The following is a 72,089-nucleotide window of genomic DNA, read 5'->3' as shown; positions in this document are numbered from 1 at the left end:
TGGGTAGTGAATACTGTAGTGGTAGGTGGTGAATAATGTAGTGGTGGGTAGTGATGGGTAGTGTTTACTGTAATGAATAATGTAGTGGTATGTAGTGGTTACTGTAGTGGTGGGTAATGGTGGGTAGTGAATACTGTAGTGGTGGGTAGTGAATACTGTAGTGGTGGGTAGTGAAAACTGTAGTGGTTACAGTAGTGAATACTGTAGTGGTGGGTAGTGGTTACTGCAGTGGTGGGTAATGAATACTGTAGTGGTTACTGTAGTGGTGGGTAGTGAATAATATAGTGGTTACTGTAGTGGTGGGTAGTGAATACTGTAGTGGTGGGTATTGAATACTGTAATGGTTACTGTAGTGGTGGGTAGTGAATACTGTAGTGGTGGGTAGTGAATACTGTAGTGGTGGGTAATGAATACTGTAGTGGTTACTGTAGTTGTGGGTAGTGAATACTGTAGTGGTTACTGTAGTGGTGGGTAGTGAATACTGTAGTATTTACTGTAATGGTGGGTAGGGAATACTGTAGTGGAGGGTAGTGGTTATTGTAGTGGTTACTGTAGTGGTGGGTAGTGCAGGGTAGTGGTTATTGTAGTGGTTACTGTGGTGGTGGGTAGTGAATACTGTAGTGGTTACTGTAGTGGTGGGTAGTGAATACTGTAGTGGTTACTGTAGTGGTGGGTAGTGAATAATATAGCGGTGGGTAGTGAATACTGTAGTGGTGGGTAGTGGAGGGTAGTGAATACTGTAGTGGTGGGTAGTGAATTCTGTAGTGGTGGGTAGTGGTTACTGTAGTGGTGGGTAGTGAATACTGTAGTGGTGGGTAGTGAATACTGTAGTATTTACTGTAGTGGTGCGTAGTGAATACTGTAGTGGTGGGTATTGAATACTGTAGTGGTGGGTAGTGAATACTGTAGTGATTACTGTAGTGGTGGGTATTGAATACTGTAGTGGTGGGTAGTGAATACTGCAGCGGTAGGTAGCGAATACTGGAGTGGTGGGGAGTGAATACTGTAGTGGTGGGTAGTGAATACTGTAGTGGTGGGTAGGGAATACTTTAGTGGTGGGTAGTGGTTACTGTAGTGGTTACTGTAGTGGTGGGTAGTGAATACTGTAGTGGTGGGTAGTGGTTACTGTAGTGATTACTGTAGTGGTGGGTATTGAATACTGTAGAGGTGGGTAGTGAATACTGTAGTTGTGGGTTGTGAATACTGTAGTGGTGGGTAGTGAATACTGTAGTGGTTACTGTACTGGTGGGTAGTGGTTACTGTAGTGGTGGGTAGTGAATACTGCAGTGGTTACTGTAGTGGTGGGTAGTGAATACTGTAGTGGTGGGTAGTGAATACTCTAGTGGTTACTGTAGTGGTGGGTAGTGAACACTGTAGTGGAGTGTAGTGAATACTGTATTGGTGGGTAGTGAATGCTGTAGTGGTTACTGTAGTGGTGGGTAGTGAATACAATAGTGGTGGGTAGTGGTTACTGTAGTGGTGGGTAGTGGTTACTGTAGTGGTGGGTAGTGAATACTGTAGTGGTTACTGTAGTGGTGGGTAGTGAATACTGTAGTGGTTACTGTAGTGGTGGGTAGTGAATACTGTAGTGGTGGGTAGTGTATACTGTAGTGGTGGGTAGTGAATACTGTAGTGGTGGGTATTGAATACTGTAGTGCTGGGTAGTGAATACTGTAGTGATTACTGTAGTGGTGGGTATTGAATACTGTAGAGGTGGGTAGTGAATACTGTAGTGGTGGGTTTTGAATACTGTAGTGGTGGGTAGTGAATACTGTAGTGGTTACTGTAGTGGTGGGTAGTGAATACTGTAGTGGTGGGTATTGAATACTGTAGTGGTTACTGTAGTGGTGGGTAGTGAATACTGTAGTGGTTACTGTAGTGGTGGGTAGTGAATACTGTAGTATTTACTGTAGTAGTGGGTAGTGAATACTGTAGTGGAGGGTAGTGGTTATTTTAGTGGTTACTGTAGTGGCGGGTAGTGAATACTGTAGTGGTGGGTAGTGGTTACTGTAGTGGTGGGTAGTGAATACTGTAGTGGTGGGTAGTGATGGGTAGTGTTTACTGTAATGAATAATGTAGTGGTGGGTAGTGGTTACTGTAAAGGTGGGTAATGGTGGGTAGTGAATACTGTAGTGGTGGGTAGTGAATACTGTAGTGGTGGGTAGTGGTTACTGTAGTGGTGGGTAGTGAAAACTGTAGTGGTTACAGTAGTGAATACTGTAGTGGTGTGTAGTGGTTACTGCAGTGGTGGGTAGTGAATACTGTAGTGGTGGGTAGTGAATACTGTAGTGGTAGGTGGTGAATACTGTAGTGGTGGGTAGTGATGGGTAGTGTTTACTGTAATGAATAATGTAGTGGTTACTGTAGTGGTGGGTAATGGTGGGTAGTGAATACTGTAGTGGTGGGTAGTGAATACTGTAGTGGTGGGTAGTGGTTACTGTAGTGGTGGGTAGTGAAAACTGTAGTGGTTATGGTAGTGAATACTGTAGTGGTGGGTAGTGGTTACTACAGTGGTGGGTAGTGAATACTGTAGTGGTGGGTAGTGAATACTGTAGTGGTAGGTGGGGAATACTGTAGTGGTAGGTAGTGGTTACTGTAGTATTGGGTAATGGTGGGTAGTGAATTCTGTAGTGGTGGGTATTGAATACTGTAGTGGTTACTGTGGTGGTGGGTAGTGAATACTGTAGTGGTTACTGTAGTGGTGGATAGTGAATACTGTAGTGGTTACTGTAGTGATGGGTAGTGAATTCTGAAGTGGTTTCTGTAATGGTGGGTTGTGAATAATGTAGTGGTGGGTAGTGAATACTGTAGTGGTTACTGTAGTGGTGTCAGTGAATACTGTAGTGGTTACTGTAGTGGTGGGTAGTGAATACTGTAGTGGTTACTGTAGTGGTGGGTAGTGAATACTGTAGTTGTGGGTAGTAGTTACTGTAGTGGTGGGTAGTGAATACTGTAGGGGTGGGTAGTGAATAATGTAGAGGTGGGTAGTGAATACCATAGTGGTGAATAGTGGTTACTGTAGTGGTGGGCAGTGAATACTGTAGTGAATACTGTAGTGGTTACTGTAGTGGTGGGTAGTGGTTACTGTAGTGGTGGGTAGTGATGGGTAGTGTTTACTGTAATGAATAATGTAGTGGTGGGTAGTGGTTACTGTAGTGGTGGGTAATGGTGGGTAGTGAATACTGTAGTGGTGGGTAGTGAATACTGTAGTGGTGGGTAGTGAAAACTGTAGTGGTTACAGTAGTGAATACTGTAGTGGTGGGTAGTGGTTACTGCAGTGGTGGGTAGTGAATACTGTAGTGGTGGGTAGTGAATACTGTAGTGGTAGGTGGTGAATACTGTAGTGGTGGGTAGTGATGGGTAGTGTTTACTGTAATGAATAATGTAGTGGTATGTAGTGGTTACTGTAGTTGTGGGTAATGGTGGGTAGTGAATACTGTAGTGGTGGGTAGTGAATACTGTAGTGGTGGGTAGTGAAAACTGTAGTGGTTACAGTAGTGAATACTGCAGTGGTGGGTAGTGAATACTGTAGTGGTGGGTAGTGAATACTGTAGTGGTGGGTAGTGAATACTGTAGTGGTGGGTAGTGAATACTGTAGTGGTAGGTGGTGAATACTGTATTGGTAGGTTGTGGTTACTGTAGTATTGGGTAATGGTGGGTAGTGAATTCATTAGTGGTGGGTATTGAATACTGTAGTGTTTACAGTAGAGGTGGGTACTTAATACTGTAGTGGTTACTGTAGTGGTGGGTAGTGAATACTGTAGTGGTTACAGTAGAGGTGGGTACTTAATACTGTAGTGAATACTGTAGTGGTGGGAATTGAATACTGTGGTGGTGGGTAGTGGTTACTGTAGTGGTTACTGTTGTGGTGGGTATTGAAAAATGTAGTGGTTACTGTAGTGGTGTGTACTGAATACTGTAGTGGTGGTTATTGAATACTGTAGTGGTGGGTAGTGAATACTGTAGTGGTTACTGTAGTGGTGTGTACTGAATACTGTAGTGGTGGGAACTGAATACTGTAGTGGTGGGTAGTGAATACTGTAGTGGTTACTGTAGTGGTGTGTACTGAATACTGTAGTGGTGGGTATTGAATACTGTAGTGGTGGGTAGTGAATACTGTAGTGGTGGGTAGTGAATACTGTAGTGGTGGGTAGTGGTTACTGTAGTGGTGGGTATTGGTTACTGTAGTGGTGGGTAGTGAATACTGTAGTATTTACTGTAGTAGTGGGTAGTGAATACTGTAGTGGAGGGTAGTGGTTATTGTAGTGGTTACTGTAGTGGTGGTTAGTGAATACTGTAGTGGTGGGTAGTGGTTACTGTAGTGGTGGGTAGTGAATACTGTAGTGGTGGGTAGTGATGGGTAGTGTTTACTGTAATGAATAATGTAGTGGTGGGTAGTGGTTACTGTAGTGGTGGGTAATGGTGGGTAGTGAATACTGTAGTGGTGGTTAGTGAATACTGTAGTGGTGGGTAGTGGTTACTGTAGTGGTGGGTATTGAATACTGTAGTGGTGGGTAGTGAATACTGTATTGGTGGGTATTGAATACTGTAGTGGTGGGTAATGAATACTGTATTGGTGGGTATTGAATACTGTAGTGGTTACTGTAGTGGTGGGTAGTGAATACTGTAGTGGTTACTGTAGTGGTGGGTAGTGAATACTGTAGTGGTTATTGTAGTAGTGGGTAGTGAATACTGTAGTGGAGGGTGGTGGTTATTGTAGTGGTTACAGTGGTGGTGGGTAGTGAATACTGTAGTGGTTACTGTAGTGGCGGGTAGTGAATACTGTAGTGGTTACTCTAGTGGTGGGTAGTGAATAATATAGTGGTGGGTAGTGAATACTGTAGTGGTGAGTAGTGAATACTGTAGTGGTGGGTAGTGAATACTGTAGTGGTGGGTATTGAATACTGTAGTGTTGGGTAGTGAATACTGTAGTGATTACTGTAGTGGTGGGTATTGAATACTGTAGTGGTGGGTAGAGAATACTGTAGTGGTGGGTAGTGAATACTGTAGAGGTGGGTAGGAAATACTGTAGTGGTGGGTAGTGAATACTGTAGTGGTTACTGTAGTTGTGGGTATTGAATACTGTAGTGGTGAGTAGTGGTTACTGTAGTGGTTACTGTAGTGGTGGGTAGTGAATACTGTAGTGGTGGGTATTGAATACTGTAGTGGTTACTGTAGTGGTGGGTAGTGAATACTGTAGTTGTGGGTTGTGAATACTGTAGTGGTGGGTAGTGAATACTGTAGTGGTTACTGTACTGGTGGGTAGTGAATACTGTAGTGGTGGGTAGTGAATACTGTAGTGGTTACTGCAGTGGTGGGTAGTGAACACTGTAGTGGAGGGTAGTGAATACTGTAGTGGTGGGTAGTGAATACTGTAGTGGTTACTGTAGTGGTGGGTAGTGAATACTGTAGTGGTGGGTAGTGGTTACTGTAGTGGTGGGTAGTGGTTACTGTAGTGGTGGGTAGTGAATACTGTAGTGGTTACTGTAGTGGTGGGTAGTGAATACTGTAGTGGTTACTGTAGTGGTGGGTAGTGAATAATGTAGTCGTGTGTAGTGAATACTGTATTGGTGGGTAGTGGTGGGTAGTGTATACTGTAGTGGTGGGTAGTGAATACTGTAGTGGTGGGTAGTGAATACTGTAGTGGTGGGTAGTGAACACTGTAGTGGTGGGTAGTGAATACTGTAGTGGTGGGTAGTGAATACTGTAGTGGTGGGTAGTGAATACTGTAGTATTTACTGTAGTGGTGGGTAGTGAATACTGTAGTGGTGGGTAGTGGTTACTGTAGTGGTTACTGTAGTGGTGGGTAGTGAATACTGTAGTGGAGGGTAGTGAATACTGTAGTGGTGGGTAGTGAATACTGTAGTGGTTACTGTAGTGGTGGGTAGTGAATACTGTAGTGGTGGGTAGTGGTTACTGTAGTGGTGGGTAGTGGTTACTGTAGTGGTGGGTAGTGAATACTGTAGTGGTTACTGTAGTGGTGGGTAGTGAATACTGTAGTGGTTACTGTAGTGGTGGGTAGTGAATACTGTAGTGGTGGGTAGTGAATACTGTAGTGGTGGGTAGTGGTTACTGTAGTGGTTACTGTAGTGGTGGGTAGTGAATACTGTAGTGGTGGGTATTGAATACTGTAGTGGTTACTGTAGTGGTGGGTAGTGAATACTGTAGTTGTGGGTAGTAAATACTGTAGTGGTGGGTAGTGAATACTGTAGTGGTTACTGTACTGGTGGGTAGTGGTTACTGTAGTGGTGGGTAGTGAATACTGCAGTGGTTACTGTAGTGGTGGGTAGTGAATACTGTAGTGGTGGGTATTGAATACTGTAGTGTTGGGTAGTGAATACTGTAGTGGTTACTGTAGTGGTGGGTATTGAATACTGTAGTGGTGGGTAGTGAATACTGTAGTGGTGGGTATTGAATACTGTAGGTACTGTAGTGGTGGGTAGTGAATACTGTAGTGGTGGGTAGTGAATACTGTAGTGGTGGGTAGTGCATACTGTAGTGGTTACTGTAGTGGTGGGTAGTGAATACTGTAGTGGTTACTGTAGTGGTGGGTAGTGAATACTGTAGTGGTTACTGTAGTGGTGGGTAGTGAATACTGTAGTGGTGGGTATTGGTTACTGTAGTGGTTACTGTAGTGGTGGGTAGTGACACGGTAGTGGTTATGTAGTGGTTACTGTAGTGGTGGGTAGTGAATACTGTAGTGGTTACTGTAGTGGTGGGTAGTGAATACTGTAGTGGTTACTGTAGTGGTGGGTAGTGAATACTGTAGCGGTGGGTAGTGAATACTGTAGTGGTGGGTAGTGGAGGGCAGTGAATACTGTAGTGGTGGGTAGTGAATACTGTAGTGGTGGGTAGTGGTTACTGTAGTGGTGGGTAGTGAATACTGTAGTGGTGGGTAGTGAATACTGTAGTATTTACTGTAGTGGTGGGTAGTGAATACTGTAGTGGTTACTGTAGTGGTGGGTAGTGAATACTGTAGTGATTACTGTAGTGGTGGGTATTGAATACTGTATTGGTGGGTAGTGATCGCAGCGGTGGGTAGCGAATACTGTAGTGGTGGGTAGTGAATACTGTAGTGGTGGGTAGTGAACACTGTAGTGGTGGGTAGTGAATACTGTAGTGGTGGGTAGTGAATACTGTAGTATTTACTGTAGTGGTGGGTAGTGAATACTGTAGTGGTGGGTAGTGGTTACTGTAGTGGTTACTGTAGTGGTGGGTAGTGAATACTGTAGTTGTGGGTTGTGAATACTGTAGTGGTGGGTAGTGAATACTGTAGTGGTTACTGTACTGGTGGGTAGTGATTACTGTAGTGGTGGGTAGTGTACGCAGTGGTTACTGTAGTGGTGGGTAGTGAATACTGTAGTGGTGGGTAGTGAATACTGTAGTGGTTACTGTAGTGGTGGGTAGTGAACACTGTAGTGGGTGTAGTGAATACTGTAGTGGTGGGTAGTGAATACTGTAGTGGTTACTGTAGTGGTGGGTAGTGAATACTGTAGTGGTGGGTAGTGGTTACTGTAGTGGTGGGTAGTGGTTACTGTAGTGGTGGGTAGTGAATACTGTAGTGGTTACTGTAGTGGTGGGTAGTGAATACTGTAGTGGTTACTGTAGTGGTGGGTAGTGAATACTGTAGTGGTGGGTAGTGAATACTGTATTGGTGGGTAGTGAATACTGTAGTGGTGGGTAGTGAATCCTGCAGTGGTGGGTAGTGAATACTGTAGTGGTTACTGTAGTGGTGGGTAGTGAATACTGTAGTGGAGGGTTCTGAATACTGTAGTGGTTACTGTAGTGGTGGGTAGTGAATACTGTAGTGGTTACTGTAGTGGTGGGTAGTGAATACTGTAGTGGTGGGTATTGAATACTGTAGTGGTTACTGTAGTGGTGGGTAGTGAATACTGTAGTGGTTACTGTAGTGGTGGGTAGTGAATACTGTAGTATTTACTGTAGTGGTGGGTAGTGAATACTGTAGTGGTGGGTAGTGATTACTGTAGTGGTTACTGTAGTGGTGGGTAGTGAATACTGTAGTGGTGGGTAGTGGTTACTGTAGTGGTGGGTAGTGAATACTGTAGTGGTGGGTAGTGAGGGTAGTGTACTGTAGTGAATACTGTAGTGGTGGGTAGTGAATACTGTAGTGGGGTGGGTAGTGAATACTGTAGTGGTGGGTAGTGAATACTGTAGTGGTGGGTAGTGGTTACTGTAGTGGTGGGTAGTGAATACTGTAGTGGTTCGGGTAGTGAATACTGTAGTGGTGGGTAGTGGTTACTGTAGTGGTGGGTAGTGAATACTGTAGTGGTGGGTGTGAATACTGTAGTGGTGGGTAGTGAATACTGTAGTGGTGGGTACTGTGCAGTGGTGGGTATTGAATACTGTAGTGGTTACTGTAGTGGTGGGTATGTGTGAATACTGTAGTGGTGGGTAGTGAATACTGTAGTGGTGGGTAGTGGTTACTGCAGTGGTGGGTAGTGAATACTGTAGTGGTGGGTAGTGAATACTGTAGTGGTGGGTGGTGAATACTGTAGTGGTGGGTAGTGATACTGTACTGTAGTGGTGGGTAGTGAATACTGTAGTGGTGGGTAGTGAATACTGTAGTGGTTACTGTAGTGGTGGGTAGTGAATACTGTAGTGGTTACTGTAGTGGTGGGTAGTGAATACTGTAGTGGTTACTGTAGTGGTGGGTAGTGAATACTGTAGTGGTTACTGTAATGGTGGGTAGTGAATACTGTAGTGGTGGGTAGTGAATACTGTAGTGGTTACTGTAGTGGTGGGTGAAACTGTAGTGGTTACTGTAGTGGTGGGTAGTGAATACTGTAGTGGTTACTGTAGTGGTGGGTAGTGAATACTGTAGTGGTGGGTAGTGTACTGTAGTGGTGGGTAGTGAATACTGTAGTGGTGGGTAGTGAATACTGTAGTGGTGGGTAGTGAATACCTGTGGTGTAGTGGTTACTGTAGTGGTGGGTAGTGAATACTGTAGTGACTGTAGTGGTTACTGTAGTGGTGGGTAGTGATTACTGTAGTGGTGGGTAGTGATGTAATACTGTAGTGGTGGGTAGTGATTACTGTAGTGGTGGGTAGTGGTGGGTAGTGAATACTGTAGTGGTGGGTAGTGAATACTGTAGTGGTGGGTAGTGAATACTGTAGTGGTGGGTAGTGAATACTGTAGTGGTGGGTAGTGAATACTGTAGTGGTGGGTAGTGAATACTGTAGTGGTGGGTAGTGAATACTGTAGTGGTGGGTGGTGAATACTGTAGTGGTGGGTAGTGATTACTGTAGTATTGGCGTAGTGGTGGGTATTGAATACTGTAGTGGTGGGTATTGAATACTGTAGTGTTTACTGTAGTGGTGGGTAGTGAATACTGTAGTGGTTACTGTAGTGGTGGGTAGTGAATACTGTAGTGGTTACTGTAGTGGTGGGTATTGAATACTGTAGTGATTACTGTAGTGGTGGGTATTGAATACTGTAGTGGTGGGTAGTGAATACTGTAGTGGTTACTGTAGTGGTGGGTATTGAATACTGTAGTGGTTACTGTAGTGGTGGGTAGTGAATACTGTAGTGGTGGGTATTGAATACTGTAGTGGTGGGTAGTGAATACTGTAGTGGTTACTGTAGTGGTGTGTAGTGATTACTGTAGTGGTGGGGACTGAATACTGTAGTGGTGGGTAGTGATTACTGTAGTGGTTACTGTAGTGGTGGGTAGTGAATACTGTAGTGGTGGGTGTGAATACTGTAGTGGTGGGTAGTGAATACTGTAGTGGTGGGTAGTGAATACTGTAGTGGTGGGTAGTGATTACTGTAGTGGTGGGTAGTGAATACTGTAGTGGTGGGTAGTGAATACTGTAGTGGTTACTGTAGTGGTGGGTAGTGAATACTGTAGTGGTGGGTAGTGAATACTGTAGTGGTTACTGTAGTGGTGGGTAGTGAATACTGTAGTGGTGGGTATTGAATACTGTAGTGGTGGGTAGTGAATACTGTAGTGATTACTGTAGTGGTGGGTATTGAATACTGTAGTGGTGGGTAGTGAATACCGTAGTGGTGGGTATTGAATACTGTAGTGGTGGGTAGTGAATACTGTAGCGGTAGGTAGCGAATACTGTAGCGGTGGGTAGCGAATACTGGAGTGGTGGGTAGTGAATACTGTAGTGGTGGGTAGTGAATACTGTAGTGGTGGGTAGTGAATACTGTAGTGGTGGGTAGTGAATACTGTAGTGGTGGGTAGTGAATACTGTAGTGGTTACTGTAGTGGTGGGTAGTGAATACTGTAGTGGTTACTGTAGTGGTGGGTTATACTGTAGTGGTTACTGTAGTGGTGGGTAGTGGATACTGTAGTGGTGGGTATTGAATACTGCAGTGGTTACTGTAGTGGTGGGTAGTGAATACTGTAGTGGTCGTAGTGGTGGGTAGTGAATACTCTAGTGGTTACTGTAGTGGTGGGTAGTGAACACTGTAGTGGAGTGTAGTGAATACTGTATTGGTGGGTAGTGAACACTGTAGTGGAGGGTAGTGAATACTGTAGTGGTGGGTAGTGAATACTGTAGTGGTGGGTAGTGGTTACTGTAGTGGTGGGTAGTGAATACTGTAGTGGTTACTGTAGTGGTGGGTAGTGAACACTGTAGTGGAGGGTAGTGAATACTGTAGTGGTGGGTAGTGAATACTGTAGTGGTGGGTAGTGGTTACTGTAGTGGTGGGTAGTGGTTACTGTAGTGGTGGGTAGTGAATACTGTAGTGGTTACTGTAGTGGTGGGTAGTGAATACTGTAGTGGTTACTGTAGTGGTGGGTAGTGAATAATGTAGTCGTGGGTAGTGAATACTGTATTGGTGGGTAGTGGTGGGTAGTGTATACTGTAGTGGTGGGTAGTGAATACTGTAGTGGTGGGTAGTGAATACTGTAGTGGTGGGTAGTGAACACTGTAGTGGTGGGTAGTGAATACTGTAGTGGTGGGTAGTGAATACTGTAGTATTTACTGTAGTGGTGGGTAGTGAATACTGTAGTGGTGGGTATTGAATACTGTAGTGGTGGGTAGTGAATACTGTAGTGATTACTGTAGTGGTGGGTATTGAATACTGTAGTGGTGGGTAGTGAATACTGTAGTGGTGGGTATTGAATACTGTAGTGGTGGGTAGTGAATACTGTAGTGGTAGGTAGCGAATACTGTAGTGGTGGGTAGTGAATACTGTACTGGTGGGTAGTGAATACTGTAGTGGTGGGTAGTGAATACTGTAGTGGTGGGTAGTGTTTACTGTAGTGGTTACTGTAGTGGTGGGTAGTGAATACTGTAGTGGTGGGTATTGAATACTGTAGTGATTACTGTAGTGGTGGGTATTGAATACTGTAGTGGTGGGTAGTGAATACTGTAGTGGTGGGTATTGAATACTGTAGTGGTGGGTAGTGAATACTGTAGTGGTAGGTAGCGAATACTGTAGTGGTGGGTAGTGAATACTGTATTGGTGGGTAGTGAATACTGTAGTGGTGGGTAGTGAATACTGTAGTGGTGGGTAGTGGTTACTGTAGTGGTTACTGTAGTGGTGGGTAGTGAATACTGTAGTGGTGGGTATTGAATACTGTAGTGGTTACTGTAGTGGTGGGTAGTGAATACTGTAGTTGTGGGTAGTAAATACTGTAGTGGTGGGTAGTAAATACTGTAGTGGTTACTGTACTGGTGGGTAGTGGTTACTGTAGTGGTGGGTAGTGAATACTGCAGTGGTTACTGTAGTGGTGGGTAGTGAATACTGTAGTGGTGGGTAGTGAATACTATGGTGGTTACTGTAGTGGTGGGTAGTGAACACTGTAGTGGTGGGTAGTGAATACTGTAGTGGTGGGTAGTGAATACTGTTGTGGTTACTGTAGTTGTGGGTAGTGAATACTGTAGTGGTGGGTAGTGGTTACTGTAGTGGTGGGTAGTGGTTACTGTAGTGGTGGGTAGTGAATACTGTAGTGGTGGGTAGGGAATACTGTAGTGGTGGGTAGTGAATACTGTAGCGGTTACTGTAGTGGTGGGTAGTGAATACTGTAGTGGTTACTGTAGTGGTGGGTAGTGAATACTGTAGTGGTTACTGTAGTGGTGGGTAGTGAATACTGTAGTGGTTACTGTAGTGGTGGGTAGTGAATACTGTAGTGGTTACTGTAGTGGTGGGTAGTGAATACTGCAGTGGTTACTGTAGTGGTGGGTAGTGAATACTGCAGTGGTGGGTAGTGAATACTGTAGTGGTGTGTAGTGAATACTGTAGCGGTTACGGTAGTGGTGGGTAGTGAATACTGTAGTGGTGGGTAGTGAATACTGTAGTGGTGGGTAGTGAATACTGTAGTGGTTACTGTAGTAGTGGGTAGTGGTTACTGTTTGACAGGTATGTTGTTTAGATCTGTAACTTCCTGAATTCCTCACAATTCAGATGGAAGTTGGTATCGGCACGCTGAACTTTGCATTATTGATGAATCGGATGAAGTGAAGGCCTACTTATTGTAAAGTTTTTTAACTTGATGTAAACAATAACCAACACTTACCTAAGATCTGTTTTGTGTTTTAACCCTAATGGTTGAGTTCAGGATTTGGGGTGGATGAGCTAATCCTAGATCTCTGCCTAAAAACAACTTCTTCCTGGAGTGTAGTCTCTACCCAACAAAATTATAATGTGACACCCTTTAGAGGATACTGAACAACACTGCACTGTCAAAGGAGCATTATAATTATCAGGTTGTCATAAGTAGTTCCAAATGAATGAGGACATATTTTGTACATATCTTGTATACATGTCCCTGTCTGTATATAAATAATATCTATTGATAGCATTAATATATCATTATGAGTATGTGTCAACGTTCTTGCCGAATGAAGGTGATTCTTATTCTGAAGAGGATTGGAGGCTGCAGTAATGTTGAGATGCCAGTAGAGAGATCTCTAGTCTGGAACACTGGAACCTTCAGTAGCACTTTGATGAGTGATGAATATGAGTCACATTTTGCCTCCTTTACAAATGTAGGGCCCACTCCTTAAAGAGAAGAAATGCAACGATTTTTGCATGCTAATGTCATAAACCCCTCACTAGGCTACATTATCCCCTGAACTCATTCTTACAGTAGGCTACTTCTTGTTTCTATGCCCTGACAGGAAGTATTGTTGGTTTACTCAGGGGTGGGCAATTCCAGTCCTAGAGGCCCTGATTGGTGTCACAGTTTTGCCCCCAGCCACAGCTAACACACCTGACTCCAATAATCACCTAATCATGATCTTCAGTTTAGAATGCAATTTGATTAATCAGCTGTGTTTGTTAGGGCTACATTAGACTATAATATGGATAACAGGCTACATTAGACTATAACATGGATAACAGGCTACATTAGACTATAATATGAATAACAGGCTACATTAGACTATAATATGGATAGCAGGCTACATTAGACTATAATATGAATAACAGGCTACATTAGACTATAATATGGATAACAGGCTACATTAGACTATAATATGGATAACAGGCTACATTAGAATATAATATGGATAACAGCCTACATTAGACTATAATATTGATAACAGGCTACATTAGACTATATATGGATAACAGGCTACATTAGACTATATATGGATAACAGGCTACATTAGACTATAATATGGATAACAGCCTACATTAGACTATAATATGGAAAGCAGGATACATTAGACTATAATATGGAAAGCAGGCTACATCAGACTATAATATGGAAAGCAGGATACATTAGACTATAATATGGAAAGCAGGCTACATTAGACTATATACGGATAGCAGGCTACATTAGACTATAATATGGATAACAGGCTACATTAGACTATAATATGAATAACAGGCTACATTAGAATATAATATGGATGACAGGCTACATTAGACTATATATGGATAACAGGCTACATTAGACTATAATATGAATAACAGGCTACATTAGACTATAATATGGATGACAGGCTACATTAGACTATAATATGGATGACAGGCTACATTAGACTATATATGGATAACAGGCTACATTAGACTATAATATGAATAACAGGTTACATTAGACTATATATGGATAACAGGCTACATTAGACTATAATATGAATAACAGGCTACATTAGACTATAATATGAATAGCAGGCTTCATTAGACTATAATATGGATAGCAGGCTACATTAGACTATAATATGGATAACAGGCTACATTAGACTATAATATGGATAACAGGCTACATTAGACTATATATGGATAACAGGCTACATTAGACTATGATATGGATAACAGGCTACATTAGACTATAATATGGATAACAGGCTACATTAGACTATAATATGGATAACAGGCTACATTAGACTATAATATGGTGAACAGGCTACATTAGACTATAATATGAATAACAGGCTACATGAGACTATAATACGGATAGCAGGCTACATTAGACTATAATATGAATAACAGGCTACATTAGACTATAATATGAATAGCAGGCTACATTAGACTATATACGGATAGTAGGCTACATCAGACTATAATATGGATAACAGGCTACATTAGACTATAATATGGATAACAGGCTACATTAGACTATAATATGGATAACAGGCTACATTAGACTATAATATGAATAACAGGCTACATTAGACTATAATATGAATAACAGGCTACATTAGACTATAATATGAATAACAGGCTACATTAGACTATAATATGAATAGCAGGCTACATTAGACTATATACGGATAGTAGGCTACATTAGACTATAATATGGATAACAAGCTACATTAGACTATAATATGGATAACAGGCTACATTAGACTATATATGGATAACAGGCTACATTAGACTATATATGGATAACAGGCTACATTAGACTATATACGGATAGTAGGCTACATTAGACTATAATATGGATAGCAGGCTATATTAGACTTTAATATGGATAACAGGCTACATTAGACTATATATGGATAACAGGCTACATTAGACTATAATATGGATAACAGGCTACATTAGACTATATATGGATAGCAGGCTACATTAGACTATAATATGAATAACAGGCTACATTAGACTATAATATGAATAACAGGCTACATTAGACTAAATACGGATAACAGGCTACATTAGAATATAATATGGATAACAGGCTACATTAGACTATAATATGGATAACAGGCTACATTGGACTATAATATGAATAACAGGCTACATTGGACTATAATATGAATAACAGGCTACATTGGACTATAATATGAATAACAGGCTACATTAGACTATAATATGGATAACAGGCTACATTGGACTATAATATGAATAACAGGCTACATTGGACTATAATATGAATAACAGGCTACATTGGACTATAATATGAATAACAGGCTACATTAGACTATGATATGAATAACTGGCTACATTAGAATATAATATGGAAGCAGGCTACATTAGACTATAATATTGATAACAGGCTACATTAGACTATAATATGGATAACAGGCTACATTAGACTATAATATGGATAACAGGCTACATTAGACTATTATATGGATAACAGGCTACATTAGACTATAATATGAATAACAGGCTACAGTAGACTATAATATGAATAACAGGCTACATTAGACTATCATATGGATAACAGGCTACATTAGACTATAATATGGATAACAGGCTACATTAGACTATAATATGGATAACAGGCTACATTAGACTATAATATGAATAACAGGCTACATTAGACTATAATATGGATAACAGGCTACATTAGACTATAATATGGAAAGCAGGCTACATTAGACTATAATATGGATAACAGGCTACATTAGACTATAATATGGATAACAGGCTACATTAGACTATAATATGGATAACAGGCTACATTAGACTATAATATGGATAACAGGCTGCATTAGACTATAATACGGATAGCAGGCTACATTAGACTATAATACAAATAACAGGTTACATTAGACTATATATGGATAACAGGCTACATTAGACTATAATATGAATAGCAGGCTTCATTAGACTATAATATGGATAGCAGGCTACATTAGACTATAATATGGATAACAGGCTACATTAGACTATAATATGGATAACAGGCTACATTAGACTATATATGGATAGCAGGCTACATTAGACTATAATATGAATAACAGGCTACATTAGACTATAATATGAATAACAGGCTACATTAGACTAAATACGGATAACAGGCTACATTAGAATATAATATGGATAACAGGCTACATTAGACTATAATATGGATAACAGGCTACATTGGACTATAATATGAATAACAGGCTACATTGGACTATAATATGAATAACAGGCTACATTGGACTATAATATGAATAACAGGCTACATTAGACTATAATATGGATAACAGGCTACATTGGACTATAATATGAATAACAGGCTACATTGGACTATAATATGAATAACAGGCTACATTGGACTATAATATGAATAACAGGCTACATTAGACTATGATATGAATAACTGGCTACATTAGAATATAATATGGAAGCAGGCTACATTAGACTATAATATTGATAACAGGCTACATTAGACTATAATATGGATAACAGGCTACATTAGACTATAATATGGATAACAGGCTACATTAGACTATTATATGGATAACAGGCTACATTAGACTATAATATGAATAACAGGCTACAGTAGACTATAATATGAATAACAGGCTACATTAGACTATCATATGGATAACAGGCTACATTAGACTATAATATGGATAACAGGCTACATTAGACTATAATATGGATAACAGGCTACATTAGACTATAATATGAATAACAGGCTACATTAGACTATAATATAGATAACAGGCTACATTAGACTATAATATGGAAAGCAGGCTACATTAGACTATAATATGGATAACAGGCTACATTAGACTATAATATGGATAACAGGCTACATTAGACTATAATATGGATAACAGGCTACATCACATTAGACTATAATATGGATAACAGGCTACATTAGACTATAATATGGATAACAGGCTACATTAGACTATAATATGGATAACAGGCTACATTAGACTATAATATGGATAACAGGCTACATTAGACTATAATATGAATAACAGGCTACATTAGACTATAATATGGATAACAGGCTACATTAGACTATAATATGGATAACAGGCTACATTAGACTATAATATGGATAACAGGCTGCATTAGACTATAATACGGATAGCAGGCTACATTAGACTATAATACAAATAACAGGTTACATTAGACTATATATGGATAACAGGCTACATTAGACTATAATATGAATAGCAGGCTTCATTAGACTATAATATGGATAGCAGGCTACATTAGACTATAATATGGATAACAGGCTACATTAGACTATAATATGGATAACAGGCTACATTAGACTATATATGGATAACAGGCTACATTAGACTATGATATGGATAACAGGCTACATTAGACTATAATATGGATAACAGGCTACATTAGACTATAATATGGATAACAGGCTACATTAGACTATAATATGGATAACAGGCTACATTAGACTATAATATGGATAACAGGCTACATTAGACTATAATATGGTGAACAGGCTACATTAGACTATAATATGAATAACAGGCTACATGAGACTATAATACGGATAGCAGGCTACATTAGACTATAATATGAATAACAGGCTACATTAGACTATAATATGAATAGCAGGCTACATTAGACTATATACGGATAGTAGGCTACATTAGACTATAATATGAATAACAGGCTACATTAGACTATAATATGAATAACAGGCTACATTAGACTAAATACGGATAACAGGCTACATTAGAATATAATATGGATAACAGGCTACATTAGACTATAATATGGATAACAGGCTACATTGGACTATAATATGAATAACAGGCTACATTGGACTATAATATGAATAACAGGCTACATTGGACTATAATATGAATAACAGGCTACATTAGACTATAATATGGATAACAGGCTACATTGGACTATAATATGAATAACAGGCTACATTGGACTATAATATGAATAACAGGCTACATTGGACTATAATATGAATAACAGGCTACATTTGACTATGATATGAATAACTGGCTACATTAGACTATAATATGGAAGCAGGCTACATTAGACTATAATATTGATAACAGGCTACATTAGACTATAATATGGATAACAGGCTACATTAGACTATAATATGGATAACAGGCTACATTAGACTATAATATGGATAACAGGCTACATTAGACTATAATATGAATAACAGGCTACAATAGACTATAATATAGATAACAGGCTACATTAGACTATAATATGGAAAGCAGGCTACATTAGACTATAATATGGATAACAGGCTACATTAGACTATAATATGGATAACAGGCTACATTAGACTATAATATGGATAACAGGCTACATTAGACTATAATATGAATAACAGGCTACATTAGACTATAATATAGATAACAGGCTACATTAGACTATAATATGGAAAGCAGGCTACATTAGACTATAATATGGATAACAGGCTACATTAGACTATAATATGGATAGCAGGCTACATTAGACTATAATATGAATAACAGGCTACATTAGACTATAATATGGATAGCATGCTACATTAGATTATATACGGATAACAGGCTACATTAGACTATAATATGGATAACAGGCTACATTAGACTATAATATGGTGAACAGGCTACATTAGACTATAATATGGAAAGCAGGCTACATTAGACTATAATATGAATAACAGACAACATTAGACTATATACGGATAGTAGGCTACATTAGACGAAAATATGGATAACAGGCTACATTAGACTATAATATGGATAACAGGCTACATTAGACTATATATGGATAGCAGGCTACATTAGACTATATATGGATAACAGGCTACATTAGACTATATATGGATAGTAGGCTACACTAGACTATATATGGATAGCAGGCTACATTAGACTATAATATGAATAACAGGCTACATTAGACTAAATACGGATAACAGGCTACATTAGAATATAATATGGATAACAGGCTACATTGGACTATAATATGAATAACAGGCTACATTAGACTATGATATGAATAACTGGCTACATTAGACTATAATATGAATAACAGGCTACATTAGACTATAATACGGATAGCAGGCTACATTAGACTATAATATGGATAACAGGCTACATTAGACTATAATATGGATAACAGGCTACATTAGACTATAATATGGATAATACGCTACATTAGACTATAATATGAATAACAGGCTGCATTAGACTATAATATGAATAACAGGCTACATTAGACTATAATATGAATAACAGGCTACATTAGACTATAATATTGTCACGTCCTGACCAGCAGATGGAGCTAGTGTTTTAGTTTTGGTCAGGACGTGGCAGGTTTGTGTTTGTTAAATGTTGGGTTGATGATTGGGACTTCCAATTGAAGGCAGGTGTGTATAGTTGCCTTTGATTGGAAGTCCTATATAGGTGTGTGTGTTTGTCTTTGGGGTTGTGGGGAATTGTTCTGTGTTGAGCCTATGCTTTGCCAGACTGTTTGTTGGTTGTTCGGTCATTCTCATGGTTTGTTATTTTGGCATTCATTTTGATAGTGAATAAAAGTCAAGATGAGCCTGTACATACCTGCTGCGTTTTGGTCCTCTTCTCTCCAGTACGACATTTTTAAGGATGAGTACAACTTATTTTATGACAGAATTCCCCACCAAAAAAGGACCAAGCAGCGGAAGAAGGCTGGCGAGGTAAGGGAGACCGAGAGGCACCCCCAATAATTTTTTAGGGGGGGGCACAAGGGCTGATTGACGGGGCAAGAGCTGCCCGCCAGTCAACAGTCGTCACCAGAGCTGCCCGCCAGTCAACAGTCGTCACCAGAGCTGCCCGCCAGTCAACAGTCGTCACCAGAGCTGCCCGCCAGTCAACAGTCGTCACCAGAGCTGCCCGCCAGTCAACAGTCGTCACCAGAGCTGCCCGCCAGTCAACAGTCGTCACCAGAGCTGCCCGCCAGTCAACAGTTGTCACCAGAGCTGCCCGCCAGTCAACAGTCGTCACCAGAGCTGCCCGCCAGTCAACAGTCGTCACCAGAGCTGCCCGCCAGTCAACAGTCGTCACCAGAGCTGCCCGCCAGTCAACAGTCGTCACCAGAGCTGCCCGCCAGTCAACAGTCGTCACCAGAGCTGCCCGCCAGTCAACAGTCGTCACCAGAGCTGCCCGCCAGTCAACAGTCGTCACCAGAGCTGCCCGCCAGTCAACAGTTGTCACCAGAGCTGCCCGCCAGTCAACAGTCGTCACCAGAGCTGCCCGCCAGTCAACAGTCGTCACCAGAGCTGCCCGCCAGTCAACAGTCGTCAGAGCTGCCCGCCAGTCAACAGTCGCCAGAGAGGCCAGACTGCGCTGAACTGCCGGAGTGGCCAGACTGCGCTGAACTGCCGGAGTGGCCAGACTGCGCTGAACTGCCGGAGTGGCCAGACTGCGCTGAACTGCCGGAGTGGCCAGACTGCGCTGAACTGCCGGCGTGGCCAGACTGCGCTGAACTGCCGGCGTGGCCAGACTGCGCTGAACTGCCGGCGTGGCCAGACTGCCCTGAACTGCCGGCGTGGCCAGACTGCCCTGAACTCCCGGCGTGGCCAGACTGCCCTGAACTGCCGGCGTGGCCAGACTGCCCTGAACTGCCGGCGTGGCCAGACTGCCCTGACCTGCCGGCGTGGCCAGACTGCCCTGACCTGCCGGAGTGGCCAGACTGCCCTGACGGAGTGGCCAGACTGCCCTGACGGAGTGGCCAGACTGCCCAGACTGTCCCCAGCTGCCGGACTGCCCAGACTGTCCCCAGCTGCCAGACTGCCCAGACTGTCCCCAGCTGCCAGACTGCCCAGACTGTCCCCAGCTGCCAGACTGTCCCGAGTTGCCAGACTGCCCCGACTGTCCCGAGTTGCCAGACTGCCCCGACTGTCCCGAGTTGCCAGACTGCCCCGACAGCCTGGAACGGCCTGCACCTGAGCCACCTCCAGGATAGGTGGGTTGGGGAGGGAGGGTGTAGCACAGTGCCGTCGTTGACGGCAGCCACCCTCCCTTCCCTCCCTTATGGTTTAGGGGTTATTGTTTGTTGGGTTTTTGTTGGGGTATTGGGGATTTTCTTGTTTTTCTTTTTTAGGTGCATTCCGGGGTCTGCACCTTGAGGGGGGGGTACTGTCACGTCCTGACCAGCAGATGGAGCTAGTGTTTTAGTTTTGGTCAGGACGTGGCAGGTTTGTGTTTGTTAAATGTTGGGTTGATGATTGGGACTTCCAATTGAAGGCAGGTGTGTATAGTTGCCTTTGATTGGAAGTCCTATATAGGTGTGTGTGTTTGTCTTTGGGGTTGTGGGGAATTGTTCTGTGTTGAGCCTATGCTTTGCCAGACTGTTTGTTGGTTGTTCGTTCATTCTCATGGTTTGTTATTTTGGCATTCATTTTGATAGTTAATAAAAGTCAAGATGAGCCTGCACATACCTGCTGTGTTTTGGTCCTCTTCTCTCCAGTACGACATTTTTAAGGATGAGTACAACTTATTTTATGACAAATATGAATAACAGGCTACATTAGACTATATACGGATAGCAGGCTACATTAGACTATAATATGGATAACAGGCTACATTAGACTATAATATGAATAACAGGCTACATTTTACTATAATATGGATAACAGGCTACATTAGACTATAATATGGATAACAGGCTACATTAGACTTCAATACGGATAGCAGGCTACATTAGACTATAATATGAATAACAGGCTACATTAGACTATAATATGGATAACAGGCTACATTAGACTATAATATGAATAACAGGCTACATTAGACTATAATATGGATAACAGGCTACATTAGACTATAATATGGATAACAGGCTACATTAGACTTATGAATAACATGCTACATTAGACTATAATATAGATAACAGGCTACATTAGACTATTATATGGATAACAGGCTACATTAGACTATAATATGAATAACAGGCTACAGTAGACTATAATATGAATAACAGGCTACATTAGACTATAATATGGATAACAGGCTACATTAGACTATAATATGGATAACAGGCTACATTAGACTATAATATGAATAACAGGCTACATTAGACTATAATATGGAAAGCAGGCTACATTAGACTATAATATGGATAACAGGCTACATTAGACTATAATATGGATAACAGGCTACATTAGACTATATATGGATAGCAGGCTACATTAGACTATAATATGAATAACAGGCTACATTAGACTATATACGGATAACAGGCTACATTAGACTATAAAATGGATAACAGGCTACATTAGACTATAATATGGATAACAGGCTACATTAGACTATAATATGGATAACAGGCTACATGTCACAGTTGTCTTCGTCTTCTGACGATAATGCGAAATCGTCATCAGAAAATGTGGACCAATACGCAGCAGGTACGTGAATGCTCATCTTGATTTTTAATTATCTTCAAAAATGAACATACAAAATAACAAAACCGAAAATCGAACAACTAACAAACAGTCTGGTAAAGCAAAGCTCAACACAGATCAATCACCCACAAACAACACATACAAACACACCCTAATATATGGGACTCTCAATCAAAGGCAGATAGACAACACCTGCCTTCAACTGAGAGTCCCAACCCCAATCAACCAAACATAGAAACACACATACTAGACTAACCATAGAATTAACTAAACATAAACCAAAACCCGGAAATACTAAATCAAACACCCTTTTCACAAACACACCACCCCGAACCACATAAAACAAATACCCCCTGCCACGCCCTGACCAAACTACAAAACAATTAACCTTATATACTGGCCAGGACGTGACAGTACCCCCCCCATAAAGGTGCTACCCCAGAAGCACCTTAACAAAAAATAACCCCAAGCAACACCAACAAAAAGTCCCCTTTTCTAAAGGGAGGGAAGGGAGGGTGGCTGCCGTCAACGACGGCACTGTGCTACACCCCCCCTCCCCAACCCACCTATTTCTGGAGGTGGCTCTGGTTCCGGGCGTTCCAGGCTGTCGGGCCACTCTGGCATCGCCGAGGGGCAGTCGGGCCACTCTGGCATCGCCGGGGGGCAGTCGGGGCAGTCTGGCCTCGCCGGGGGGCAGTCGGGGCAGTCTGGCCTCGCCGGGGGGCAGTCGGGGCAGTCTGGCAACTCGGGACAGTCTGGGCAGTCTGGCAACTCGGGACAGTCTGGGCAGTCTGGCAACTCGGGACAGTCTGGGCAGTCTGGCAACTCGGGACAGTCTGGGCAGTCTGGCCACTCCGGCAGTTCAGCGCAGTCTGGCCACTCCGGCAGTTCAGCGCAGTCTGGCCACTCCGGCAGTTCAGCGCAGTCTGGCCACTCCGGCAGTTCAGCGCAGTCTGACCTCTCTGGCGACTGTTGACTGGCGGGCAGCTCTGGCGACTGTTGACTGGCGGGCAGCTCTGGCGACTGTTGACTGGCGGGCAGCTCTGACGATGACTGTTGACTGGCGGGCAGCTCTGACGATGACTGTTGACTGGCGGGCAGCTCTGACGATGACTGTTGACTGGCGGGCAGCTCTGACGATGACTGTTGACTGGCGGGCAGCTCTGACGATGACTGTTGACTGGCGGGCAGCTCTGACGATGACTGTTGACTGGCGGGCAGCTCTGACGATGACTGTTGACTGGCGGGCAGCTCTGATGAAGACTGTTGACTGGCGGGCAGCTCTGATGATGACTGTTGACTGGCGGGCTGACGCACTATAATCCTGGTGCGTGGTGCTGGTACCGGATATACCAGCTTATGAACACGCACCTCCAGGCTAGTGCGGGAGCGGGAACAGGACGAGTCGGACTGGGTTGACGCACTTCCGGGTCCGCACGAGAGACAGGAGCTGGAAACCCAGGGCTATGGAGGCGCACAGTCGGTCTAGATCTTACCTCCTGCACAACCCGCCTTGGCTGGATGGAACTAGTAGCCCTGTACGAGCGGGGTGCTCGTACAGGGCAGACTGGGCTGTGCAGGGGCCTGATGGTAGCCGTGCGTAGAGCGGGAGTTGGGTAGCCTGGTCCTCGGAGGCGTACCGGCGACCAGATGCGCTGCGCAGGCATCCTCCTACCAGGCTGGATGCCTGCTCTAGCACGGCACCTGCGAGGGGCTGGAATAACGCGCACCGGACTGTGCGTGCGTATGGGTGAGATAGTGCGCTCCTCAGCGAAACATAGCGCTCTCCACCCCATACGCTCCTCCATATAACCACGGGTAGCTGGCTTCCGGCTCTTCTTACGCCTAGCCAAACTACCCGTGTGCCCCCCCAAAAATTTTTCTTGGGGGTGCCTCTCGTGCATCTCCTTCAGCGCGTCCACTCTGGCCTCGTACCACCGCCTCTCTGCCTTGGCTGCCTCAATTTCCCACTGCGGGCGGCGATAATCCCCAGCCTGATGCCAGGGTCCGGCCCCGTCCAGAACTTCCTCCCAAGTCCACTTCTCCCGCCAGTCCAACTCGAACTCCGTCTGCTCCTTCCTCTGCTGCTTGGTCCTTTGGTGGTGGGTGATTCTGTCACAGTTGTCTTCGTCTTCTGACGATAATGCGAAATCGTCATCAGAAAATGTGGACCAATACGCAGCAGGTACGTGAATGCTCATCTTGATTTTTAATTATCTTCAAAAATGAACATACAAAATAACAAAACCGAAAAACGAACAACTAACAAACAGTCTGGTAAAGCAAAGCTCAACACAGAACAATCACCCACAAATAACACATACAAACACACCCTAATATATGGGACTCTCAATCAAAGGCAGATAGACAACACCTGCCTTCAACTGAGAGTCCCAACCCCAATCAACCAAACATAGAAACACACATACTAGACTAACCATAGAATTAACTAAACATAAACCAAAACCCGGAAATACTAAATCAAACACCCTTTTCACAAACACACCACCCCGAACCACATAAAACAAATACCCCCTGCCACGCCCTGACCAAACTACAAAACAATTAACCTTATATACTGGCCAGGACGTGACACTACATTAGACTATAATATGAATAACAGGCTACATTAGACTATAATATGAATAACAGGCTACATTAGACTATAATATGGATAACAGGCTACATTAGACTATAATATGAATAACAGGCTACATTAGACTATAATATGGATAACAGGCTACATTAGACTATAATATGAATAACAGGCTACATTAGACTATAATATGAATAACAGGCTACATTAGACTATAATACGGATAGCAGGCTACATTAGACTATAATATGGATAACAGGCTACATTAGACTATAATATGGATAACAGGCTACATTAGACTATAATATGGATAACAGGCTACATTAGACTATATACGGATAACAGGCTACATTAGACTATAATATGGATAACAGGCTACATTAGACTATAATATGGATAACAGGCTACATTAGACTATAATATGAATAACAGGCTACATTAGACTATAATATGGATAACAGGCTACATTAGACTATTATATGGATAACAGGCTACATTAGACTATAATACGGATAGCAGGCTACATTAGACTATAATATGGATAACAGGCTACATTAGACTATAATATGGATAACAGGCTACATTAGACTATAATATGGATAACAGGCTACATTAGACTATAATATGAATAACAGGCTACATTAGACTATAATATGGATAACAGGCTACATTAGACTATAATATGAATAACAGGCTACATTAGACTATAATACGGATAGCAGGCTACATTAGACTATAATATGAATAACAGGCTACATTAGACTATAATATGAATAACAGGCTACATTAGACTATAATACGGATAGCAGGCTACATTAGACTATAATATGAATAACAGGCTACATTAGACTATAATATGAATAGCAGGCTACATTAGACTATATACGGATAGTAGGCTACATTAGACTATAATATGGATAACAGGCTACATTAGACTATAATATGGATAACAGGCTACATTAGACTATAATATGAAAAGCAGGCTACATTAGACTATAATATGGATAACAGGCTACATTAGACTAAAATATGGATAACAGGCTACATTAGACTATAATATGGAAAGCAGGCTACATTAGACTATAATATTGATAACAGGCTACATTAGACTATAATATGGATAACAGGCTACATTAGACTATAATATGGATAACAGGCTACATTAGACTATAATATGAATAACAGGCTACATTAGACTATAATATGGATAACAGGCTACATTAGACTATAATATGAATAACAGGCTACATTAGACTATAATACGGATAGCAGGCTACATTAGACTATAATATGAATAACAGGCTACATTAGACTATAATATGAATAACAGGCTACATTAGACTATAATACGGATAGCAGGCTACATTAGACTATAATATGAATAACAGGCTACATTAGACTATAATATGAATAGCAGGCTACATTAGACTATATACGGATAGTAGGCTACATTAGACTATAATATGGATAACAGGCTACATTAGACTATAATATGGATAACAGGCTACATTAGACTATAATATGAAAAGCAGGCTACATTAGACTATAATATGGATAACAGGCTACATTAGACTAAAATATGGATAACAGGCTACATTAGACTATAATATGGAAAGCAGGCTACATTAGACTATAATATTGATAACAGGCTACATTAGACTATAATATGGATAACAGGCTACATTAGACTATAATATATATATATACACACACACACACACACACACACACACACACACACACACACACACACACACACACACACACACACACACACACACTGTTTTATTTTAACAATGGGCAGATCTAGGTGTTGAGGGACAGGGACCTGATTGGACCCAAAGAGAGAGGTCCTCGGGGAATTCAGGGAACAGATTGGTGAGAGAGAGAACCAATGAGTAAGACAGGGACTCTGTGTGTGTGCGTGCGCGTGTGTGCATGAGTGTGTGTGTTAGAGAGAGGATTCAGCAACACTGGAGTGTCAGGAGGGTCTCCTGTAGGAGCTGGAACACTGGAGTGTCAGGAGGTACTCCTGTAGGAGCTGGAACACTGGTGTGTCAGGAGGGTCTCCTGTAGGAGTTGGAACACTGGTGTGTCAGGAGGGTCTCCTGTAGGAGCTGGAACACTGGAGTGTCAGGAGGGACTCCTGTAGGAGCTGGAACACTGGTGTGTCAGGAGGGTCTCCTGTAGGAGCTGGACCACTGGAGTGTCAGGAGGGTCTCCTGTAGGAGCTGGAACACTGGTGTGTCAGGAGGGTCTCCTGTAGGAACTGGACCACTGGAGTGTCAGGAGGGTCTCCTGTAGGAGCTGGAACACTGGAGTGTCAGGAGGTAGTCCTGTAGGAGCTGGAACACTGGTGTGTCAGGAGGGTCTCCTGTAGGAGCTGGAACACTGGAGTGTCAGGAGGGTCTCCTGTAGGAGCTGGAACACTGGTGTGTCAGGAGGGACTCCTGTAGGAGCTGGAACACTGGTGTGTCAGGAGGGACTCCTATAGGAGCTGGAACACTGGTGTGTCAGGAAGGACTCCTGTAGAAGTGATTGGAATACTTTCATCAGAAGGTAGCCAGCTAATTAGCTAAGACACTAGCTATTTAGTCATTGTTAGCCACTGCTAGCGGCCTTTACCCTCTGCTCAGGCACCAGCCGTTTTTTTAGCCTGGATAATACCTGCCAGCCTCGGACTGTTTTTATCCACTACAACGGCAGATTCCTGCCGTAAACCCTGGACCATTGATCATCACAGCTAGCTAGCTGCCACTGAGTGACCCAGCCCCGAAGCTTGCCCTGAGCCAGGCGCATCTCCCGGCTAGCAAACTAAATTACCACAACTACAATACCTCCTTCGCCATCTGGTCCCTTCGTCGACAACGCGCCCCGCCGTACCACCACGACTGGTCCGCAGACGTAATTCCATCAGTTGTGCCTTCAAACGGCCTTTGCCGGACAACGGAGCTTACCACGGACTGCTAACTTTTAACGCCATGTCTCCCACGTACTAGCGTAGCAACGACTACCACACGGCTTCCCTGTTCCATCTATTGCTGTACACTGGACCCTATGATCACTTGGCTACATAGCTGATGCCTGCTGGACTGTTCATTTATCATGGTACTCCACTTTGTTTACCTTTGTTTATCTGTCGGCCCTAGCCCCGAACTCAGGCCCTGTGTGTAGTTAACTGACCCTCTCTGCCCATTCATCGCCACTTTACCTGTTGTTGTCTTAGCTGATTAGCTGTTGATGTCTTACCCGTTGTTGACTTAGCTAGCTCTCCCAATCAACACCTGTGATTGCTTTATGCCTCGCTTTATGTCTCTCTCAAATGTCAATATGCCTTGTATACTGTTGTTTAGGATAATTATCATTGTTTTAGTTTACTGCGGAGCCCCTAGTCCCACTGTACATGCCTTAGATACCTCCTTTGTCCCACCACCCACACATGCGGTGACCTCACCCAGTATAACCAGCGTGTCCAGAGATGCAACCTCTGTTATCATCACTCAGTGCCTGGGCTTACCTCCACTGTACCCGCACCCCACCATACCCCTGTCTGCACATTATGCCCTGAATCTATTCTACCACGCCCAGAAATCTGCTCCTTTTATTCTCTGTCCCCAACGCACTAGGCGACCAGTTCTGCTAGCCTTTAGCCGTACCCTCATCCTACTCCTCTTCTGTTCCTCGGGTGATGTGGAGGCTAACCCAGGCCCTGCATGTTCCCAGGCACTCTCATTTGTTGGCTTCTGTAATCAAAAAAGCTTTGGTTTCATGCATGTTAACATCAGAAGCCTCCTCCCTAAGTTTGTTTCATTCACTGCTTTAGCACACTCCGCCAACCCTGATGTCCTTGCCGTGTCTGAATCCTGGCTTAGGAAGGCCACCAAAAATTCAGAGATTTCCATACCCAACTACAACATTTTCCGTCAAGATAGAACTGCCAAAGGGGGAGGAGTTGCAATCTACTGCAGAGATAGCTTGCAAAGTTCTGCCATACTTTCCAGGTCTATGCCCAAACAGTTCGAGCTTCTAATTAAAAAAATGTATCTCTCCAGAAATAAGTCTCTCGCTGTTGCCGCCTGTTATAGACCCCCCTCAGCTCCCAGCTGTGCCCTGAACACCATATGTGAATTGATTGCCCCCCATCTATCTTCAGAGTTTGTTCTGTTAGGTGACCTAAACTGGGATATGCTTAACACCCCGGCCGTCCTACAATCTAAGCTAGATGCCCTCAATCTCACACAAATTATCAAGGAAACCACCAGGTACAACCCTAAATCCGTAAACATGGGCACCCTCATAGATATTATCCTGACCGACTTGCCCTCCAAATACGCCTCTGCTGTTTTCAATCAGGATCTCAGCGACCACTGCCTCATTGCCTGCATCCACTATGGGTCACTCCCTAAAACACTTCTGTGAGCAGGCCTTTCTAATCGACCTGGCCCAGGTATCCTGGAAAGATATTGACCTCATCCCGTCAGTCGAGGATGCCTGGTCGTTCTTTAAAAGTAATTTCCTCACCATCTTAAATAAGCATGCCCCTTTCAAAAAATGCAGAACTAAGAACAGATACAGCCCTTGGTTCACTCCAGACCTGACTGCCCTTGACCAGCAAAAAACATCCTGTGGCGGACTGCAATAGCATCGAATAGTCCTCGTGATATGCAACTGTTCAGGGAAGTCAGGAACCAATACACACAGTCAGTCAGGAAAGCAAAGGCTAGCTTTTCAAACAGAAATTTGCATCCTGTAGCTCTAACTCAAAAAGTTTTGGGACACTGTAAAGTCCATGGAGAACAAGAGCACCTCCTCCCAGCTGCCCACTGCACTGAGGCTCGGCGACACGGTCACCACCGATAAATCCATGATAATCAAAAATTTCAATAAGCATTTCTCTACGGCTGGCCATGCTTTCCTCCTGGCTACCCCAACCCCGGCCAACAGCTCCGCACCCCTCGCAGCTGCTTTCCCGAGCCTCCCCAGCTTCTCCTTCACCCAAATCCAGATCGCAGATGTTCTGAAAGAGCTGCAAAACCTGGACTCATACAAATCAGCTGGGCTAGACAATCTGGACCCTCTCTTTCTAAAATGATCTGCCGCCATTGTTGCAATCCATATTACCAGTCTGTTCAACCTCTCTTTTGTTTCGTCCGAGATCCCTAAAGATTGGAAAGCTGCCGCCTTCAAAGGGGGTGACACTCTAGACCCAAACTGTCACAGACCTATATCCATCCTGCCCTGCCTTTCTAAAGTCTTTGAAAGTCAAGTTAATAAACAGATCACTGACCATTTAAAATACCACCGTACCTTCTCCACTGTGTAATCCGGTTTCCGAGCTGGTCACGGGTGCACCCCAGCCACGCTCAAGGTACTAAATGATATCATAACCGCCATCGATAAAAGACAGTACTGTGCAGCCGTCTTCATCGCCCTGGCCAAGGCTTTCGACTCTGTCAATCATCGTATTCTTATCGGCAGACTCAATAGCCTTGGTTTCTCAAATGACTGCCTCGCCTGGTTCACCAACTACTTCGCAGACAGAGTTCAGTGTGTCAAATCGGAGGGCCTGTTGTCCGGACCTCTGGCAGTCTCTATGGGGGTACCACAGGGTTCAATTCTTGGACCGACTCTTTTCTCTGTATATATCAACGATGTCGCTCTTGCTGCGGGTGATTCCCGATCCCCTTTTATGCAGTTGACACCATTCTGTATACATCTGGCCCTTCTTTGGACACTGTGTTAACTAACCTCCAAACGAGCTTCAATGCCATACAACACTCCTTCTGTGGCCTCCAACTGCTCTTAAATGCTAGCAAAACCAAATGCATGCTTTTCAACCGTTCACTGCCCGCACCCGCCGCCCGACTAGCATCACTACTCTGGACGGTTCTGACCTAGAATACGTGGACAACTACAAATACCTAGATGTCTGGCTAGACTGTAAACTCTCCTTCCAGACTCATATCAAACATCTCCAATCCAAAATCAAATCTAGTATCGGCTTTCTATTTCGCAACAAAGCCGCCTTCACTCACGCCGCCAAACTTACCCTAGTAAAACTGACTATCCTACCGATCCTCGACTTCGGCGATGTCATCTACAAAATAGCTTCCAATACTCTACTCAGCAAATTGGATGTAGTCTATCACAGTGCCATCCATTTTGTTACCAAAGCGCCTTATACCACCCACCACTGCGACCTGTATGCTCTAGTCGGCTGGCCCTCGCTACATATTCGTCGCCAGACCCACTGGCTCCAGGTCATCTATAAGTCTATGCTAGGTAAAGCTCCGCCTTATCTCAGCTCACTGGTCACAATAACAACACCCACCCGTAGCACGTGCTCCAGCAGGTATATCTCACTGGTCATCCCCAAAGCCTTTGGCTGCCTTTCCTTCCAGTTCTCTGCTGCCAGTGACTGGAATGAATTGCAAACATCGCTGAAGCTGGAGACTTACATTTCCCTCACTAAGTTTAAACATCAGCTATCTGAGCAGCTAACCAATTGCTGCAGCTGTACATAGTCCATCTGTAAATAGTCCACCCAATCTACCTACCTCATCCCCATATTGTTTTTATTCACTTTGCTGCTCTTTTGCACACCAGTATCACTACTTACACACCATCATCTGATCATCATCATCTGCTCATCTGTCACTCCATTGTTAATCTCCTAAATTGTAATTACTTTGCTACTATGGCCTATTTATTGCCTTACCACCTCATGCCATTTGCACACACTGTATATAGACTTTATTTGTTTCTATTGTGTTATTGACTGTATGCTTGTTTATTCCATGTGTAACACTGTGTTGTTGTCTCTGTCGCACTGCTTTGCTTTATCTTGGCCAGGTCGCAGTTGTAAATGACAACTTGTTCTCAACTAGCCTGCCTGGTAAAATAAAGGTGAAATATATATATTTTTAAATAATAAAAAATTCCTGTTGTAACAGAGTGCCTTAATAATCAACCAGAAAACATCTTCTTGACCTTCAGTTTATTCTAAGATGCATTGCAAATCAAATATCTTATACAGAAGGCACGTGGATGTGGCTCAAATGTTGTGTTGTTCTAACCGCTAGGCTACCTGCCACGGCTATCTCTCCAGGACGGCTGGAGGGCTGCCTGCTCTAATCCTGGGTCTGACGGGAAAAGTCTGTCTGGAAGTGACCTGGCAACCAAATGGTTGCTGGTATCAAATCCTTGATGCCATTGCCTGCCGTTGTGCCCTTGAGCAAGGCACTTAACCCCCCACAACAACTGCTCCCTGGGAATCCGGTGTGGCAGCCCCCTGCGCCTCTCCCCCCAAAAACTTTGTGCATTTGTGTTTTTCAGAGGGGTTGGGTTAAAAGCAGAAGTCAAATTTCGGTTGGATCTTGTGTGCAATTGACCGATAAAGTGATCTTGATTACAATGCGATTTTGAAATTATATATTTTTTTATTTGGAATTCAAATTATATGTAACGTTTTTAGTGTTAAATGTTTTGTATTTACTCTTGGGTATTTGCCATTATTATAGTTATAGTTATTCCGCTAGGTGTCGCTGTTGTCCTCTGCTTTATTATAAGGACCTGAGTTTTATTATAAGGACCGTTCAAATGTTAATTCTAACTGTAGTTGGTAATTTACACTCCTGTTTACTATATTCACAATTGATGTTCACAACAAAGACAAATGAATTGGAATTGACATTGCAAATCAAATTGATATCTCAATTGCTTTGCAATATGGCTCATGACAGCAAATTATGAATCATCTCTATAATTCCCTTTGATGAATCATCTAAACAATCAAAGTCCTGCCTCTGTTTTTATAGCTGTAAGGGAAACTGTTAGTTTTGCATAATATAAACGCTGACTCTGGCAGGTAGGTGGGGTTTAACGGGGCTGATTATTTACGGTACTTTTTGTAGCAGCAGAGCTCTCCGGGATGGTATAAGAGTGGCTATTACTACGGGAGGAGAAAACCTACCGACCGAACAAAAGACAGACAGCCTCGTGGAATCGTTCCATCGGCGATGGCACAGCTAGAGGTGTTTTTGTTCACGGCTCTAGCTCGCATTTCGTCTGGGAAATCTGCTTCCTTTATTGGCTAATCCTGATCGGTACATCAACCGACACCTCCAACTATGGATTGCACTGAAGTTCCACCTTGTGTGTTTCTGCGTCAAGACAATAAGAAGTAAGAGGAAACCATCACGAACGGCTGTGGGCTATTATCCATTCCGGACTGATCTCCATCTATAGAGCGGGTGATTGAGAAATGTATAAGTGAACGGATTTTTACCCGAAATAGATTTTGATAGGCAATTTTGTTTCAATCCTCGGCTGCAATATTCAGGATATTCAATTGGTTGACGTGTAAAGGGCATGGACACCAATGTTTATTATCCACTGTCTACGCAAGTTATGTTTTAGCTGACATAAATTATCCCTGTAGTTAGAATATATGTCTTCGTGCTCTCTATTTTGCAATTAACGGCTTGGGATGATATAACTGCAGTTTAGAGGATTGCTTTGCGCTGGTAGGAATAGTGCGCTGCTGTAGTTAAGCTCTTTTTAACAGATAAAGGCCTGTCGGGATAGACGCTACGCAGATCACCTATAGGCTTTCAGAAATACCCTTTTGTTAATTTTGACAACAAACCGATATATATATAAAAAAAATATCAATTGTAAATCATATAAACGCAAGTAACCTATTCTGAGCTGCAGTGTACAGTTGTAGGCTATAAAGTGGAATCATCTACCCACTGCACTAGCAAGGTGACAGTACAGTAGGGTTGCAGTGTGAGCGGAGTTCTCTGTGACAGAAGGACAACAGCCATGGCTCTGCCAGATAACACCCCCGGCATTCCCGTAGTGGAGGAAGTCATCTTCCCTGAGATAGTAGAGCTGAACGTGGGCGGCCAGGTGTACATCACCCGCTACTCAACCCTCATCAGTGTACCAGACTCTCTCCTGGGGGAGATGTTCAGCAGGAAAACCACCAAAGGGCTGGCGAGGGACACCAAGGGCCGTTTCTTCCTGGACCGGGATGGTTTCCTGTTCCGGTATATTCTGGACTACATGAGAGATCAGCAGCTGGTGCTCCCAGACCACTTCCCAGAGCGGGGTCGCCTGCAACGGGAGGCTGAGTTCTTCAACCTACCTGAGCTCATAAAGATCCTGGCGCCCAAACTCAGCAAGCAGAACTCGCTGGGCGATGAGGGGTGTCAGAGCGACCCGGAGGACTCCTCGCCGGGCATCGACACCGGGCGCAACCTAGCCTCGCTGGGTACTGCCGCTGCCTGTGTCAGTCTGGTCCCCAGCGGAGACGGTAAACGCTCAGGATTCATCACCATCGGTTATCGTGGCTCCTATACTTTGGGGCGTGACAGTCAATCCGACGCCAAGTTCAGACGTGTTGCTCGCATTATGGTCTGTGGCAAGACGTCGCTGGCTAAAGAGGTGTTTGGGGAGACGCTGAACGAGAGCCGGGACCCGGACCGACCCCCAGAGCGCTACACGTCACGCTACTACCTCAAATTCACCTTCCTGGAGCAGGCCTTTGACAAGCTGGCGGACGCCGGGTTTCACATGGTGGCTTGTAACTCCACGGGGACCTGCGCCTTCGCTCATGAGCAGACGGACGACAAGATCTGGACCAGCTACACTGAATACGTGTTCTACCGTGAGTGAGGCCATCATCAGCCCTGGTCCCCGGGCCCCCTCGTGCTTCCCAGCCTCCAGCCTCCTCTACCCTTGCCTCCCTGGATCCAACCCTGGGTCCCCTTGCCTCCCTGGATCCAGCACTGGGTCCTCTTGCCTCCTGGACCCCAGCCTCCAGCCCCTGCCCCCTGGCTCTTTGACCCCCCTAGTGCTCCCTAGCCTCCAGCCCTTGGCCCCAACCACCATGTGCCCCCTCCCCACTCTCCCAGCCTCCAGCACTTGGATTCCTGCCTCACGCTCCCCTGGCAGCCCCATGGGCCTGGCCCCCTGCCTCAAGCCGCCCTGGCCCCCAGCCCCATGGGCCCCCGGCCTCAAGCCCCCTGGATCCCAACCCCATGGGCCCCGGGCCCCCTGCTTCAAACCCCCTCCTCCATATCTCTTTCTGACCCATCAGCTGCTCTCCTTACCGCCTCTGTTGTCCCCTCTCCTGATCCATCTATAACCTGACCATCACCCCCTCAAGCCTCCGCACCAAGCCCCAGAGACCCAACTGCCTCCACCCTCCACGTACTGTCTCCTCCTCCTGTATATAGTATCTGCCTCAGTGAAGCACAATGCTGTGTGTAAAATAGCTTATTTAGCCGTTCAAGCCCTTCCTGGTCTGTGTTTAACTAATTGTAGAACTCAGAGAGTAGGCTGGAGGCGCCTATTGGAAAAGAGCTTAGATTGAAGTGGCCCCTGGTCGGTACTATTTTGTTCTGAATCTAGCCTCTGCTGCTGCTTACTCCAGCAGATCAGACTCTTCTTTTCTCCCTCCTACTCCTCTGAACAAAAAACGGCCGATTAATGTGACATCTAAGCAGCCTGGAGGAACGAGCGAGAGAGTGGCCAGCCCGGCACAAGCAAGAGCAAAGTGTTACACAAACGAAAGTCTTTAACTTCCATTCCTCTTTCTCCTGCTTCTTATATCCATTATGATATGTCTGTGACCAAACTGTTGGGAAGGACCGTTCAGTTCTACTATTCAAATGAATTAACATATTTTCCTCCCAATTTCGTGGAAAGGGAATAATACCTTAGCTTTTAAGTCTCTGCTTGTGAAGACAACTAGCTAACATGATGCCATCTTGTCTCACAAAAAGCACATTGTACTCCTTATAAGGGAAAAGAGCGCCTATATGGACCAATAGCATCCTCTCATGTTGTTTGTGTGTCTTCTTCAGGACAACCCAGTTCTTTGCATTCTAGAAAAACAGACATTGTCCGAGAGTCAAAACCAACAAACAAGGAAAGAAAACGTTGAGAAAAGAATGATAATTTAAAAAGATCAAGTTGTGTATTTGACTGCAGAAAGAGAAAAAAACTAGGGGTTTTAGTACAGGGTGAGGGTTTGTCTGAAATGGCACCCTATCCTCTATGTAGTGCACTACATTGACCAAAGCCCTCTGTGGGCCCTGCTCAAAAAAAGTGCATTACATAAGGAATAGGGGTGCTTGATGAAGTGTGTTTATTGATTGTGCGATGGAGTGTTGAGTATTCTAATCGCCCATGCCTGGAAGACCAGAGGAGATGTGAAGTGTTACATCACAATGTCCACAAAACCTCTCCTTCTACTCCTCCTCCTTCTACTCCTCCTCCTCTTCCCGCTCTTCCTCCTCCTCCTCTTCTCCCTCTTCTTCCGCCTCCTCTTATCTTGGTTTTTACACCCCCTTTCTGTTTTTCTTTCTTTCTTCAAACAAGAACATTTTACAGGGATACGATTGTTATCGAATGCCCACAGCGTTTGGCTCTTAGCCCTCTTCTGAAACTGTGATTTACATTTATGAAGGACAATCCCTTTTTCTCATTGGAGTGTGTTTTTATTCAGCTATCTATCCCAAGCTCTTCTATTCAGTTCAGTATTCCAGTTTTAAGCTCTTTCATATTTGATGCTAGCTCTTATTGACTGTAATGTGTATACCCATGAGAAGGAGAAAGGATTACGCCATAGCCAACCAAAGAATGACATTCTCTGAAAACTCTAGCAGCTAAACAACAGTACAGGACAGGACTTTGGATAGGACATGGATATTTTTGGGGGAATGTTGTAATACAGTCGATTCCTGATAAGTACACCTCTTATAAGTGCAAAATCACTGGTTAGTGCACATTCTCATTACAGTTATAACAGTTGTATATCAGGGGTTGACTGTAGTTGGGCTGAACAGTAATTGTAACCACAGCAACTATAACCACAGTAACAGGAGACAGTGTGTGAATGGTTAAAGGTTAAGAGGGGTTAAATGTTCAGAGGGGTTAAGAATGGTTAAAGGTTAAGACAGGGTTAAAGGTTAAGAGGGGTTAAGAGGGGTTAAGTGGTAGGGGTCATTTTAAGGTATACCCTCAGGGCAAGTGTGCATATCAACAACAACATTACAATTTGAATTTTCAGTGCCTCAGTAGGTAAAATAAAGCTTAGAATCATCTCCAAATTCCAAGGAAAATAAATGATCTGAAAAGGCTCAACTTGTACCAGTAGGAATCGATGGATCAACTAGTAATATGACTAGTAAATTACAGAATATTCTCCCTGATAAAGTGAAACTCTTGTTCAAGAAACGTTCTTTGCGGTTTGGTAGACAGAGTGATTTTAATTTGAGTGAAGGTGTGAAGAAGACATTCTGAATGCCTGACGGATGATAAATGTTTTCTGGGATATCGCTAGAGTATGATAGTACAGTGTTGACAGGAGCAATGAGTCGTCAGTAAAAAAATAAACCATGTAACCCAGTAAAGAACAAATTCTTATTTTACAATTTCGGCCTACCCCTGCCAAACCCGGACGACGCTGGGCCAATTGTGCACATCCCTATGGGATTCCAAATCACTGCTGGTTGGGATACAGCCCGGGATCAAACCAGGGTCTGTAGTGATACTTCTAGCACTGAGATGCAATGTCTTAGACCACTGTGCCACTCCGGAGCCAATGTCATTGTCAGCTTCAGTATCGATGTCACAAGTCAAACATAGACCAAACGCCAATGGAGAAAACATGTTTGTCGTTCAGTAGGTACACCGTACACCTTGAAGGAAACATGTTTGTCGTTCAGTAGGTACACCGTACACCCTGAAGGAAACATGTTTGTCGTTCAGTAGGTACACCGTACACCCTGAAGGAAACACGTTTGTCGTTCAGTAGGTACACCGTACACCCTGAAGGAAACATGTTTGTCGTTCAGTAGGTACACCGTACACCCTGAAGGAAACATGTTTGTCGTTCAGTAGGTACACCGTACACCCTGAAGGAAACATGTCTGTCGTTCAGTAGGTACACCGTACACCCTGAAGGAAACATGTTTGTCGTTCAGTAGGTACACCGTACACCCTGAAGGAAACACTGGCACTATACTTATTACATGTTGTGGGAACATAATTAGTGTGAGACTTTCTTTATTTTTGCTTTTATTTCTACTCTCCGTTAGTCAGCACCTCTACAAAACATTTTTGGGTGTGCGTCAGCTTATGCCTTTTGTTATACAGCAGGCGAAAGGAAAATGTAATCTGTCAATTCAAATGTGTTATTTATCGTCTGCTACAGTTGCATTGTACGTCCGTTATGAATTATTTATTAACTAACCTGGTAAAGTAGTGTGACATGCTTCAGAAGAGTTGTGTACGCGCTCATTTATGTTATTGTAACCTAAAATTGTTAAAAGAACATACAAATATTTCACTAGTAAACTCTTTTAATTTGTTTACTGAAGACACCACAAGCCTATAAAAGTAACTGTATACTTCCAAGACTTTACACCTCTCTCTGCTCATTCTCTGTCTGTCTGTCTGTCTGTCTGTCTGTCTGTCTGTCTGTCTGTCTGTCTGTCTGTCTGTCTGTCTGTCTGTCTGTCTGTCTGTCTGTCTGTCTGTCTGTCTGTCTGTCTGTCTGTCTGTCTCGCTCTCTCTCTCTCTCTCCACCTCAGTCTCTCTCTCTCTCTCTCTCTCTCTCTCTCGCTCTCTCTCTCTCTCTCCACCTCAGTCTCTCTCTCTTTTTCTTCAGTGGGTTCTCAATGGGATCTTGTTGTGAAAGGCTGGCCTCCCTCTCTACCCTCTCTCTCTCTCGTAGTAAGGCTGGCCTCTCTATCTATCGTTCTCACTCTCTCATTGTGAAAGGCTGGCCTCCCTCTCTACCCTCTCTCTCTCTCGTAGTAAGGCTGGCCTCTCTATCTATCGTTCTCTCTCTCTCGCAGTGAAAGGCAGGCCTCTCTCTCTACCTTCTCCCTCTCTATCTTTCTCCCTCTCTCTCGCAGTGAAAGGCAGGCCTCTCTCTCTACCTTCTCCCTCTCTATCTTTCTCCCTCTCTCTCATTGTGAAAGGCAGGCCTCTCTCTCTACCCTCTCCCTCTCTATCTTTCTCCCTCTCTCTCGCAGTGAAAAGGCAGGCCTCTCTCTACCCTCTCCCTCTCTATCTTTCTCCCTCTCTCTCGCAGTGAAAAGGCAGGCCTCTCTCTCTACCCTCTCCCTCTCTATCTTTCTCCCTCTCTCTCGCAGTGAAAAGGCAGGCCAGAGTCAGTGACAGAACGGATCTGGAATAGCAACGGTAGGTAAGTGGCTCTGTCAAAGCAGATTACAGAACCTCTGTGTGTCTCTGCCTCTAATCCATTAATTAGACCTGAGTATACTGTAGCAACCTAGTATCAGTCAGACACAAGACATTAATAAACATAGTTGTTGTTGAGTGACAGCCAGGTCAGGTAGACCGCAAACAGGGAACACTGGTTTTCATCAAAACAGAGAAAACTAAGTCTCTGATCTTTGCCATTGAAACAGAGAAAACTAGGTCTCTGATCTTTGCCATTGAAACAGAGAAAACTAAGTCTTTGATCTTTGCCATTGAAACAGAGTAAGCTAAGTCTATGATCTTTGCGATCAAAACACAGAAAAGTACGTCTTTGATCTTTACCATTGAAACAGAGAACCAAGTATCTGATCTGATATTTGCCATTAAAATAGAATAAACTGAGTCTCTGATCTTTGCCATAGAATCAGAGAAAGTAGTCAATGTAGTCTTTGTTTTTAGCCAAAGGAGTTTTGCACCATTTGTGTCCCCTCCGTGGTGAGATAGGGCGATGGTGCAGCCAGGTTGTTAAAGATTGACGTCGAATTTGGACGTCTATCCATGTCCTGAGGACGTTTTGAAATGCCTTCAAAACCGGCCACTAGGGGCAACAGTGAGCACTATTACAATCAAGTAGACTTGGGTTTTTCTATGGTGTTGTGGACTGGGGTGGCTATTATAATCAAGTGGGCTTGGGTTTTGCTATGGTGTTGTGGACTGGGGTGGCTATTACAATCAAGTAGGCTTGGGTTTTGCTATGGTGTTGTGGACTGGGGTGGCTATTACAATCAAGTAGGCTTGGGTTTTGCTATAGTGTTGTGGACTGGGGTGGCTATTACAATCAAGTGGGCTTGGGAAATCCCTTAACTCAGGATCAGAAGGGTGGGAGTTTGATCCCAGTCGTGAACACTGTTTTATTATTTCTGGTTTTAACCCTATCCCAAACCTTAACCCTTAACCTTAACCATTCAGAATGAGTGACTGAACTTAACCCTTAACTTCAAAAGTTGACGTTTTGAGAACGTGGCTGAATGTCTAATTTTTCAATGAGACTGTGAGAGCTTGTTGAATGGTGTTGACTTGTCTGATGTGAAAAAATATGTAAAACATTTTCTCTCAATTAAGTATGAATCAAGTCAATGCATCATGACCTTGTTATTTAAAGTGACGTGAGTCTATTAAGTATGAATCAAGTCAATGCATCATGACCTTGTTATTTAAAGTGTGGTGAGTCTATTAAGTATGAATCAAGTCAATGCATCATGACCTTGCTATTTAAAGTGACGTGAGTCTATTATCAATTCAATTCAATGCGTCATGACCTTATGTAAAGTGAGTGAGTCAAGTCATAAATGTTTTAAATGGCTTAGATGTCGGAGGCTCTCAAAATATCCTCTATCTGGCGCACACACACACACACACACACACACACACACACACACACACACACACACACACACACACTTTCAAATCTTTGTGTGCCGCCTCTTCCAATCTAGAGCCGTCTATTTTTGGGTCGCTGTTTCGGAATGCATGGCGGTGGAATCTTCCAGAGTGTGTTGTCACAGTGCCTGGAATGTTTTTCCGACCAATCCAAACAGAGTCTGGAGTGATTGAGGCGGTGGTATGAGTGTGAGTTTTGTTGCATCAGTGAGTGACTGTGCACATCGACATCGTAGTGTAAAGTCACATCCACATCGTAGTGTAAAGTCTCATCAGTGAGTGACTGTGCACATCGACATCGTAGTGTAAAGTCTCATCAGTGAGTGACTGTGCACATCGACATCGTAGTGTAAAGTCACAGAGACATCGAAGTGTAAAGTCTCATCAGTGAGTGACTGTGCACATCGACATCGTAGTGTAAAGTCTCATCAGTGAGTGACTGTGCACATCCACATCGTAGTGTAAAGTCTCATCAGTGAGTGACTGTGCACATCGACATCGTAGTGTAAAGTCTCATCAGTGAGTGACTGTGCACATCGACATCGTAGTGTAAAGTCACAGAGACATCGAAGTGTAAAGTCTCATCAGTGAGTGACTGTACACCTCGACATCGTAGTGTAAAGTCTCATCAGTGAGTGACTGTGCACATCGACATCGTAGTGTAAAGTCACATCCACATCGTAGTGTAAAGTCTCATCAGTGAGTGACTGCACATCGACATCGTAGTGTAAAGTCTCATCAGTGAGTGACTGTGCACATCGACATCGGAGTGTAAAGTCACATCCACATCGTAGTGTAAAGTCTCATCAGTGAGTGACTGTTCACATCGACATCGTAGTGTAAAGTCTCATCAGTGAGTGACTGTGCACATCGACATCGTAGTGTAAAGTCTCATCAGTGAGTGACTGTGCACATCGACATCGTAGTGTAAAACTCCAAAGCAAGCCACTAGCTGGGAGGTGTCGAAGCAAATTGAGGGAATATCAGAAGGTAGTGTCCATGCTACACGTCTATACCTCTCTGGTTAACTATCAGGCTCAGCATTCAACACTGTTGATGTAAGAGGGTGGCTTAGATACGCTGAAGCTATCCCGGATGGTCATCTTAAACTGGTGTGAAAAGTCCAGCATGTTTGGTTGTGAGCCATATAGTGAGCAGGTGTAAACTATGTCTGATCGTACCAGGGACGTGTTACAATAAAGACATTTTATCATGAATGGTTCTTACCTGCCTTTTTTAATATGCTGTCGAGAATACAGTATCTGTATTTGTACTGCAAGATAGTTACACTAAGCAAGCATTCACAGCACATAGAAATTCATCTCTGACATTGCTATTATAAACAGATGGTTTCTGATTATTTTGCAGCACTGGTTCATCTACCTCCTCTTGCTGTTATTGTATTTCTCGCCCTCTCGATCTTCACATGTCCTCTAGTACACAACAGGTGAGAGAGGGAGTATTGTAGAGTGTTCCGGAATCTACTGGAATGTAGCTATAGAGTGTTGTAGAATCTAGAGTGTTGCTACTGGAGCGCTCTGTCACCAGGCAGCATAAGGACTGGGGCTCTATGTGTGGACTGGAGAGTGGAGTAGAGAGAGCCAGGGACACAGTAGGCCTCATACTGTAGCTTAGCCTTGAAAGTCCCTGAGCCAGAGAGAGATAAGGCCCCGTGCATCTTCAGGACAACATGCCTTCAGCAGTCAGCATCAATCGCTCAGTGTTTGTGTAACAAATGGCACCCTATTCCCTATGTTGTGCTCATAGGGTTCTGCTCAAAAGTAGTGCACTAAATAGTGAAAAGGGAGCCATTTGGGATATACCCACTGTTAGGAGAAAAGGAAAGAGAAGGAAAAAGAGAAGGAAAGAGGAATGCACAGAAATAAATATACAGAGAGACATGTTCAGAGAGAGAGAGGGAGAGATACACACACATATGGAGAGGGGCAGGGAAATACGGAGAGGAGCAGGGAAATACGGAGAGGCGCAGGGAAATACGGAGAGGCGCAGGGAAATACGGAGAGGCGCAGGGAAATACGGAGAGGCGCAGGGAAATACGGAGAGGCGCAGGGAAATACGGAGAGGCGCAGGGAAATACGGAGAGGGGCAGGGAAATACGGAGAGGAGCAGGGAAATACGGAGAGGCGCAGGGAAATACGGAGAGGCGCAGGGAAATACGGAGAGGCGCAGGGAAATACGGAGAGGGGCAGGGAAATACAGAGGGAGGGAGAGACCACTGCAGTGGTTTCCAAACTTTTTATAGTCCTGTACCCCTTCAAACATTCAACCTCCAGCTGTACCCCCTCTAGCACCAGGGTCAGCACACTCTCAAATGTTTTTTTTTGCCATCATTGTAAGCCTGCCACACACACTATACGATACATTTATTTAACATAAGAATGAGCTCTCATAGGACCAGGGCACAAATAATAATACATTATTTTTCTCTTTATTTAACTGTCTTACATATAAAACCTTATTTGTTCATTGAAAATTGTGAATAACTCACCACAGGTTAATGAGAAGGGTGTGCTTGAAAGGGTGCAAATAACTCTGCAATGTTGGGTTGTATTGGATAGTCTCAGTCTTAAATAATTTTACTCACACCGTCTCGGCCATCACTAGATTTCATGCTAGTGATGGCCGAGAATCCACTCTCACATAGGTACGTGGTTGCAAAGGGCATCAGTGTCTTAACAGCACGATTTGCCAAGGCAGAATACTCTGAGCACAGCCCAATCCAGAAATCTGGCAGTAGCTTCTGATTAAATTCAATTTTCACTGAACCGCTTGTTGCAATTTCGATTAGGCTCTCTTGTTCAGATATCGGTAAGTGGACTGGAGGCAAGGCATGAAAGGGATAACGATCATACAATGATGGAAAGACCTGAGTGTTGTCCTTGTTAATGCAGACAGTGAAGAGCTCCAACTTCTTAAACCTCTTAAGGATCGGACCCCTTTTTTCAATTTTCACCTAAAATGACGTACCCAAATCTAACTGTCTGTAGCTCAGGACCTGAAGCAAGGATATGCATATTATTGATACCATTTGAAAGGAAACACTTTGAAGTTTGTGGAAATGTTAAAATAATGTATGAGAATATTACACATTAGATCTGGTAGAAGATAATACAAACATAAAAACTTGCTTTTTCTATTTTTTGTTTTGTTCCATCATCTTTGAATTGCAAGAGAAAGGCCATAATATCATATTGCAGTTTAGGTACAATTCCGATTTTGGCCACTAGATGGCAGCAGTGTGTGTGCAAAGTTTCAGATTGATCCAGTGAAGCAGGCAATAACTTCGGGGGTACGCCAAATAAAAATGTGTTTAACTTTTTTTTCTCACCTTTTGATAACAGTCCATTTATATTTTCCATACATTAGGGTGAGGTTTTTTTCTCGCCTCGTTTCACTGCCAAAAATAAAATGAAACCATCTAGTGTTCAGTGAAAAAACAACACAATGTCAAATCCAGGCAGGCTAGTCAAATAATGAACATCCAATCACATTAACCGTTCCTCTTTCATGGGAATTCCACTAACGTTATGTATGTAGCCAAACGTAGCTGCTGCTCATGTTGGTATCTGTACTGGTGGCGCAAAAGCCATGACAGGGAGACATAGTGGAGTGGTAACACGGGTGCAAGCGGTTGCTCTCAACGCCACTTGGGTCCACTGCAGCATCCCCCGAGAGGCTCTTGCTGCCAAGGGAATGCCTGACAGCTTGAAAGACGTTTTGGACACTACAGTGAAAATGGTTAAACATGTCAACCAAAATAATACCAAAATGTACACTTGCTTTATCGACTTTCAAAAAGCATTTGATTCTATTTGGCATACAGAACTGTTCTACAAAGTTATTGAAAGTGGTGTAGGGGGTAAAACATATTACATAATTAAATCAATGTATACTGGCAATACGTGCAGCATCAAATTTGACAAAAAAAGAACACAATTCTTTAATAACACTCAGTAATGGACACTCTTACTGACAGTTGTGGCTGCTTTGTGTGATGTATTGTTGTCTCTACCTTCTTGCCCTTTGTGCTGTTGTCTGTGCACAATAATGTTTGTACCATGTTTTGTGTTGCTACCATGCTGTGTTGTCATGTGTTGCTGCCTTGCTATGTTGTTGTCTTAGGTCTCTCTTTATGTAGTGTTGTGTTTTCTCTCTTGTCATGATGTGTTTTTTGTCCTATATTTATACTTTATTTTTAATCCCAGCCCCCGTCCCCGCAGGAGGCCTTTTGTCTTTTGGTAGGCCATCATTATAATAAGAATTTGTTTTTAACTGACTTGCCTAGTTAAATAAAGGTTAAATAAAAAAATAAAACAAGGTGCGGGTCTTCACCAGGGTTGCAATCTGAGCCCTGCACTCTTCAATATTTACATCAACAAATTGGCCACTATTCTAGATAAATCCTCAGCCCCTGGTGTTAGTCTCCACAATTCAGAGGTTAAATGCCTATTCTTCGCAGATGACCTATGCCTGCTGTCACCCACAGCACATGGCCTACAGCAGAGCCTGGACCTGCTAGAGCAGTACTGCCAGACCTGGGCCCTGGCAGTAAACCCCAAAAAGACTAAAATAATGATTTTCCAGAGAAGATCCAGATCTCAGGGAATTAGACCAAATTTCTCGTTTGGTACAAAATATATAGAGTACTGTACACACTACAATTACTTAGGTTGGAAAATAAGCTCAACTGGACACCTTAATGATGCAGTGAATGAACTGAGAGAGAGAGCATGCAGGGCATTCTACACCATTAAAAAACAAATTCAAATAGAAATACCTATTAAAATCTGGCTAAAACTAATTGAATGTGTCATTGAACCAACTGCACTTCATGGCAGCGAGGTGCGGGGTCCACTTGCAAAACAATATTTCACAAACACCCCATTGAAACCCTGCAGGCAGAGTTCTGTAAGATTCTCCTACATGTACAGAGGAAAACTACAAACAATGCATGCAGGGCAGAATCAGGCCAATATCCACTAATAATAAAAACTCAAAAAAGATTAATGAAGTTTTGGAAACATCTAAAATACAGTGACCCCCTCTCATATCATTACCAAGCCCTGCAATGCCAAGAGCTGAGCAAAGAAAAGAGTCCCCTCATTCAGCTGGTTGTTGGGCTGTTCTACTAACCTGTTCTACTAACCTGTTCTACTAATCTGTTCTACTAACCTGTTCTACTAACCTGTTCTACTAACCTGTTCTACTAACCTGTTCTACTAACCTGTTCTACTAATCTGCTCTACTAACACACTGAAGCCTCAGGACCAGAACATCCAATCAATCAGATCAAAACAAATTAAAACAGTCAAAACAAAACTACATGACTTATTGGGAAACACAAACACAAAGCAAAATGCAGTGCTATCTGGCCCTAAATCTACAGTACACCGTGGCAAACTATTTGACCATGGTTACTGATCATAACCTGAGAAAGACCTTGACAAAGTACAGTCTCAGTGGGCACTGCCTTGTCATTGAGAAGGGTAGACACAGGAAAACATGGCTCCCTGTAGAGGAAAGGCTGTGCAACTACTGCACCACAGCAGAACCTGAGACAGAGCTGCATTTCCTGACAAAATGTAAAAAATATAAATCATTTAGTGTCATTTCCCCAAATTTGAAACCCTTATTCAATGTTTCAAAGACCTCTGTGATGAGAATATACTACCCGTCCTGTTGGGGGAGGACGCAGAGAGCTGTGGGTTGGCAGCGCACTACATTGCTGCCTGTCATAAGATGAGGGACAGTGTCTGACTGACCAACCAACCTGCACATGTCCTCTATGCTTATTGTTATTGTTCAATGTGTGGTTGTTTTGACCCTTGGTTATTGTTGTTACTGTTGTCCCATTGACAATATTGATTATTATAATTAATTATGTTAATATTTTAAATGTCCAAGGTAAGCTTTGGCATGTACATTGTTACGTCATGCCAATAAAGCTAATTTAATTACATTACATTTATTTTAATTGAGAGAGAGAGAGAGAGGGTGAAAGAGAGAGAGAAAGAGAGAGAGAGATTTATTATATTCATTCTATTGACTGTTATCATTTTATTGTTGTTATTATTATTCTTTATTACAAAGTATATTGTTTACATTCTTGCTTTGGCATTATTGACGCAATGTTTTTCATGCCAATAAAGCAGCTTGAATATGATTCTGAATTTGGGATAGAGAGGGAGAGAGAATATCAATAACAGTGTTTTGGTTTCTAATCGAATCTCATCTTCAACTGAGCATCCTGGATGAATCTTTCCTGTTGTCATCTATTAAGATTCTGCTGTATTCTGCTGGCATACAATACACTGCACTCTGCTGTGCTGTGTAGCTCTGTGCTGTGTAGATCTGTGCTGAGTAGCTCTGTGCTGTGTACCACTGTGTAGCTATGTGCTGTGTAGCACTGTGTAGCTCTGTTTAGCACTGTGTAGCTCTGTTTATTCTGTGCTGTGTTGTGTAGCTCTGTGCTGTGTAGCTCTGTGCTGTGTAGCTCTATGTAGCTCCATGTAGCTCTATGCTGTGTAGCTCTGTGCTGTGTAGCTCTCTGTAGCTCTGTGCTGTGTAGTTCTGTGCTGTGAAGCTCTGTGTAGCTATGTGCTGTGTAGCACTGTGCTGTGTAGCACTGCGTAGCTCTGTGCTGTGTAGCTCTGTGCTGTGTAGCTCTGTGTAGCTCTGTGCTGTGTAACTCTGTGCTGTGTAGCTCTGCGCTGAGCAGCTCGATGTAGCTCTGTGCTGTGTAGCTCTATGTAGCTCTATGCTGTGTAGCTCTGTGCTGTGTAGCTCTGTGCTGTGTAGCACTATGTAATTCTGTGCTGTGTTGTGTAGCTCTGTGCTGTGTAGCTCTGCGCTGAGTAGCTCTTTGTAGCTCTGTGCTGTGTAGCTCTGTGTAACTCTGTGATGTGTAGCTCTGTGATGTGTAGCTTTGTATATCTCTGTGATTCGTAGCTCTGTGCTGTGTAGCTATGTGCTGTGTAGCTATGTGCTGTGTATCTCAGTGCTGTGTAGCTCTGTGCTATGTAGCTCAGTGCTGTATAGCTCTGTGCTGTGTAGCTCTGCGCTGAGAAGCTCTGTGTAGCTCAGTGATGTGTAGCTCTGTGCTGTGTAGCTCTCTGTAGCTCTGTGTAGTTCTGTGCTGTATAGCTCTGTGCTGTGTAGCTCTGTGCTGAGAAGCTCTGTGTAGCTCTGTGATGTGTAGCTCTGTGTAGCTCTGTGCTGTGTAGCTCTCTGTATCTCTGTGCTGTGTAGCTCTGTGCTGTGTAGCTCTGTGCTGTGAAGCTCTGTGTAGCTATGTGGTGTGTAGCACTGTGCTGTGTAGCACTGTGTATTTCTGTGCTGTATATCTCTGTACTGTGTAGCTCTGTGCAGTGTAGCTCTGCGCTGAGTAGCTCTGTGTAGCTCTGTGCTGTGTAGTTCTGTGCTGTGTAGCTCTATATAGCTCAGTGCTGTGTTGCTCTGTGCTGTGTAGCTCTATGATGTGTAGCTCTGTGTAGCTCTGTGCTGTGTAGCTCTGTGCTGTGTAGCTCTATATAGCTCAGTGCTGTGTAGTTCTGTGATGTGTAGCTCTATATAGCTCAGTGCTGTGTAGTTCTGTGATGTGTAGCTCTGTGTAGCTCTGTGATCTACTGTCTCTATCTCCTTCCAGGGTAATATTATAACTACTGTCTCTATCTCCTTCCAGGGTAATATTATATCTGCTGTCTCTATCTCCTTCCAGGGTAATATTATATCCACTGTCTCTATCTCCTTCCAGGGTAATATTATATCTGCTGTCTATCTCCTTCCAGGGTAATATTATATCTACTGTCTCTATCTCCTTCCAGGGTAATATTATATCTGCTGTCTATCTCCTTCCAGGGTAATATTATATCTGCTGTCTATCTCCTTCCAGGGTAATATTATATCTACTGTCTCTATCTCCTTCCAGGGTAATATTATATCTGCTGTCTATCTCCTTCCAGGGTAATATTATATCTGCTGTCTATCTCCTTCCAGGGTAATATTATATCTGCTGTCTATCTCCTTCCAGGGTAATATTATATCTACTGTCTCTATCTCCTTCCAGGGTAATATTATATCTGCTGTCTATCTCCTTCCAGGGTAATATTATATCTGCTGTCTATCTCCTTCCAGGGTAATATTATATCTGCTGTGTCTATCTCCTTCCAGGGTAATATTATATCCACTGTCTCTATCTCCTTCCAGGGTAATATTATATCTGCTGTCTCTATCCCCTTCCAGGGTAATATTATATCTGCTGTCTCTATCTCCTTCCAGGGTAATATTATATCTGCTGTCTATCTCCTTCCAGGGTAATATTATATCTGCTGTCTCTATCTCCTTCCAGGGTAATATTACACTGAGTATACAAAGCATTAAGGACACCTTCTCTTTCCATGACATAGACTGACTAGAATAATTCAGGTGAAAGCTATGATCCCTTATTGATGTCACTTGTTAAATTTGGTTCAGTGTAGATGAAGAGGAGGAGACAGGTTAAAGAAGGAGTTTGAAGCCATGAGACATTTGACAGGTGTATTGTGTCCGTGTCCCATTCAGAGGGTGAAGGGCAAGAAATAATATTTAAGTGCCTTTGAACAGGGAAATGTATTAGGTGCCAGAAACACCGGTTTGTGTCAAGAGCTGCAACGCTGCTATGTTTTCATGCTCAACAGTTTCTTGTGTGTGTCAAGAATAGTCCAACTCAATATTAAGAACATGTTCCTGATGTTTGGTATACTCAGCGTATATGGAATTTGCTGTGGTCCATTTGAAGTCAGCCAGGCCATATACTAGAGAGGCATGGCTGTGAGTCGTACTGATGCTTGGTATGCATGTCAATGAGTTGGCTCAGTCAATGTCTGGTTATAGGTTTATATCACCGCAGACCTGCCCACACACACTCTATACATTCATGCCCAGCACACAAACAAGCAAAAAAACACACTTGCAATTACATGCACACACACACACACACACACACACACACACACACACACACACACACACACACACACACACACACACACACACACACACACACACACACACACCAGTGAACATACATGTACACCAGTAGTGGTCAGGAATAGCATCAGTGGATAAAGACTGAGGACTGCATTTAAGGTTAATGAAGCTTCAAGCTCTAAGGCTAATCTCATCTAATTGGTGGCTTATTGTATCCCTCTCTTCTCTCATCTCTCTCTTTCCCTTCACTCCTCTATCTTCTCTCTCTTCTCTCCTCTCTCTTTATCTTCTCTCCTCTACTCTCTATCTTCTCTCCTCTACTCTCTCTCTTTCTTCTCTCCTCTACTCTCTCTCTTTCTTCTCTCCCATCTCTCTCTCTTTCTTCTCTCCTCTCTCTTCTCTCCTCTCTCTTTCTTCTCTCATTCTCTCTCTCTTCTCTCTCTCTCTTTCTTCTCTCCTCTCTCTATTCCCTCCTCTCTCTTTCTTCTCTCCTCTCTCTCTTCTCTCCTCTCTCTTTATCTTCTCTCCTCTACTCTCTCTCTTAATTCTCTCCCCTCTCTCTTCTCTCTCTCTTTCTTCTCTCCTCTCTCTTCTCTCCTCTTTCTCTTTATTCTCTCCTCTCTCTATTCTCTCCTTCTCTCGCTTCTCTCCTTCTCTCGCTTCTCTCCTCTCTCTCTTATTCTCTCCTCTCTCTCTTATTCTCTCCTCTCTCTATTCTGTCTGTCTGTCTGTCTGTCTGTCTGTCTGTCTGTCTGTCTGTCTGTCTGTCTGTCTGTCTGTCTGTCTGTCTGTCTGTCTGTCTGTCTGTCTGTCTGTCTGTCTGTCTGTCTGTGTGCAGTAAACAGCTAATTAAGAGACGCTTGACGCTTCACATCTCTGCTGTCTCCTCACACAGACTCACATCTCTGCTGTCTCCTCACACAGACTCACATCTCTGCTGTCTCCTCACACAGACTCACATCTCTGCTGTCTCCTCACACAGACTCACATCTCTGCTGTCTCCTCACACAGACTCACATCTCTGCTGTTTCCTCACAGACTCACAACTCTAATGTCTCCTCACACAGACTCGCATCTCTGCTGTCTCCTCACGCAGACTCACATCTCTGCTGTCTCCTCACACAGACTCACATCTCTGCTGTTTCCTCACAGACTCACATCTCTAATGTCTCCTCACACAGACTCACATCTCTGCTGTTTCCTCACAGACTCGCATCTCTAATGTCTCCTCACACAGACTCTCATCTCTGTTTCCTCACACAGACTCACATCGCTGCTATTTCTAATACTACTACAGTATAACTTTCCATCTCTCTTTCTCTCTCTGTTTCCATCTACTTCTCTCTCTGATTCCATCTCTTTTGCTCTCTTTTTCCATCTCCTTCTCTCTGTTTCCATCTCCTTCTCTCTCTGTTTCCATCTCCTTCTCTCTCTGTTTCCATCTCTCTTTCTCTCTCTGTTTCTATCTCTCTACTGTAGTAGTAGAACAGTAGAATTATACTGTAGTACTAGAACAGTAGAGTTATACTGTAGTATTAGAACTGTAGAGTTATACTGTAGTAGTAGAACAGTAGAGTTATACTGTAGTAGTAGAACAGTAGAGTTATACTGTAGTATTAGAACAGTAGAGTTATACTGTAGTAGTAGAACAGTAGAGTTATACTGTAGTAGTAGAACAGTAGAGTTATACTGTAGTAGTAGAACAGTAGAGTTATACTGTAGTAGTAGAACAGTAAAGTTATACTGTAGTAGTAGAACAGTAGAGTTATACTGTAGTAGTAGAACAGTAGAGTTATACTGTAGTAGTAGAACAGTAGAGTTATACTGTAGTAGTAGAACAGTAGAGTTATACTGTAGTAGTAGAACTGTAGAGTTATACTGTAGTAGTAGAACTGTAGAGTTATACTGTAGTAGTAGAACTGTAGAGTTATACTGTAGTAGTAGAACTGTAGAGTTATACTGTAGTAGTAGAACAGTAGAGTTATACTGTAGTAGTAGAACATCGGTTGCTGCCTCTACACCACTGGTTCTCAATCCTGGTCCTGGGGACCCAAAGGGGTGCACACTTTTATTTTTGCTTGAGCACTACAAACCTGATTCAAATCAGCTGTGTAGTGCTAGGGCAAAAACAAAAATGTACAGCCCTGTGCAGGGGCGGAAATCCCGGGGGGGACGGGGGGGACACGACCCCCCCATCCTGGGAAAAATATGATTTGTCCCCCCCAATATATCACTGAAACATAACTATGTAATTTAAATAATATTAATAATACGCAATGAAAGCAATTGTGCTGATTATAGACACTTAATAGCGCGTTTTTAAGTTTCAAAAGATTGCGACCCCCCCGCCCTTTGCCTCACAATGGTTTGATCCACTGCCAGCTCCTTAGCTTGCTACGTAACTGCCGTGAGGTTCATCCAGTCAATCGCGCACACACACACTAGCTGAATATGCAGAGCTAGCGCGCAAATATGAACTATTAAGCTAGCTAGTACCTATTCCATTTATGTGGCGTCGTCAAAGATGGAATCAGCATGCAGATGATGTAAGTTAGTGCTTCAAAGTCCCTGTGATAAGGTTAGCGATAAACTGAAGTCCAAACTGAACAGAACTACACTCTCTTCTACCATTGTCTTAAATATATCTAATGGTCTCGTTGCAAAAGCTAAATTGTGGCAAGGGAACTTTTATTTATTTATTTTATTTCACCTTTATTTAACCCGGGTAGCAAAGATTATAGCAAACACCACTGAAACTGAATTGGTGCTCGCTAGCTTTGCAAATTCAGCTATTGTTGGAAGCCAGCCAATATGAAACAAACTATTAAAATTACAAAAGGTTGCAGCATATGTTGTGTAAATGGTGAACTCATACAGCTGTCAACTCTTGTCATTTTAATCCGTTTCACATTTGCTAGCTACCTTTTAGATCGAAGCCCATATAGAATGATTGAAGATGATAGAAGCCCATCTCCTACTGTAAATAACCTACACACTGTGTGTGTCGCCAGCCAGCCAGCCAGGTAGAAAAATGGCAGAAAAATAAAAGACGGACATCAGAGTATTTTTCAATACACCAAAACGCATAGTAAGAACCCTAGTAGCCTAATATCTCAAAGACTAGTTGATAAAATGTTCATAAGAAAGAAATGAAATTCGAATGGAAATGTTTCACAATGATGTCATTAGGCAGAGCAGGCAACAGATGGCACACAGACAGCAGAGTTGGGGACAGATATGCAGGGACAGACTGGCAGAGACAGGGAGTCTCAGGTAAGTTTGTTGAGTCTTTGTTTGGCAACATTATGAAAGGTTCTCAATTTTTTGGACTTGTAAAATAGGAACATAATTGGAAAATGCCATGGATACCCCCACTCTCAACTTAAACTGGTGACTGAACTAAGATTTGTTAAAGGCAATGGTATTGCTGTTGTGATTAGTTGTGTAGTTTTGGGTACCGGTAGTTAGGAGTACGGCAAACACCTTATTTCTTTGGTTCCTCAATATACATTTACCATATTACAATGTAGGCTATGTGTTACAGCACTACTTTTGGTGTCCCCCTCAGGAATTGCTCTTGAGAAAATTTCATGTAATTGTCCCCTCCAAAGTGGATATCAGATTTTCGCCCCTGGCCCTGTGTGTCCGCAGGACCAGGATTGAGAACCAGTGCTCTATACCACTGCCCTGTCCAATGCTGTATTCTCCTGCCCTACCCTGCCCTGTCCTCTCCTACTCTGTCCTGTCCTCTCCTACCCTGCCTGTCCTCTGCTACCCTGGCTGTCCTCTCCTACCCTGCCTGCCTGTCCTCTCCTACCCTGCCTGTCCTCTCCTCTCCTACCCTGGCTGTCCTCTCCTGCCCTACCCTGCCCTGTCCTTTCCTACCCTGCCCTGTCCTCTCCTACTCTGTCCTGTCCTCTACTACCCTGCCTGTCCTCTACTACCCTGCCCTGTCCTCTCCTACCCTGCCTGTCCTCTCCTACTCTGTCCTGTCCTCTCCTACCCTGCCTGTCCTCTCCTACCCTGGCTGTCCTATCCTACCCTGCCTGCCTGTCCTCTCCTACCCTGGCCTGTCCTCTCCTACCCTGCCATGTCCTACCCTTCCCTGTCCTCTCCTACCCTGCCTGTCCTCTCCTACCCTGCCTGTCCTCTCCTACCCTGCCTGTCCTCTCCTCTCCTACCCTGGCCTGTCCTCTTCTACCCTGCCCTGTCCTCTCCTACCCTGCCTGTCCTCTTCTACCCTTCCCTGTCCTCTCCTACCCTGCCCTGTCCTCTCCTACCCTGCCTGTCCTCTTCTACCCTTCCCTGTCCTCTCCTACCCTGGCCTGTCCTATTCCTACCCTGGCCTGTCCTCTCCTACCCTGGCATGTCCTCTCCTCTCCTACCCTGCCCTGTCTGCTACTACCCTGCCCTGTCCTCTCCTATCTCTCTCCCCCTCTGACTTTCTCTCCCTCTCCCACTCTTTTCTCCTCTGCTGTAGCTCTCCCTCATCTTCTCTCTCTCTCTCTCTCTCTCTCTCTCGTATTCTCCTTCAGTGTGACATGAGTGTTGACAGCTTTGTAATTGCTTAGAGGGTTGTCACTGCATTTCAAAGCTGCATAATATGCAGGAGTGGCCTATTAGTTCTGTACTATGTAAAATAGTAGGTTAGATTTAGATTATACCTCCAAATGTCATGAGTCTTCAAACAGTCTGAGAGGTGGGCAGAAAGATGATATAGATTATGGATGGATGGATGTTTGGACAGACTGGACGGATGGATGGATGGATGAATAGATGGATGGACAGACTGGATGAATGAATGGATGAATAGATGGGTGGATGGTTGGGCCGGAAGGTTTATGGATGGATGGATCATATTGGATTGGTTATGATAGCTTAGCTAGTTTATGGCTCATTTCACATGACAGATGCTTCATATCTGAACTGAATTATGGGTAATTAACTCAAATGAGCAGGATGTGAAAAAAACGCTAGTCAATCTAAAGAGACACTAGTTACTATGCAATATCTTTCCCCGTGGTGTTACCATGAATACAAAATAGTTCCTGTGTTTCGCAGTATCCCACGTCCTTGGGCCAGTTCACCATTACAGAATGACAGCAGATGAAACAACCAGTCACATTACTCAAATTCACCATCATCTGAATATATGAATCTAATTCACCATACTCAGGATCTGTGTACTGTTGGCAAAGTATCACTCTTTCTACAGATGATTAGACTGTAGCTAAAGACATGTCGTGTACAGTTGGAGTAGAAGAGGAGAGATGATGAAGGATTAATAGGAACTGTGTGCTGGGTGCAGTAGACATGAGTTGACATGAGGTGCTAAGCCCTGGCAATGATGTCACATTAGAGCTGCTAATTGCTCCGATGGTGGAAACACAGGGATGTGTCACAATGAGCAGATGGGTGAGGGAGAGAGAGGGAGCGAGAAAGAGAGAGAGGGGGGAGAGGGAGAGAGAGAGAGAGAGAGAGAGATGAAAACAGATAAATAAATGTATAGAGAAAGACAAGGTGTAAAAGAAAGGGGGACAGGGTACAAAAGAAACAAAGAGAGATGGAAGCAGAGAGAGAAGGAGATGGAAACAGAGAGAGAAGGAGAGATGGAAACAGAGAGAGAAGGAGAGATGGAAACAGAGAGAGAAGGAGATGGAAACAGAGAGAGAAGGAGATGGAAACAGAGAGAGAAGGAGATGGAAACAGAGAGAGAATGAGATGGAAACAGAGAGAGAATGAGATGGAAACAGAGAGAGAAGGAGATGGAAACAGAGAGAAGGAGATGGAAACAGAGAGAAGGAGATGAAACAGAGAGAGAAGGAGAGATGGAAACAGAGAGAGAAGGAGATGGAAACAGAGGGAGAATGAGATGGAAACAGAGAGAGAATGAGATGGAAACAGAGAGAGAAGGAGAAGGAAACAGAGAGAAGGAGATGGAAACAGAGAGAGAAGGAGATGGAAACAGAGAGAGAAGGAGATGGAAACAGAGAGAGAAGGAGATGGAAACAGAGAGAGAAGGAGAGATGGAAACAGAGAGAGAATGAGATGGAAACAGAGAGAAAGAGATATAAACAGAGGGGGGAAGGAGATGTAAACAGAGGGAGAAGGAGATGGAAACAGAGAGAGAAGGAGAGATGGAAACAGAGAGAGAAGGAGATGGAAACAGAGAGAATGAGATGGAAACAGAGAGAAGGAGATGGAAACAGAGGGGGGAAGGAGATGGAAACAGAGAGAGAATGAGATGGAAACAGAGGGGGGAAGGAGATGGAAACAGAGAGAGAATGAGATGGAAACAGAGGGGGGAAGGAGATGGAAACAGAGAGAGAATGAGATGGAAACAGAGAGAGAATGAGATGGAAACAGAGGGGGGAAGGAGATGGAAACAGAGAGAATGAGATGGAAACAGAGAGAAGGAGATGAAACAGAGAGAGAATGAGATGGAAACAGAGGGGGGAAGGAGATGTAAACAGAGGGGGGAAGGAGATGGAAACAGAGAGAGAAGGAGAGATGGAAACAGAGAGAGAAGGAGATGGAAACAGAGGGGGGAAGGAGATGTAAACAGAGAGAGAAGGAGATGGAAACAGAGAGAGAAGGAGATGGAAACAGAGAGAAGGACATGTAAACAGAGGGGGGAAGGAGATGGAAACAGAGGGAGAAACACTCAAGGTGTCATTCCCCCCAAAAATCCACCTCCTCAACGTTAAAAATACTTTCAAGACTCTCCCCTTTACTGTATTTTTTTTGCACACCCTCCCCCCTCTTATAATTAACTCAAAATAATGTTTACAACCATAAATTAAAATACCTGTAGAGACCCTGTGTTTATAAAGGTGGATATGGACTTTGGCACTTCATCCTGCTTTTGTGGTACAATCGATGCCACGCAGCACTAGGGGCAAGGAGGTTGAGGGTTCGCCGACCACCACGGATCAGCTCACTCTCCCTGCCTGTTTCACTAGGCCTACACTGCGATCAGCTAGGGGGAAATTATACTTTCAACATTTTGATGCTGTATTTATAATTATATAAAATATATTTAACACATTTTCCACCGATGAGTTTCTGTGCCAATGCATCACGCAACCAATAAACAAAACATACAGACTTTGGGCACTTTAATATCATAGTTTGCGCTTTCAACACCACAGTAAATAGACTCTGTCAATCTGGATAAACATCTCTCCCTACCTTGTAGGCTTACCCGTTACATACAGATATAGATACAGACACATTACAGAGATACAGACACATTACAGAGATACAGACACATTACAGAGATACAGACACGTTACATAGATACAGTCACATTACATAGATACAGACACATTACAGAGATACAGACACATTACATAGATACAGTCCATTACAGAGATATAGACACATTACAGAGATACAGACACGTTACAGAGATACAGACACGTTACATAGATACAGTCACATTACAGAGATACAGACACATTACAGAGATACAGACACATTACAGAGATACAGACACATTACAGAGATACAGACACGTTACATAGATACAGTCACATTACAGAGATACAGACACGTTACATAGATACAGTCACATTACAGAGATACAGACACGTTACAGAGATACAGACACGTTACAGAGATACAGACACGTTACATAGATACAGACACATTACAGAGATACAGTCCATTACAGAGATACAGACACATTACATAGATACAGTCCATTACATAGATACAGTCACATTACAGAGATACAGACACATTACAGAGATACAGTCCATTACATAGATACAGTCACATTACAGAGATACAGACACATTACAGAGATACAGACACGTTACATAGATACAGTCACATTACATAGATACAGACACGTTACAGAGATACAGACACATTACAGAGATATAGACACATTACATAGATACAGTCACATTACATAGATACAGACACATTACAGAGATACAGACACATTACATAGATACAGTCCATTACAGAGATACAGACACATTACAGAGATACAGACACGTTACATAGATACAGTCACATTACAGAGATACAGACACATTACAGAGATACAGACACGTTACATAGATACAGTCACATTACAGAGATACAGACACATTACAGAGATACAGACACGTTACATAGATACAGTCACATTACATAGATACAGTCACATTACAGAGATACAGACACATTACATAGATACAGTCCATTACAGAGATACAGACACATTACAGAGATACAGACACGTTACATAGATACAGACACGTTACATAGATACAGACAAATAAAAGGTTTGACTGTTCACACATTGGTCAGCTTTTGACATTCTTTAAAAAGTGTTTATAGTTGGTATGTCCACTCAACAGCGTCGGAATATAAAAATGTGTTCTTACTAGATAGACTCTTATATTTAAAAGAGTGAATATTATAATCTCTGACTCTGGTTTTATGATGGTGGACAACAGCTGTAACAAATGTAAAATAGTTGGATAGACTCCTGGGGAATGAGTCCATGATAATTCTGTGTACCAGACCAAGTTGAATTAATAGTACTCTTTTTTCCCCACAGATAGCCAGCCTAGCTACTTAAAATGCTTGAGGGGGAAATTTAAGTACAATTTTTACAAGCTTCTTTTAGTTGTAACTTATTCTTTAGATGTTTGGGTTTGCTGGTGAACCGTGATGTGCAGCCATAATTTAAAGTGCCTCTTGACTAGAACAAGTACCAGAGTCTTTAGGGGGCCTGTAGCTAGGTGTCCATCCAATTGGCAAAAGATTTTCATGCGAATATATTCTAAAATCTGCAGGAAAACAATGCGTGAATTTTACCCTCAGTGTTGTGTTCCGTTAAATTGACTTGTTGCAGATAAAAGTCTGTGCGTGAATACGTAGTGCATATCATTTGTTTTTTAAAGGGGTTTCCATCTCATTTTCAACTATAGGCTTACTGATGGTTTTGTCACCAAAAATATTTTGCGAAGGTATAGCGAATATGCCCACTCTGGTATTGGCAGAGCGCTCTAGCCAACAGCTCGCAGATACAGTCTGGGTATTGCCCACATGATGAGATTATTATTATTATGGACAAAAGTACGAGATTAATATTATTTTTATTTGTCAAACTGCAGTCAAGCATCGATCATCATGTCACCAGAATAAGACTCTCAGTATTTATTGGAAAGGAGCATCAAGTTCACCACCCTGTGAAGTTCATCATAACATTATAACTTTCATCAATACACTTCTTGCTTTCCCATGATGTCTTGACATTTTTTATCCTACATACAGTATACTTTACTTGCATAAAAAGTTTGGATGGAAACCTAGTGAATGTTAAGCCGTTTTGAGGATTCTATAATATTTGCCCATGCCTACAAGAGACTTTTGAAGGAGCCTAATCACATTAAAACAATGTGACTGGTTGTGTTTATGCCACATATAAAAGGGAATACATTTTAAAAGTTAAATGATAAATATTCAGGTTATAGTGAAGCGATAGCTTCTAGATGCGCAAATAATAGCTGCTCAGATTGGAGAGGAGGCAGAGCTCGAGCTTTCTGAATAACATGGGCTGCTGGGAGCAAATGTTGCCACATTATTTTAGGAGGACTTGGGAGAACGATGATCTGCAACAGACAGCACATTAAGTATCAGAAGTAAACATACACCAGACTGGCCTGCTACTGTTTCTTTCTAGACCGTATTAACTGTCCAGAGTAGACCCACAACGGATCCAAATGGGATGAAATATTCAAATCACACATTTTTTTTGCTCTACTATTCAAATTACATTTACCCTGCAGCCTAAGTAGAATTTTGTTCTCACTTGAATGCAATGATGCAATTATTCATTGCATTCTGGTGAAGGCTGGGCAGGATACTAGTATTGTCCCTAAACAAGATCAATAGGGAAGCTTTTTGAGCTGCATGTCTCATGTCTTTACTGTTCTTTCATTTATTTTATTTTTTTAAATGTAACCTTTATTTAACTAGGCAAGTCAGTTAAGAACAAATTCTTATTAAAATGATGGCCTACCAAAAGGCAAAAGGCCTCCTGCGGGGACGGGGGGCCTGGGATTAAAATTAAATACAAAATATAGGACAAAACACACATCACACAACACAACACTACATAAAGAGATACCTAAGACGACAACATAGCAAGGCAGAAACACATGACAACAACATGGTAGCAACACAACATGGTAGCAGCACAAAACAGGGTACATACATTGTTGGGGACAGACAACAGCACAAAGGGCAAGAAGGTAGAGACAACAATACATCACGCAAAGCAGCCACAACTGTCAGTAAGAGTGTCCATGATTGAGTCTTTGAATGAAGAGATTTCGATAAAACTGTCCAGTTTGAGTGTTTGATGCACAATGATGCACCTGGCCTCTCTGCTGCCAATCAGCTATTCCTATTTGTTCTTGTGGATTCATATTGAAAATTGATGCAGCTTTGAATGCTTTTATGTGTGGTATGATTGCCTATTGCCGATCTGGACAAACAATCCACCTACCACTACTGTCACTATGAATGGTGAATAGAGGGCAAGATAGACAGTTAAACTGGTACACTATATTGACCAGTGGTATAGTGAAATTAGCCTGCGGAAAAGCGCATTGCATAAGGGAAGCACCAAAACCCCTGATATAGAGGAGGGGCATAGAAGCAGATGAGACAAATTGCCCAGAATGGAAGAAATTATGAATACACTGCCCCCAAAACTACACTACCCTCCCCCTGAACCCAGTAAAACTACACTACCCTCCCCCTGAACCCAGTAAAACTACACTACCCTCCCCTGAACCCAGTAAAACCACACTACCCTCCCCTGAACCCCAATAAAACTACACTACCCTCCCCCTGAACCCAGTAAAACTACACTACCCTCCCCTGAACCCAGTAAAACCACACCACACTACCCTCCCCTGAACCCAGTAAAACCACACTAGCCTCCCCTGAACCCAAAAGAACTACACTACCCTCCCCTGAACCCCAAAAAACTACACTACCCTCCCCTGAACCCAGTAAAACCACACTACCCTCCCCTGAACCCAGTAAAACCACACTACCCTCCCCTGAACCCAGTAAAACCACACTAGCCTCCCCTACACCCAAAAAAACTACACTACCCTCCCCTGAACCCCAAAAAACGACACTACCCTCCCCTGAACCCAATAAAACTACACTACCCTCCCCTGAACCCAGTAAAACTACACTACCCTCCCCTGAACCCAATAAAACTACACTACCCTCCCCTGAACCCAGTAAAACCACACTACCCTCCCCTGAACCCAATAAAACTACACTACCCTCCCCTGAACCCAGTAAAACTACACTATTCCCCCCTGAACCCAATACAACTACACTGCCCTCCCCTGAACCCAGTAAAACTACACTATTCCCCCCTGAACCCAATACAACTACACTACCCTCCCCTGAACCCAATAAAACTACACTACCCTCCCCTGAACCCAGTAAAACTACACTACCCTCCCCTGAACCCAATAAAACTACACTACACTACCCTCCCCTGAACCCAGTAAAACTACACTATCCTCCCCTGAACCCAGTAAAACCACACCACACTACCCTCCCCTGAAACCAGTAAAACCACACTACCCTCCCCTGAACCCAATACAACTACACTACCCTCCCCTGAACCCAGTAAAACTACACTACCCTCCCCTGAACCCAATAAAACTACACTACCCTCCCCTGAACCCAATACAACTACACTACCCTCCCCTGAACCCAATAAAACTACACTACCCTCCCCTGAACCCAATAAAACTACACTACCCTCCCCTGAACCCAATAAAACTACACTACCCTCCCCTGAACCCAGTAAAACCACACTACCCTCCCCTGAACCCAATAAAACTACACTACCCTCCCCTGAACCCAATAAAACTACACTACCCTCCCCTGAACCCAATAAAACTACACTACCCTCCCCAATGCAAAAAAACACACAACCCCCCCGCCCCAGTAAATTTGGAATGGTCCCTTTGTTTTTCTCTGCAGTGAGTAAAAGATGAGAGAGAGAGTTGGGGAGTATTTTCTCTATTTTCCTCCCTAAGTCTCTATGATGGAGAGAGAGATGCTGCCCATCGCCAGTGGATTATTCCTGTGACACTCATAAGCCCACACACACCCACATCTAAACCCACAAAAACACTCCTAAGCCCACACACACCCACATGTAAACCCACACACACTCATAAACCCACACACAAATTCATAAACCCACACACATTCCTAAACTCACACACACACTCATACAGCTGCACCATCGAGAGCATCCTGACTGGTTGCATTACTGCCTGGTCATGTGACTGCACATACTGTATAAAGGATTTTAAGGCAAGTGACATTGGCCCTAAATGCGTTTATGTGTGGTTGCCGTGGGAGCGAGGCTGGTAATGGAGGGATTCTGAAGTGGTAATGATTGAGCTGTCTGATTAAATAGGCATGAGAGAGAGAGAGAGACATAGAAAGAGATTTGGCATGGGTCCTCAGATCCTCAAAAGGTTTTACAGCTGCACCATTGAGAGCATCCTGACGGGTTGTATCACTGCCTGGTATGGCAACTGCTCGGCCTCCTACCGCAAGGCACTACAGAGGGTAGTGCGAATGGCCCAGTACATCACTGGGACCAAGCTTCCTGCCATCCAGGACCTCTATACCAGGCCATGTCAGAGGAAGGCCCTAAAAATTTGTCAAAGACTCCAGCCACCCTAGTCATAGACTGTTCTCTCTGCTACCGCACGGCAAGTGGTACCGGAGCGCCAAGTCTATGTCCAAGAGGCTTCTAAACAGCTTCTACCCCACACCATAAGACTCCTGAACATCTAGTGAAATGGCTACCCAGACTATTTGCAGTGACCCCCCCCCATTTCTTTACACCACTGCTACTCTCTGTCATCATCTATGCATAGTCACTTTAATATCTCTACCTACATGTACATACTACCTAAACTAACCGGTGCCCCCGCACATTGACTCTATATCAGTACCCCCCTGTATATAGTCTCGATATTGTTATTTTACGGCTGCTCTTTAATTACTTGTTACTTTAATCTCTTATTCTTATCCGTATTTTTCTTAACTGTATTGTTGGTTAGGGGCTCGTAAGTAAGCATTTCACTGTAAGGTCTACACCTGTTGTATTCAGCATTTCACTTTAAGGTCTACACCTGTTGTATTCGGCGCATGTGACTAATAACATTTGATTTGATATGATAAACCCACACAAATTCCTAAACCCACAATCTCACAGCTAAACCCACACACACTTCTAGACCCACACACACTCAGAAACCCACGTACATACAGTATATACAGTGAGCTCCAACAGTATTTGGACGGTGACACATTTTGTTGTCATTTTGGCTCTGTACTCCAGCACTTTGGATTTTAAATTATACCATGGATATGAGATTAAAGTACAGACGGTCAGCTATAATTACAGGGTATTTGCATCCATATCAGGTGAACCATTTAGAAATTATAGCACTTATATGTGTATTAAAGTAGTCAAAAGTTAAGTATTTGGTCCCATATTCCTAGCACACAATGACTACATGAAGCTTATGACTCTACACACTTGTTGGATGCATTTGCTGTTTGTTTTGGCTGTGTTCAGATTATTTTGTGCCCAATATAAATGAATGGTAAATAATGTATTGTGTCATTTTGGAGTCACTTTCTTGGTAAATAAGAGTATAAGAGTAGATATCTCCAATACATGCTAACCTCAGGGTTAGGTTAGCATTTTGGGGGGGGTACGATATTTGTGTGTCTGTAACTTTCTCACTCATCATTATTCACGATTCATTCAGGATTATCTGTAATCATGGTAGCCTCCACATTAATGTAAAAGTGTTTAGAAACACACACACACACACACACACACACACACACACACACACACACACACACACACACACACACACACACACACACACACACACACACACACACACACACGTTAACCTTAACCCTAACCATACTGCTAACCTTGTGCCCTAACCTTAAATTAAGACCAAAAAGTACATGTTTTTTATGATAAAGCCAATTTGTGGCTGTGGTAACTTGTAGCATTTCTCCTTCCAGGGTGTATTTGTCTTGGTTCCCATGGTAACATGAACTCACATCTAATCCTGGTTGGGAAGCTCTGTCTGTGGTATGGTTCTGACACACTTTGATAAATCCCAACATTAAAGGCTGAACGTCATCAGATATTCTCTGTTCTCCTGTATACCAGCTAAAGGACCGCTCTATCGCTCACAGTTTTTCTATTCATCCCACTCTTTTCTCCCTCTCCACATATATATCACATATACTTTATATCTCGAGCTTTCTACACGCTCTGAGGTCGATCGAATAGAATAGTGGAACTGCACAACATACTATTAAAGCTGAATTATGTCACTTTTTGGGGCAATGCAACCAAATTCATATAGAAATGTGAGTTATAGATCTGTCATTCTCATTGAAGCATGTCTAAGAAGTGGTAGATCTGTTCTATGTGTGCCATTTCTATACTTCCCTTTCTTAAGTTTTGTTTTTGCGTCTTTTACTTTCGGTTTTGTAATCCAGCTTCAAACAGCTGAAAATACAATATTTTTGATAATGGAAAATATATTTCACAACAGTTTAGATGGTACAATGATTCTCTACACTGTCCATGCTTGTTCTATCACATGAAATGAAATTAGGCGAACTATTAGAAATTTAGCAACCAGGAAATGACGAAGCTAGTTCTGCAAAGTGCACCTTTAAAGTTCTATTCCCTCGCTCTCTCCCCCTTTCTCCCCCTGTCTCTCCCCCTTTCTCTCTCCCCCTTTCTCTGTCTTTCACTCTCTCTCTCACTCTGCTACAGGTGGGCGATCAACCTTTCCCAAACCTCATCCCTTGGACCTCCCAGACACCAGTCGCCATGCAGACCAGTCCGTCGACAACCCCTGCCACCCCAGTACTGCCGTCAGCCAACCAGAAACAAACACCACTCTGGACCTGCGAAATGGCCGGCCCCTCGACCCTCCTCCTCCTTCTACTCCCCCACCTCCCCTTCCTCCAGCTCCAGCCCTGGTCAGCCCTGACCTTCCTCCCTCTTCTCCCCCCTTTCCGCCCCTGCCAGACATGAGCCCCCAGCGGCCCACCACCCTCGCCCTGAGGACCCTGCCCCACCCCAGCACCGTCAAGCAGAACGGGGGACCCCCACCGGGCATCAATGAGGAAGAGGAGGAGAGGAAGGTGATGGAGGAAGATCTAAAAAAGTGTATTGAGGATTTTAGGAAAATCAAAGTTCCTAAAGTCTTCCCTGACAAGAAGAGGCACTGGCAGAGCGACCTACTGAAGAAATACAACGCCTAGGGGTACTGACGTTACCACGGCAACCTAACAGACCCAACACAATAAGATAGTGTTCCTGTGCATATCGGATTACAGTAATAAACAGTGTGTATCAACGGTTGGCTTGCATAGGACTTGCATTGAAATGGCATTGGTCTTGAGAAATCAGGCATGAATCAAACTCTGCCAGACTACATTGATCACAGTAGAACCATTTTCCAGTGGTTTTATTATGACTTAAAGGCTATTATCACATAATGCTTTCTGGTTCATGGTTCCAGATACTCACCTTTACTTGAAGCAGGAACTACGAGGACAATACAATTAAGTGTCAACAACACATGGAACGACTACGTTCACAGGCTAGTGCTGCTGATGAAGATAACATGTACTTTACATGTCAATAGAGTTGGAGTTGACGTGTAATACATCAAATGGAGAGTTTGTTGATGGACATCTATAATATAATCTACAGAGGACTACTATGACTGATATCAGACTGGACATCTATAATATAATCTACAGAGGACTACTATGACTGATATCAGACTGGACATCTATAATCCAGAGGACTACTATGACTGATATCAGACTGGACATCTATAATCCAGAGAACTACTATGACTGATATCAGACTGGACATCTATAATCCAGAGAACTACTATGACAGATATCAGACTGGACACCTATAATCCAGAGGACTACTATGACTGATATCAGACTGGACATCTATAATTCAGAGGACTACTATGACTGATATCAGACTGGACATCTATAATTCAGAGAACTACTATGACTGATATCAGACTGGACATCTATAATCCAGAGAACTACTATGACTGATATCAGACTGGACATCTATAATATAATCTACAGAGGACTACTATGACTGATATCAGACTGGACATCTATAATCCAGAGAACTACTATGACTGATATCAGACTGGACATCTATAATATAATCTACAGAGGACTACTATGACTGATATCAGACTGGACAATTATAATCCAGAGGACTACTATGACTGATATCAGACTGGACACCTATAATCCAGAGGACTACTATGACTGATATCAGACTGGACATCTATAATTCAGAGGACTACTATGACTGATATCAGACTGGACATCTATAATTCAGAGAACTACTATGACTGATATCAGACTGGACATCTATAATCCAGAGAACTACTATGACTGATATCAGACTGGACATCTATAATATAATCTACAGAGGACTACTATGACTGATATCAGACTGGACATCTATAATCCAGAGAACTACTATGACTGATATCAGACTGGACATCTATAATATAATCTACAGAGAACTACTATGACTGATATCAGACTGGACAACTATAATCCAGAGAACTACTATGACTGATATCAGACTCGACATCTATAATATAATCTACAGAGGCCTACTATGACTGATATCAGACTGGACATCTATAATATAATCTACAGAGGACTACTATGACTGATATCAGACTGGACATCTATAATCCAGAGAACTACTATGACTGATATCAGACTGGACATCTATAATATAATCTACAGAGAACTACTATGACTGATATCAGACTGGACAACTATAATATAATCTACAGAGGACTACTATGACTGATATCAGACTGGACATCTATAATCCAGAGAACTACTATGACTGATATCAGACTGGACATCTATAATATAATCTACAGAGGACTATTATGACTGATATCAGACTGGACAACTATAATCCAGAGGACTACTATGACTGATATCAGACTGGACATCTACAATACAATCTACAGAGGAAAACTATGACTGATATCAGACTGGACATCTCTATACTGTATAATCTCCAGAGGGTTATAAACTAAAATGGGACTGATATTCTTGCCAATATGAGAAACGTATCCATGTAGAGAATGTTAGTGGCATGTCTTTTACCCACACAGAGTAAACGTTTGGAAATAGGGCTTTCAGTTCTGTGATTCCACTTTCACCCTTGCCGAGATCAATATTTTAGTATGTTCTGGAATAGATCTATATGTTGGCCCTGCTCTCTAGTTAGAATCAGGCTAACAGAAAGTAATAGTGTTATTTTAGTTCTGAGGAGCTTCACCTCACTGATGCAAAATAAAGGAAAAGGAAATGTGATCCCTGGGTCTATTAATGTCAAGTGTTTCAACTGATTAATATTAACACAGGCTTCAAAGCCTAGTCCACGCACGCACGCGCACGCAGGCACGCACGCACGCACGCACACACACACACACACACACACACACACACACACACACACACACACACACACACACACACACACACAACAACAAAGCCTGAAAAAAGCTTTTCCAGTTTGGTTTTATTATTGTGCCATTGTCCATGCCTAAGACAGAATAATAGTGAATGTGATTGAATTCTAATTATGGTATTGTGATTAGTTAAGATAGGAACAGTTGAATAACAACTTCATGACCATGACAATCACATACTTATTATTCCCATCTGTGCTGTGGCATAGACATCATCACTCAGCCTGCCCTAATGAATCACTGCATGGCCTCTCTCTCTCTCTCTCTCTCTCTCTCTCTCTCTCTCTCTCTCTCTCTCTCTCTCTCCACCTCTCTCTGTCTCTCTCTCCATTCTCACATCGGGAAGAGCAGTACGTTCATTTTTGTAAATAGGTTATTATAAAGACTGTCCTCCTGAGGAAGGAGTTTTAATTGAACAAGCACAGCAGTGCGCTGCCAGACCTGGTCTCTTCTACCGTGACGATGATTATTTATAAAAAATGTCTCTATTCTATCCTCTCTCTACCTCTCAATTCAATTTACATTTACATTTAAGGGGCTTTATTGCCATGGGAAACATATGTTTACATTGCGAAAGCAAGTGAAATAGAAAATAAACAAAAGTGAAATAAACAATAAAAAGTTAACAGTGAACATTACTCACAAAAGTTCCAAAAGAATAAAGACATTTCAAATGTCATATTATGTATATATACAGTGTTGTAATGATGTGCAAATAGTTAAAGTACAAAAGGGAAAATAAACATAAATATAGGTTTGTAACGGCCGTCGTTAAAGGTGGACCAAGATGCAGCGGGAATATGAATGCTCATCTTTTTTAATGCAAGAAAAGTGAACACTACAAAAATAAACAAATAACGACTACACAGTTCCGTAAGGCGTAGTAGCTAAACAGAAAACGATCACCCACAAAACACCAAAGGAAAAACAGGCTGCCTATGTATGACTCCCAATCAGCAACAACAAACTACAGCTGTTCCTGATTGAGAGCCACACACGGCCAACCAAAGAAACAAACCAACATAGAAAAATAAACATAGAACGCCCACCCATGTAACACCCTGGTCTAACCAAAATAGAGAACTAAAAACCCCTCTCTATGGCCAGGGCGTTACAAGGTTGTATTTACAATGGTGTTTGTTCGTCATTGGTTGCCCTTTTCTTGCAACAGGTCACAAATCTTGCTGCTGTGATTGCACACTGTAGTATTTCACCTAACAGATATGGGAGTTTATTAAAATTAGATTTTAAAAAATCATATTTGTGGATCTGCGTAATCTGAGGGGAATATGTGTCTCTAATATGGTCATATATTTGGCAGGAGGTTAGGAAGTGCAGCTCAGTTTCCACCTCATTTTGTGGGCAGTGTGCACATAGCTTCTCTTCTCATGAGAACCAGGTCTTTCTTCGGCGGCCTTCTCAATTGCAAGGCTCTGCTCACTGATTTGGGGTCAGTCACAGTGGTCAGGTATTCTGCCACTGTGTACTCTCTGTTTAGGACCAAATACCATTCTAGTTTGCTCAGTTTTTTTATAAATTCTTTCCAATGTGTCAAGTAATTATCTTTTTGTTTTCTCATGATTTGGTTGGGTCTAATTGTTTTGCCATCCTGGGGATTTGTGGGGTCTGTATGTGTTTGTGAACCGAGCCTCAGGACCAGCTTGCTTAGGGGACTCTTCTCCAGGTTAATTCCTCTGTAGGTGATGGCTTTGTTATGGAAGGTTTGGGAATCGCTTCCTTTTAGGTGGCTGTAGAATTTAACATCTCTTTTCTGGATTTTTATAATTAGCTGGTATCTGCCTAATTCTGCTCTGCATGTACTATTTGGTGTTTTACGTTGTACACAGAGGATATTTTTGCAGAATTCTGCATGCAGTCTCAATTTAGTGTTTGTCCCATTTTGTGAATTCTTGGTTGGTGAGCGGACCCCAGACCTCACAACCATGAAGGGCAATGGGTTCTATAACTGATTCAAGTATTTTTTGCCAGATCCGAATTGGTATGTCGAATTCAATTTTCCTTTTGATGGCATAGCAGACTGTTCTAGTGCCCTCGCCAATTTGTTGATATATATGTTGCAGAGGGTGGGGCTTAAGCTGCATCCCTGTCTCACCCCCTGACCCTGTGGGAAGAAACATGTGAGTTTTTTGACAATTTTAAACGCACACTTGTTGTTTGTGTACATGGATTTTAGGTTTTTCCCCCAACACCACTTTCCATGAATTTGTACTGCAGGCCCTCATGCCAAATTGAGTAGAAAGCTTTTTTGAAATCAACAAAGCATGAGAAGACTTTGCCTTTGTTTTAGTTTGTTTGTTTGTCATTTAGGGTGTGCAGGGTGAATATGTGGTCAGTCGTAGGGTAATTTGTTAAAAAGCCAACTTGACATTTGCTCAGTACATTGTTTATGTTGAGAAAATGTTTGAATCTGCTCTTAATGATAATGCAGAAAAAACAGTTTTAATAATGGTTTTCATATACATACATTACCAGGTCCATAATATAGAGGCCTATGGGATTTTCATTGGAGAGGTAAGGGAGGAATATGGTACATGTGATCTGAATAATACACCAATACCAATTAACATACCTTTATGGCAGAACAACCTGTCTTTATCTGTCATCTGTCTGTTGGCCTCAGATCTCAGACAAACAGCAATGTCTTTCACAAGTTTCCCATTTTCTGGGGAAACTGTGCCATTTTTGTTTGAGCAGGCAGAAGTTTCAGGTACCCAGACCTGGATTCAAAAACACTCCAGGAAGGCTAAACCTAAGAGAGATTTCAAATAGAATTTGAATACAGACCTGGATTCAAAAACACTCCAGGAAGGCTAAACCTAAGAGAGATTTCAAATAGAATTTGAATACAGGTCTGACTAATACAGGTTATTCTAATGAAATGGGGTTTAGGTACTGATCCTAGATCAGTTCTTCAGACGTCTCAGACAGATTAAACGTGTAGTCTCCCATTGACATCAATGCGTGACTAAGTGAATATTTGACTTAAGTGGAAGTTTGTATTCAGAGCAGTGTTTCTTATTCTTATGAGTCATGATATCTATCAAGGAGCATTAGAGAGAATACAAACATCCTCTTTGCTCTGAGTGGAAGGATTCACTCCAGATTAACACTTTGTCATGATCCTGAAGGAAACCGCTGAGTCTCAAATGGCACACTATTCCCTATACACTACACTACTTCTGACCAGGGTCATCGAGAGCAGGCCGTTGCTCCCACCAGCCCTAATTCCTGCTCCTCTGCATCTTGGCAGGCAGTTTGAGTTGTCCCTCCGAGACCTGGCCGACCGCTGTCCCTCCAAGACCTGGCTGGTCGTTGTCCCGCCAAGACCTGGCACTGTTGTCCCTCCAAGACCTGGCTGACTGTTGTCCTTCCAAGACCTGGCTGGCCGTTGTCTTTCCAAGACCTGGCTGGCCGTTGTCCTTCCAAGACCTGGCTGGCCGTTGTCTTTCCAAGACCTGGTTGCTTGTTATCCTTCCAAGACCTGGCTGGTTGTTATACTTCCAAGACCTGGCTGGTTGTTATACTTCCAAGACCTGGCTGACCAACCAACAGCCAGCAGAGCTTCATCTCATACTGGCAGGCTGAAGTTGAGAATTATGTGTGTGTGAGAGAAATCACTAAACTGGGTTCATCAGTTCCTTATCAGCTCATTTTCTTCATAATTGGCACTCATCCCTGGCTTGTTATTAGTCAAACACACACACGCAGACTGGCTTGTATTAGTCTGAATGCTGGCCCAAGTCCTAGCTCCAAAGCTGTGCTACGTCAGTAGAGTGCATCTGAGTCAATCTGTTCACAAATGGAAAAGGAAAGCCTCAGATTCTCAGGATTTCATGACACTGGGGATTTATTCTGTCTCATGCCTCTCTCTGGTCTTTTGACTCTGAGTGTCATCCAGGTCTTGTGGTCTTTCTACTGGAGGGAGGGGGCTACTTTTCAACAAAGACAATACCTACCCTTTAAGAGAGAATGTAAATCTATTTTCCCAGAGAGGAGGAGGGATTGATGATGAACATGTTTCTTATTCATTATTAAAAACCAAGGTATTTCAGCCATATAGCTTTCATTTGAGAATAATGACCCAAGGCCTCGTCCAGGATCCTGTCTCGTTAAAACAGGGTTATCCTGCTGAAACTGCTGACACGGTGGATAGCAGAACATTACCGTGAGAAAGCAACTGGAACATTGAGTTAGACCAGTCTGACATATATTAGCATCTCATTTCTCTAGGAGGGACGTGAGTAATTCTTTCACCTTTAGTACCCTACCCTGGCTGAGTGCCCGTACAATCTGTCCCTAGACAATTACTACATCCCAAATGGCACCCTATTCCCTATATAGTACACTACTTTTGAAAATACCCCATAAGGCTTTGGTTAAAAAAAAAGTGCTATGGAGAACCTGTCTCCATAGGAGAGCCCTTTGAAGAACCCTTGTTGGTTCCAGTTCCCGGTAGAACCCTTTTGGTTCCAAGTAGAATCATTTTGGGTTCCATGTAGAACCCCTTTTCACAGAGGGTTCTACATGGAACACAAAATGGTTCTACCTGGAACCAAAAAGGGTTTTACCTGGAACCAAAAAGTGCTCTCATTTTATTTCGTTTTTATTAAAACCTTTATTTAACTAGGCAAGTCAGTTAAGAACAAATTCTTATTTACAATTACTGCC

At 43.0% G+C, this 72,089-nt stretch overlaps 1 protein-coding gene across 1 annotated transcript; it reads left to right on the top strand.

Moving 5' to 3' along the window:
- The first annotated feature begins 32,879 nt into the window (after positions 1–32,879).
- LOC106604258 (BTB/POZ domain-containing protein KCTD12-like) lies at positions 32,880–67,242 on the top strand. Its single transcript, XM_014198739.2, has 2 exons — positions 32,880–34,738; positions 64,622–67,242. Exons 1-2 carry the CDS (start codon positions 33,892–33,894, stop codon positions 65,113–65,115), a joined length of 1,341 nt encoding a protein of 446 aa, XP_014054214.1. The 5' UTR covers positions 32,880–33,891; the 3' UTR covers positions 65,116–67,242.
- The last annotated feature ends 4,847 nt before the right edge of the window (positions 67,243–72,089 follow it).

This window comes from Salmo salar, chromosome ssa05 (genome assembly GCF_905237065.1).
Source record: "Salmo salar chromosome ssa05, Ssal_v3.1, whole genome shotgun sequence".
Taxonomy (NCBI): Eukaryota; Metazoa; Chordata; class Actinopteri; order Salmoniformes; family Salmonidae; genus Salmo; species Salmo salar.
The sequence above is the reverse complement of the archived record's forward strand: the minus strand, read 5'-3'. Positions and strand labels throughout refer to the sequence as shown.

Coding starts and splice junctions, on each gene's coding strand:
- LOC106604258 (XM_014198739.2), top strand. CDS start 33,892: ATGGCTCTGCCAGATAACACCCCCGGCATTCCCGTAGTGGAGGAAGTC. Junction 34,739..64,621: donor CACTGAATACGTGTTCTACC/GTGAGTGAGGCC, acceptor ACTCTGCTACAG/GTGGGCGATCAACCTTTCCC.